Source organism: Sander vitreus, chromosome 6 (assembly GCF_031162955.1).
Source record: "Sander vitreus isolate 19-12246 chromosome 6, sanVit1, whole genome shotgun sequence".
NCBI classification, from domain to species: Eukaryota; Metazoa; Chordata; class Actinopteri; order Perciformes; family Percidae; genus Sander; species Sander vitreus.
In genome coordinates, this window is record NC_135860.1 from 2343132 (window position 1) to 2415220 (window position 72089).

Sequence of the window (72089 nt, forward strand, 5' to 3'; positions counted from 1 at the left end):
ATTAAAAACACGCTAGCACTCTCATACACATTAAATATAAGAACAGCTGATTACTAGTGCAGTTAATTTTTGTGCGTACTATGAAAAAGAATCCTGACGTCACACACAGTGATGGATTATATTGTTTTATTGATTTTTATAAGGTGAGCTGAAGCACTTTACACTAGTCCACCTTAAGTTGTGTAGCAGTGGGGAGGGCCTAAAAGTGCCCCTCCATTATTCATGGTGGAGGCAGGTCTATTACAGTAGGTGTGACCCAACAAAAACGAATGTAAGACCAGCTGTGTGAGCTTGTTCCACACTCACACACGCCAGCCTCCTGTCTCTGCACCGAGGACATCCCGGGGTGTGTGTGTGTGAGAGAGAGGGAGAGACGGAGAGTGTCTAACTTCTCTGTGCTGGATCATTTATTCCCCTTTTGTCCCTCAAGGTCGACCCTCAGCCAGCCTCTCCTCGGCTCAACGGGGAGGAAAACATGACAGGCTCAGAGACCAACATGCGGCTGAAGCTGCCGATCATCTGCTTCATCCTGGAGATCATCCTCATCATCCTCTTCGGTGTTCTGGTGCAGTATGACGACGAGACGGACGCCAGGGAATGGCACAACAAGATCAACCACGGGAACAAGAGCCACTCTCAGCACAATGGCCACGCCAAGTCTGAGATCCACTCTGATTATGACAACGACTTCTACTACCGCTACCCAAGTGAGTAGACGTCTAGAGGTGCAGGGTCAGAGGTTTCAGTGAGGTTCAGGGGTCAGGATGCTTTGATTCCCAATCTGTGTCTTAATATGATTTTATTAACAGCCCTGAAATGTAAGGTTTCTCAAGTCACATCATCTACAGTAGCATTGATGGGAATGGGTGCTTTAATGAAACGGAAGCGTTGCAGATTTTCATGATCAGGGTATTAAAGCGCTTCAAGCACATTGCATTTTCTTGTAAGATACTAAAAAGACATTTAACTAATCACAGTACAACTAATCTATCAATGTGTCCTTTACTTTATCGTGTTTTTTTTTTTTGGAGAAAATGCATTGATTACAATCCCCCTGATGCCCTTCCACCTCTATACCTTTTCAGCAACAGAGGATCATAACCAAGCCAAGAAATGTTTAAATACAACTTGGAAAGTCAAAATGTTCTTTTTTTCAGTTTTTGTTCATAATGCAGCTTTTAGCCTCTAGTGCAAAAGCCACGATTTTAAACAATGGTGAGTCTTTAAATATAATCCCAACATCATGATTTAAGTTTAATAAAAAAAAAAAAAAAAAAACTTGGGGTGGTAACTTTTATTCCACCTGAAGCTTGAATTTTTGGCACTCTTAAGCACCAGAACCAAATACTACAGTCTTTTCTTTTTGGCAGGAACTGTTTCCTGTATTTTTTTAGTATTGAAGAATAATCACATTTTACTGTAATTTCCAAATGGCTTTTGTCATAATGCCTAACTTCTCTAGCACTAACATGATGCTTTCCTCTCTTACACGCTCCCTCTGTGGTTTTTACTGTAAGTATGCCATTCTTGCATGCATGCCGCAACTCATTTACATATTCAGGATATATACGTTTTAACTCGTCGAGGGGAAATGTTGTTTTCTGTGTGAAGTGATGAGAAGCTGCTGAGCTCTCTGGTTTCCCTAATTGGGCTGTGCCCCATTCTTTCTGGGTGAACATTTTCTACAGATGACTGCCGTCCTTTTTGTTTTTCCGCATTGACATGAATGGATTACTGAATGGGCCTCACAGGCCTAGGGAACCCCCTGGCCTTCACCTGCAAAATGTCTCCCAAAGAGACTCACACCAACCATGAAAAGATGCAAAAATGACTACACAAAGGTCTCGCTCCCGATGCAGCGTGTCCAAAACTGAGGCTTGGTCAGCGTCCTTTGGCGTTAGTTAAAGACGCAAAAGTCTCCTTTTGCATCTCAGTCAGACGCAGGGCATAACAAGTGTTTAAGTGACACGCAGGACTAGAACATGACACAAACCCCAATCTTGGCATATTTATCCTGAGATAGATAATACATTTATTGTTTTAGATGCATTAAAATGAAGAATTAAGACATTAAAGGGGAACAATAAGGGAATGAATTAAAAGATGCACAAAATGATTAATCCTTCACCAAATATATTTTTTTCTAAATGTTTTGAACACCGTGGGAAGTGGATGTTAGTAATTTATCTAACTATTTTACAATAGTGCAATCAAAATCCCACAAGAGCGGATGTATCCATTTCTAAAACAACATAAGAATGTCATCTGACATTGGCACGGAGACACGACTCATACTGAGACACAGTTTCAGTCATGCGTGTGATGGCAGCTAGAAATGCTGTAGGAGGAGCCCTGAAACTAGAAATTCAGGTTCACAAACCTCCATGCATGACCTGCTTTGTAGATACTAGACTACTTAAGTGTGTGTGTGTGCATTTCCCTCTACTAATTTCTGGATTCTCCATAAACATGAAATCAAGGAGAGGGTTACCTTTTCCAAGGGGAGACTATTTGTTTCTCCGTCTATGCCCCAGAATCGGTACTCAATCAGTACACAAGTATAAACCTCAGCCCACTTACGTAGGCTACGGCGTAAGCTCTGCATAGAGCCTCCATACAACCATAAATCCGCCTTTAGGCAACTGAACTACTGTCAAGGTTAGTTAGACCATGGTCAAAAAGCAATCAATATTGACAGTTGGTAGAACACAGGATGAGACCTGCAGTTGCTTGTGTCAAAGTCCAACATTTACCCAACTGTTCGCTTCAGCCCGTTTCCTACCATGTTTTCATTAAACAAACCACACTTCTGCCGTTACTCCTGACAGACAAGTCCTTATCTGCCCGGTCAAAAGATGAGAAACTTACTGGAAGTTGGTAGGTCAATGGCTTCAGACAATCTGTAATGCGACACCCTAACTGTCACCGGAGCTGACACAGAAGTGCACCTTCATGTTTCAGTGTTGTTTACACATCCTCCATCCTTACTGCACGCTTGGAAACAATTGTACAATAAACGGGCAAGTTCACACATTCCAGGTTATTGGGCAAACTTGTGTAGGTGGTTTCAATGCATTGTGTCCTATACATTCCTGTGAGATAAGGATGTTTTGTCAACTGGAAATATGCCTCAGAAGTCTAATGTGCAGCAGATCACCTGAAGTAAAGCGGAGAGGTCATACAACAACCTAATGGGAGCGTTTTCCAGGGGAGGACAGTCTTAATTGGACTGTGGGGTAGTTCAAAATCAGGGACACTTTTTTATTTTTTTTTAGACCCAACTAAAATTCTTTAGCACAGATTTAATCAGTTTTACTTTCCCATGATAATCAAAATGAGCTTAAATACTATCTAATTTTGTTAATTCCTGGCCTGAAAATGGTCAAATTGAATGAGAACATCAGCAGATAATATTAATTTAGCTTCATCACAACTCAAATGACACTCTAATTCTGCCCAGCAGATTCTGCCTTTGCTTTTATGGGGTCCTCCGGGATATCAGTGCATGTATCTGGGCCAAAATGCCAACGGGGACACTGGCAACACCTCCGGCCGGCCATGCCAATGAACGGTCACCATGGTGACAGCAGCCACGGCACAGTACAATATTGTTTGTGGTAGTTTGGGACAAATAAGGAGCGTTAAACAGTGCTCACAAACTGTTCTAACCAAGACAATGAGGGTGGAAGTGGGCATCATTTTGCACGTTGAGAGTTCATTATCCAGTCATTTACAGTGGACCAGCTATATTTTGGCAATCGACTCAGATGATAATTTGTTTAAGTAATGAGTTTCAAAACATGAATATCAGTAAGGAAGACCGCTGTGCAGGCCTGAGTCACAGCTGTACCTGAAGTTCCCTTTGACTAAAGCTTATGTAACCATGCTCAGTCTGTTTTCAATGGCAAAGCCCTCAAGTGACTCAGTTGTTGTTGTTGGCAGTAATCTGGTGTTTTGTTGATAGAGGTGTTTGAAGAGCAAATATGATGTCAATCTAAATGACTGGTATCCTCACTGAAGTGCTCTTTGCACTTTACCACGAGGCTTTTCATTGAACGAGTTGGTGAACATTTATTTTTCATCTTTTTTTTTAATAATTCTTACAATAACTAAGGTTAAAATCAAAAGGGACAAAGGGAAGTTAAGTTTAACAACTAGGCCTATTAGGACAGCAGTGTTACATATCTACTTGCCTGCTTTTCATGAAACATGGGCCAAGAACCTGTTCGATTTTGGAGCGGATCTGAATCATTGGGCGGGTCTAATATTTTTTACTTTCATTAAAATTGCGAGATGGGGCATTTGTGCTCTAAGTGGTATCGGAATAATCAGAAAAATGAGTTTCCGACTTGGAAAGTTCATGTGAACGCCCCCCTCAAGTCAAAACATTATTGCGAGATAGGGAAGGCCTTGGTGGAGGTCTGCGCTCTGAGTGCCCTTCTACTTTACAATTGTAAATAGCCGTTGATCGAATTGTACACGTTTGTTTTCCAATTAAATGGACACTTACAGCTTAGTAGCTTTAGAGGTGTAGTGGTAAGTCGAGGAATCAATTAGTTGTTCAACAGAAAATTGTATTAGCAATTTTGATATTCAGTAAATGTCTTTTTGCCAAACATTCTGGTTCCACCTTCTCAAATGAGAGGATTTGCTGCTTCAAAAATAGTGGGCCCATAATTGAGCCTTGTGGCCCTCCACTTGTGTAATTAGTTTTTCATTCTACTTTTTATTTCATGTTTTGGTCAACATACTCTCGGCCCTTCTGCCTTCTGGGTCCATTTTGCCTCTTCACTACATGGAACAACACAACTAAAATAATTGGTCCCCCTGACTTATGAACTCCATATTCTCAGCTGGTGTTCTCTACGTTGTGCAGGTTTCCAGGATGTGCACGTGATGATCTTCATCGGTTTTGGCTTCCTCATGACCTTCCTGCAGCGCTACGGTTTCAGCAGCGTAGGCTTCAACTTCCTGATTGCAGCTTTCTCTCTGCAGTGGGCTACGCTCATGCAGGGCTTCTTCCACGGAATGCATGAAGGCAAGATCCACATCGGGGTGGAGAGGTATATAATCATACTGTACATGTATGAATGCCCACACACCACTGACACATACCATACATACTGTACAAACAATATGTTGACCATGCAAAATCTGTAAACTGGTTGTTTTAAGCTTACATTTTAGAGCAGGTCTGTAAACATCCTGAGACATGTTGGAAAGTCTACAAAGACGCAAACAAGTCGCTCTCTCGTTATACTTTATTTTAGCTTTTGTCACTTGATAACAACTCAATATATACAACTTCAAAAATATCCGTAGAGTTGAAGTGAAAACTTCTGACAGAACATTATAGGCTACATTTTATTTTGTTCATGCCCTACTTACTACCTACTGTAGTAATGTCTTTATCAAACTCTGTTTCTTTCAGTATGATTAATGCTGATTTCTGCACCGGCGCTGTGCTTATCTCATTTGGAGCTGTTTTGGGGAAAACCAGCCCTGTCCAGCTGCTGGTCATGGCGATATTCGAGGTCACACTGTTTTCAGTCAACGAGTTCATCCTGTTGTCCATTCTGGGGGTGAGTTGCAAAAAACGCATACTGTACTATAATGTGATGTCTGTTTGATCTGCAGTGCAAAACGGCAAAGTCGGCAGGGGACTGATTAACAGCAAAGATTGGGGGGGGGGGAGAAGAAATGTCGCTGTTCATAAAATATATCTATTTAAACAAAGATTGTGGCTCTTTGTTTCAGGCCAAGGATGCCGGAGGCTCCATGACCATCCACACGTTTGGAGCCTACTTCGGCCTTATGGTGACCCGAGTCCTGTACCGGCCCAACCTGGATAAGAGCAAACACAAAAACTGCTCCGTCTACCATTCTGACCTGTTCGCTATGATCGGTAAGTCTACCAACGCTGGAAAGTTGGTGTCTACTTTCCAGAAGATTGTTTTTCAGTTTTAAGACTGACTACACCCAGGTTAACAATTCTGCTTGTGTTGCAATTGAGTGGTTGCTTCATGCTCTGTCCAACCATTTGTAGTTGAGCAATTCAAAACGTACAAATGTGCATGTTTACATCACAGATGGGTGTCGAGGGTGTGGTCATAGGTGTGATACACTTAAACCTTCAAACCCATTGAGATCAGTGCAGCAATGCTTTTTCTTCCGTACTGTAAACAATTTAGTATGAATCTGCTCTACATTGGTTTTGTTTGATACCAAACGGAAGTGTGGACTGGAGTCATGGGATTTGACTTCAAGTCAGACTTGTCTCATTAATCTGATGACTCAACTCACGACTGCTTTTTTAGATTTTGTTTTTTGTCCAATCCTTTAGATGAAGGGTTATGTTACTTAAGAGTATGTGACAATTAAGTCTTATTTTCCAGACAACAGATATATTGCATATCAATCCATAAATGGCCAACCACATTGTGTTAGCTGCAGGAAAGGGTGAGTTTGTCTAGCCCAGGAACCAGATGAATCTGCAAGCTCATGTTTCATTGGCTCTGGCAGATTCACATTCAGAAAGATTTCCAGCTGGCCAGTCTCAACCGTTTATCTCACATAGGGTGGGTTTAAGATGACTGACAGAGGAGCGTCGTGCTGACTGAACGTAGTTACCCAATATTACTGGCATAGCTACTGAATCCAGCACAAGTTCCCAGACTCTCAAACCTCAAATCAAACTGTCAAAGGGCGATGCTGATCGCATATGAATAAAAATTCTGTAACCATTCTGCCCGTTTCTCTGAAATGTTTTCAGAAACACATTTTAGAGCACTGCTAACTTATTTGAGAAAGTATGTGACCAGTTAACCATTTGTTTCAAAAACAGACCAAGCCAACTTGCATGTGTTGTGCATACCTACAGACCTACCTCGCTCCGTTGCTCTGATTTGTTGTAGGGCAAGTTTCATCTGCAGGTGCACATAATTTGTTTAGCAATCAAACACAGTTTAGCCCACAAAAGTGTAGCCCTCTGACTGGACTTACGACTTGTTGGGCTTGTTTTGGGACTTGAAAAACAATGACTTTGTACCATCTCTGACACAAAATACAAGTGCGAAAAGTAACGGCAAAAATGGGGCTGTAGCTCATCCCCTTTAACTGGGATTTACCTAAATTTAAGTCCTGATGTCGTCCAAACTTGCATTTAAAGCGCGTTTACTTATTACACGGCAGCATGTGCTCCTTTCAGAGACAGCCGGACTTGTCAATATGAGATCAGTTCTCCTCTATAGTTAAACCAACTGAATGCTGTCCTAACCGCTGTGCTTCTCAGGTACCATCTACCTGTGGATGTTCTGGCCCAGCTTTAACTCTGCCGTCACAGCTCATGGAGACGACCAGCACCGCACAGCCATGAACACCTACTACTCCCTGGCAGCCTGCACTCTGTCCACATACGGCATGTCTGCCGTCACGGCACACGACGGCAAGCTGGACATGGTGAGGACACACGATTATGATTTCAACAAGTCCTCCAAACCTTACTACAATATGAGACATTTGTTCCTACCCTCTAATACGACCCACAGGAGCGTTTCATTAATTATGCCCCTAGTGGTGGCGGGAGTTCCACCTCATATCTAAACAAGAGAATGTAACGCTTGCAGTTTTGAACGTAAAGATTGAGATGTTAAACGCGTCTTAATCTGATCGCAGTTAAGTTTAGGCAAAAAACCTTGGTTATGTTTAGAAAAAGATGGTATGGGTTAAAATCGGACGTTACTTGCACTTCCTGAAGGTTACGCATGTGACGCTGAACGTGACATTTGTAAAGTTAAAAAATAAACTCGAAGTTTACTTTTATTTAGACATGAACCCCACTCTCCTGGGTGAAAGTCCTGTTTGTTTGACCTATCCCCGACAACATTTAACTTCATCTGTCACTACAAAACCCACAAAGAAAGGTACACAAATGTGTCCTTTTAGCAAATTAATCTCCTGGTTGAACGTTACCTAGAAAGCAAACGTTAATTTGAACCTACTTTTAGACTTGGCTTCATTCTGGTTATGTTTAGGCACCGAAACTACTCATTTAAGTTTAGAAAAAGATGGTGGTTTGGGTTAAAATCAGACATTACTTCACTTCCGGAAGTACGCTAAACGTGACATTCAGTAATTTAAAAAAACATTTACTTTAATTTTCAAACCGGACTGGAACCCCACCCTCCCGGGAGAACCCTAATGTGGAAAGTTGGTGCTCTTATGTTTCATCACCTCATTTCCTGCTTTGCTCCTTCATAACTAGGGTTGGTATCGTTTCAGAGTTTTACAATTCTGATGCCGAACCGGTACTCTTAAAACGATTCCGATTCCTAAACCGATTCTTGAAAAACTGAAATGACCTCAAAGAGGCTCTTTTATAGATGTGGTAGCTGTAATATGCTTTTACATCCGTTTTGGTGAGCCCAGATGGAAAATGCAGCATTTCAAAAGTAGCCTACATTTACAGTAGCTAGCTAACAGTAGACTACAGAGATATTTTTACGTCCGTTTCGGCGCGACGGAGGGAAAATATTAGTCGACACATTAAGTGGAACCGAAATGAGGAACCTGAAATTTGCTTTCTAATCCGGTCCAATTCCTACCGTTGCGTAGGATCCGGTTCCATAGTGGAGCCGGGTTTCAGTACCCAACCCTAGTCATAACTACTCAGCGGAGGACATTCTATGATTTGGATCGCCAACTTTAAGAATTGAATCAAAATGCTCCTCAGGAAGTGATTCTCAGCTGGTGAAGTAGAAGATGATGGCTTCTAGTTCACAATTTAAAAAAAAGGTTAAAAAAATAGCAGCTTGACAGCAGGTGTAATAATTATCTTACTGTCTTCATCAAGTAAAAGACAAGAATCTGAGAGGAAGAACTACTGTAGAAAGATTTTTGTAACATCTTAAAATCTTGTCAGCAGGGTGGATTTTAATAGTTTAAACCTCATGACAGAGTTATGTCATGTCACATGAAGACCCCCCCCCCCCAAACAATTTGTTTGAGGGGGATGATGGGACTTAAAATGGTGAGCGCATAAAACAATTCTTTGCAAGCACATAGATTATATTTTCTAGCGAAATTATCCTTGTACGAGGAAATGTGATTTATTTGAGAAAACGTGTGCTGAGAAATGCACTAATATATAATCGTAAAAGGCTAACTTGGCGAAGTTAGTATGGGTTGATTAATTTTTACAAGTCATTTATTGTTTTACATTACTGGCTTGCTCAACGAGTCTCGCAGCCTAAGAAAAGAAGCTGCTCTGTAGTCTGGTGGTACGACAGTGGATACTTATCGGTATCTATCAGCGGTATGGCTTGCCAGACGGCAGCAGGGTGAACGGAGTACAGGCTATTGCTGGGATGGGGTTTTGTTTAATATCCTGTGGGCTCCTCACCTCGCCAATTTATCGATGCTCAGTAGATGGGTACCAGCAGGGTGCGGGATTGAATTCTTGCATGTGTGTTGTGCATGATCAAAACATCCCCAACAAGACATGCACAAATTCAATCCACCTTTCAATACCATGGATATAGTGCCATTTGGTAAGGCATGAACTTTAATATTACAACTTCTAGGAAAGTCCCGCCCTACGAAGCAGCCCGATTGGTTTGGGTTAGGCATTGACCTCAAGTAGTTCAGGTTAGGATAGCCGACTGGTCAGGGGATAGGACCTGAACAAATCAGGTTATGTTACCTTGCGTAAGCATGGACTTCTGGCCAACAGTAGCGTGCAAATGCTATTGAAGGGCGGGTCTTGCCTAGAAGTTGCGCGGGTTCCATAACGCATCATTGCCTCATAACGCTCACTTTTTCTGACTAAACTCCACTACCATGGCCCCTGAAAGGGCCGTCATCTGGCGGTGCCTGTAGCCGGCTCAGTCACCTATTGGCAGCTAAACTGCCGCTGGTAGCCGGCGTCCCGGAGCTCTTTAGCGGCTAAATTCAACCGGCAACTGCCGCTCGGATTTTATCGTTCATAGCACTATAGACTGTTCACGTTACAGCGATTTACTTAGTTTAAAATACTTATTTTAGGTATATAATGGTCTATTGGTGAAGTAGTATTGATCACTTTGAGGGGGGGGGGGATACATTTTGATGTATAAAAAATTCAGTAGAGGCTGGAATATATAGACCTGAAAGGGGGAAATCCCACACATCCTCACCCTCCCCCGGCAAATTGCACCCTGGGTGTTTTCAGCGGCTTTGATTACCTGCTGCAGAGGTTCATGATATCAGCTCGTTTTTCTCTTCCTGTACTTCATCCTATTATCACTGGATCTTTGGCACATAAAAGATACGCGTGTTTGTTGTACTCTCCCATCTGTGATTTTTAGAGGAGTTCAAAAGCGCAACATACTTGGACTTTACAACTTATGTGCACCATGCAAGATTTAATGTGACAGTGCAAAAATATTTGAAGTTGGCTGATGATCATATTTTCTTTACTCAATGACCTTTGAGCCACAGTGATCTAGTTTGTCTCTAATTGTTAAGATTTATTTATTTAGATTAGGACAATGCACATTAATCAACATTTCTGTAAATGCGCCAGTGTTGGCCAGATAGCTAATGTTTGAACTTTAGAAATACTGAGGTCACAAGTCCAAGTCTCTTAATGCATCCCACCCAGAGACCATAAAAAGTCTCCAACTCTTTAAATTAGATTTATTTTTTCATACTGTTTTTATAACTGTTAACTCAAACAAGTTCTCCAAACCATACGTCAATACAGGTTGTTTATTTCTCCCTCTAATACGACCCACAGGAGCGTTTCATAAATAAGCGTGGCCCCGAGCCGTGGCAGGAAATGCGACCCAAAGGAGCGTTTTCCATCCTCCTATCTAAACCAGAGAACGTAACCGTTGCGGTTTGAAACGCATCATTACCATTGTTAAACAGTCACTTTGGTTAGGCACAAAATCTACTTGGTAAAGTTAAGAAAAAGATCGTGGTTTGGGTTAATCAGTTTTTTTACATCACTTCCAGTTATGCATTTCTTATACTTCATCACCTTACTTCCTGCTTTGCTCCCAACATATTTACTACAACCACTAGAGGGCGCCACCACTTAATGTAACTGAGTCGTAATTGCTGCTTGAATAAATACGTGGTTGTTTTTTTTTGGGCACAACAGTCTCGTTGGCAATTATAATAAAAAAAAAAATTTAAAAAAAATTCTCAACATAATGGTGTAAATGATTCATGTGTTGACTTTTCTAGATTATGTAGGCCTATGCATTTAAAGTATTTTATTGTGTCCATATTTTGAAGTAAAAAGTTTTTATATCACAAAATTCCCAGGAAAACTTAACCAGGAACTCAATAGTTCCAGGTACAGTGCAGGGCCGTGAGTTTTTGTGTATTTTATGCTTAATTAAGACATTAAACATGTAGCAGATGAAGTCTCACACTTCTCCTCCTCCTTCAGGTCCACATCCAAAATGCTGCCCTGGCTGGCGGAGTCGCAGCAGGAACAGCTGGTGAAATGATGCTGACGCCGGTCGGCTCCATGATCGTTGGTTTCTTGGCCGGCATCATCTCTGTTCTGGGCTACAAGTACCTCTCAGTAAGGATGATTAAGTCAGCGACGATACTGACACATAGCGGCAGATCTTGCGGGGGGAGGCAAGGAGACTTTGAATGGTTCATTTTCAGCTAATGGGTAAAAAAAAGATTCTATTAGTGTCAATTGTTTCTGCTGTCAGCTTTGAAATGGTCAAATCTAATAAAGTGGCAGCAGTGCACTCGGAAAGCCTGTTTCAGTTTAATTTCATTTATCTAGGATATTTTAGAGAGCTGTTGGAGTCATACATTTCATTACCGCTGCAATCAAACACAATCTGCTGTACCACTCACTGCCTCAAATGTAATGTTTCCACTTAGAGCCACCTTTACAAAAAATAGTGTTCATGAAACAGTTGGAGCTGCAAAGATTAATTGATCAGTTGTCAACTTTTAAGTCAATTGCCAACTTCTTTGATAATCGATTATTCGGTTTGAGTCATTTGTCCTATATTCTCTGATTGCAGCTTTGAATATTCTAGTTTCTTCTCTCCTCTGTGACAGTAAACTGAATATCTTTGAGTAATCCACAGATTAATCGACAATGAAAATGATCTTTAGTTGCAGCCCTGGTAACCGTGGATAAATGGTCACCAAATGTTAAAAATGAAAGATGTGTATTTTAGGCTGTGATTTTTCTCTTCCAGTTTTATCCACGACGTCACACATAATCTGCACTGTCTCTTCTTCTCCCCCCCCCTTAGCCCATCTTGGAGGAAAAACTGAAGGTCCAAGATACCTGTGGGGTTCACAACCTGCACGGCATGCCCGGCGTCCTGGGCGCAATTGTTGGAGCGGTGACTGCAGCCGTGGCAACCACAGACGTTTATGGAAAAGGGTAAACATTTAATATGTGCTGTCTCATTCGCTTGAATGGAAAAGTGCGTCCGATCTTTTGACTGGTACTGTATCTAAACGGAGGACGTAGCGGTTTTAAACACACTGTAGTTTGGGCACATTAAGGCACAAAAACTACTTTGTAGTAAAGTTTAGGGAAAGATTGTAGTTTTGGGCTAAAATCACTTACTTCACTTCCAATTACACATGTGAAGCTGAACGTGTGTAGCTCTGTTTATTCCAGAAAGTTACTACTACTTTATCACCTTGCTTTCTGCTTTGCGCCGTCATAATTACTACGGCCACAAGAGGGCACCATCACTATTGTGAATATAAGGTGTAATTGCTGCTTGAAAAAACAGTTTTCTTCACCTGATTCCTACCACATTATCCCACTCACAATTTTGTTGTACAATGACAATGTCTGTGTGGGTGTCTGTGTTTCTGGCTCTGTCCTTTATATGAATGCAAAAGCCAAACATTGTTTAAAATAAAGCATCAATGTTCAGTAAAACTCTGCTTGGTCGGCTCAGTGTCACCACAAGTCTCTGCTTCGGCTGCACACGGTATGCATTTTCTCATAGGAATTACAAATATTAGCCTCAAGCATGTGTGCCGTGAGAAGCCGTAACTACTGTTTACAGCAGTGGTTAGTCCCGCATTTCAACATTTTTCAGTTTGATTAAGATGATCTGAGAGTTTTACTGCAGGAGCTTTCTCAGTTGCAGATAATATCTGACATCGCTGACAGATGGCAGCTTTCTCCAGGCTGCTCTCATTCCATTTAGTGCAAAGTCAACATGCAAGGACCTGCTAAAAGACACTAGATCTGTGGTGTCAGTGCAGGCTGTTCTCATGAACCATTCATATATATCGCCAAGAAAAGTAATGCACTGTAATTCATCTGTATTCCACTTATTTATTACTTTATGCACCACATTGACTGCCGCTGTATAACTTGCTCAAGTCCGCGTTGGAAGTGGGGGTCGATCGGTGGGTCCTAAGACACGGCTTTTTAAGCAGGGGAGCGTAGTTCGTGTCTTAGAAGTTAAGGGGGTAGCAAGACTTTCACCCAGGAAACGTGTTCGTGTCCCGGGAGTACTACTTAAGGGGACTGGTGTTTTACTCCAAACCACGATCACTTTTCTAACATTAACTGGTCATTTTGGTGACTAAACTGGTCGCCCCGTGACTATCACCTTTTGTTGGCTAAACTTAACTCTAAAGACCTTAACTTCAGAGGTGAGAGTAAGTCCCAAGCGAGTCTCAAGTCACTGGTGAGACTCAAGCAAGTCGATCCCCTGCTATAAGTCCAGCAAGTCAAAAGTCAAGTCCTACAGTTGAAAGTGAACATTTGCTTTCTAGCTAATGTTTAACCAGCCAGTTACCTTTCTTTGTGGCTTTGGTAGTGACAGATGAAGTAAGATGTTGTGCGTCTTGTCCGCTGTTCTCTGCTTACTACGGTCATCAACTACATGATCATGTAATCCAAGCATAATCATTGTAATCATCTGCTAAACTTAACTGTCACGTGACCAGACGTCATGTGACCAGCCGGCGTAATTTCGGAGGATATAGATATTTAAGTTTTCGTTCATGAGAATGCGTTGATCAGTGTTCTGTAAAGTCTGGTTTCTACGTTTTCATTTTGTTATCGGAGTTTAAGCCCTAACCCTAGCCAGACTAAGACCTGTCCATATATTTCTCAGACATGTCCATATTTTCCCTCTTCTGTGTTTCAGTATGGAAGACGTGTTCCCGGATGTGGCAAACGGAGACATCACAGCGTCTTACCAGGGTGTCCGTCAGGCCATTTCCCTCGCTGTCACCCTTGGCATGGCCCTGCTGGGAGGGCTTATTGTCGGTATGTGACACATCTTCATTTATAGTTATTCTGATAAAAGAACTTTCAAACTGGACATTTGAACAATAGAGTAAACGCAACACAGCATTGATTCACAAACAAGAGTGTAAAATCTGGGCTTGATATGGTTAGGGGTTCATTAGAGGTCTTGTTTCAAAATAACAGCTGTTTAAAAGCACCTCAATAACTGTTTCAATGTGAATCATGACCCCACATTGACATACAATCCCTGATACGCTGCTAAAATACCTCATTTTAAATTATATTTAGCCTCTAATAAACTTAGACGTCTAGATGAATCAGCACTTGCTGGGAAGATTCATTGAAATAATTTTGTAATTTTATTTTTTTGTGTAATGAGCAGGTGCTACTCTCTCAGCTGGCAGGATTCTGTCTTATGAAAACTCTTTTCATTGTGATTTGTCGAAGCTCTAATCGGTTCATTCTTTACTGTACTTTCTCCAGAGGTCATAAGAATCTGAAATACCAAGTTGTCTTCTCTTGCACAGGTTTCCTTTTGAAGCTTCCTATCTACGGGGCTCCTCCTGACACCATCTGCTTCGAGGACAACATCTACTGGGAGGTGAGTTCCACGCAGCAGAACGCTTTATTTTACCCATCTGCAGTTTCTGAAACATTTCCCTGCTAATACTCAAAAATACTGCTTTTTGTTGTCTGCAAAGCAATGACAAACTATTCTAATTTGACCACAAAGATGAAGGATCTTTTCCAGTTTCCAAAGTTCTCCATATACAGTGTCTTGCATAAGTTTACACACCCATGCTAAAGTTGACTAAAAAGAAGAATAAACATCTTCTGGAAATTTATCTTAATGCCTTAATTTAAAAAATGCAACCTTTTTAAGGACACCAATTTTCTTTGTGAATGAATGTATTGTAAATAAATGTTGTTCCTTAAAATACAGGGGACATGTCAATACACCCCTATGTTAAATTCCCCATAGGCAGGTATATATTTTTATTTCATGGATCCAGGATATTATGCATCCTGATAAAGTTCCCTTGGCCTTTGGAATTAAAATAGCCCCCCCCACATCATCACATACCCTTCACCATACCTAGAGACTGGCATGGGGTACTTTCTATAAAATCATCTCTCAATGCAAATCAAACCAGCTACTAGGCTAACTGAAATAAAACCATGCCAATCTCTAGGTATGGTGAAGGGGATTTGATGATGGGGGGCTATTTTAATTCCAAAGGCCAAAGGAACTTTATCAGGATGCATAGTATCCTGGATCCATGAAATAACTGGCCTTTAAAAATACAAATCTGCCTACCTCTATGGGAATTTAACATAGGGGTGTACTGACTTATGCCCCCTGTATTTTAAGGAAGAACATTTATTTATTTATGATACATTATTCATTCACACAGAGAATTGGTGTCCTTAAAGATTGGATTTTTTTTTTTTATTCCTCTCTTTAGTTAACTTTAGCATGGGTGTGTAAACTTATGCAAGCTGCTGTATGGAGAATAAACTTTTCAATAATACATAATCATTTAAAATGTATCTGGGTTTAAAAGAGGCAGGTCTTTCAAGGAAATTCCTTTTTTCTTCTGATCAAATTACATAGTTCCTTATGTGTTTTTAAAATGGAACCTTAAAATAAACCTTCACCCTCAAGACATTTTGCAATTTACCGTGTTATTTTGGTGACACGGTGGCTTTTTAAACATCATAATGAAGTAGGTAAAGCATCTTTTCCTGTTAAGTCCTCCCGATGTGGTGTTTAATCTGTCGACCACCAGATGGCGGCGGCGCACTAACAGTCAGATGCTCAGTGACTGTGATGCTGAGACTGTGCTGCTGTCTCTCCACCAGGTGGAGACACTTCACCACCACATGTCACCAACAAACATTCAATCATCAGTCTGTAAACATAAAACTATATACAAATATCTGTAAGTAATAAGTTAAACAGAAACAAATAAAAAGATGCATAAGTAAAGAAGTGACAGACTTGCAAACTACATTAATGATAATGACAGCAGGAGTTCTTAATTAAATTTTGAGTAGCTATCAGTTATTAAAATACCTCTTATTTGTTACCAATTTAAGAGACTCAAAGTATGTTGGTTTGAATTTGGAATAGTTTAAAACACGGTGTTGATTTGGAAAATGTTGCTCTGTGGATATGGAACTTACCTAATAATAAAATGAAGAGATTTACAATATTACATAAATTCCTATTTTTTACATTCAAAATATGTCCGTCTTGGGTGATGTCACACCTTTTCGCTTTGGACTGATGTCATTTAGATTTCCCCACAATGCAACACACAGGTCTGTGGCTCGCCATGCTTTTTTTTTTTTCTACGTTAGGTAGAAGTGCACATTCCAATAGGCCTATTATGTCAACTTTGTTGAAGGAAATGCAGATTTATGCCTCTTTTTTGTGGTTTATGACAAAGATGCCTTTTCATATATATAGAGATGTATAAATAAAAAGTAGGCAAAAATACCCTCTCCAGTAATGATCCAGTCTACTTTTAAGAGTTGTACTTTGATACAAAGGAATTCAATTAAAAACAGAATTTAAAAACCTTGCTCAACATATCATTTGACTCATTAACTGTTAATTCATAAACAAATGAAGTACACTGAGCAAATATTTTCATAACCCCTTGTAATGTTTTTTGTTCCATGTTTACTACTACCTGTCTCTTAAAAAACAAAATATTGCTTGCATAATGAGTATTTTCTGCAGTTTTTCATCCTTAAAAATATTTATTTTTAATATGCATCTGAACAAAGGACAAATGCACAATACTGTACATGCAGCGCTTCAGAGGGACCTGGACGACGTTGACATTTAGACAAATGGCACGGCGAGGAAAAATCAATGACATGAAACCAGGCAGCGGCTACTAATGGGCACCTTGAAAAGCGACAATTAAGACTGTTCCATCTGGAAGATGGAGGGATGTTTGAGAGCAGATGGGGTCGTAAAAGTCTAGAAACTCAATTATGTTGGTCTCTGTCTTCCTGTCCGTCTCAGGTGCCTGGAGACGACGAGGAGGAGGATCATAAGGATAAGGCCACTGTGAGGATGACGGAGACTGAGAGGCTCAACGCTTAGATGCACACAGACACAGTATCTTGCACACACAGACAGTATCTTACACACAGCATCTTACACACATGCGCACAGGAGCATATGTGCAGGTCAGGGTGATGAATTTGCTTGTTTTGTTTCCCTCAGTGCACATACTGTATGTTTGTGTATGTCACACACACGCACTGAGGTTTTAACATCCTAGCACTCAAGTTTGTAAAAAAAATACAACGGCATTGTGTTAATTTCAACTGCCACATTTTTTTTGTGTGTAAAACTTTTAAAAATAAAATGTAAAACCTCCCTTCCAGTATAGGTGTTGTGTCATTGACAGCTTTGGCCACTAGATGTCAATCTAGAGCTGCGTCGCTCTGTGCTACAGGCCTGCGAGTGAAAAGACTGCAATGGGAAGTGATGTGTCTATTTGATGAAAGATGCTGTGTAATTGTCCCCTAAACCAGACCAAGACACGGTTAGAGAATAGAATTTCAGCTGCCGGTTCAAACCAAAGACAAACGGACTCCTTCAGAGCCAGAAACCTCCAGTCGATAGAAATGACATTTAAAAGTAGTTATAATTTCATTGTAAACCAATTTTCTTTATTAAATGATTTTCATTCAAAACCATGCAGAGGCATAAGGTTTTACTTTTTTTTTTTTTTGTTTGATCTTCTAATGTTTGGGGATTTTCTGTGACATTTTTCATGTTAAATTGATTAGTTACAATAGAAGTCGGTTTAGTTATGTCGCGTTTGCATTGTTTGTATAAAAGTCCAAACATTTTTAGATTGGCCTATATCAGATGGCTAGCATGATGAAAACAATGAAACAGATGAAAGCTGCATTCACACTTTAAAATGCAATTAGGCTTATTTTTTCCCAAAAAATTATTATGATCACGGATAAATGAGACATCCGGTCAGAGATCATCACAGAGCAAAATATTGACGGAAAGAAATGGCCTTTTTTTTAGAAAATTGATGGCTTTGTGTTTTTTTTTTTTGTTTTTTTTTTCCTCCTTTCGAAGTGTTACTGTTACAGCGGTTTTATAATGAAGTCATTTTATAAATTGTGTGAGGAAAGGGGCAATCAAGTCTCTGCTGGTTATGATGAAGGTAGGTCATTATTAGTTTCTACTTCTTAAAGGCTTAATGACTGTGTAGCAATCACGGCAGAAGGGGTTAATTCCTCCAATCCAGATGGGGTTTGTCTCTCACTGCGTAATTTACAGTTTCACTTTCGGGATCAAACAGGCGACGAAAGCGGGTGTCCTTGTTAGATATGGTCTCCTTAAGGCCTGTGTATGAGGGGTAATTAATGCCAAAGAGGGGGGAAAGCATCAATAACGACCGATTCATTTGCATCTACCTGGAACACTTCAAACACTTGCCAGACTCCTTTGCCAAAAAAAGGTCATTTTTACCTCGCAGAACATGGGAGTTGCTGCTCTACCGCTGCCTCCATAGTTTGTTATTGTGTGACTTTGGTGTCATAAAGGGATGGTTTGAATTCAGTCGCACAAAGCGATGGAGGCAGCGGTAGAGCAGCAACTCTTGTGTTTTTGCGATTGTAAAATGACTTTGTCAAAGGAGTCTGGTGGCTTTGAAGAGAGCGGAGATAATGGCTTCAGTTCCTCGTCGTGAAGGGCTGTCTGACGAAGCAACTTTAAGAGACATGGAACTATACTTGGGTTATTCCATCACGACTGACCGCAACTGACTAATGTCACAGATAACGTTTCTGTAGTGATAGCAGTTTGTCAGTGCCCATTGAGAATAATCATCCATAAATCCACTCATGATGAATCCAACACATTCTCGCAATGCTCCCCATTGCGTAAAATACGGACGCTTGGTCATGTGCATTTGTTGTTCACGCTAAAAGTCTCCTTTAGCAGCGGGACTCTTGACGCTCTGGTTCAGGAGGTACTGCACGACATGCGGCAAAAGAACGGGACATTTAGGTTTAGGAAAATTGTGGGTGGGGTTATAAAATGTGTTTCTGTGACGGGGGACAAGAACGAGACATGGCAGTGGTGTAGTCTAATGTATTGTAGTGGGTGTACTGTAAATATATTTACTGCAGAATCTGCCTTTGGGGGAGTGAGGGCATATCATAGTGGGGGGTCTGGGTGTCCTCCCCCAGGGTTAGTTTGTAGTATTTCCTGCTTTCGGATACACTTTTATGCACCAATTTACGGTGGAAATACCTTTTTATTTAGTCTATGCGAATAAGAAACACAGATGACAATTCAAAATATATCAGATACAATAGAAAGTACGTTGTTGTGTGTCATTGGGCATTTTTAAGTGGGTATATGGAAATCCTGGAGCTTTCTTAAAGCAGTTGCACACCGGGCCGATAATCGGCCGTTGGACAGTCTGGCGAGGTCGGTGACTCGAGTCTGTTCGGTGTGTTCCGTGCCGTCGTCCGTTGGAGGAGCTGTCGGCCTTCATTTTGGCCGACCTGACATGCTCAGTCAGAGACAGGGCAGTCGGGACTCACCCGGAAATGGCAAGCGGGATGACCGTGACTAAGCCTCTGAAAATCTGACTAATCTTTTAAACTGACCATTGTCAATCTGAAATGAAGACAGATTCAGCAACTGCGTGGCCTATTTCTCTCTTAAAATGTTTTCAGAAATACGTTTCGGTGAACTATTTTTAGTACAATATGAGATCGTAATCTGAATGAGTCGCCAGTAATGGCCGTTCGAAAAATCCAAAATCCGGAAGCAGCAGCCAGACCCACGTGACGCATTTGTCCAATCGACTGCTGGTTTTCATTTTTTGGGCGACGATACAGATTAGCGCGCACTGCTGTTATGGAGACGTATTACGTCTCGTCGCTTTGGTGTGTTCGAGGCACTTTTTTTGACCAACTCGGGGAGACTGATCAGTCCAACTGCCTTTTCTGCCGACAGTCGGCCGTCTGGTTGGTGTGTAACTGCCTTTTATACCTGCATACCACGTAGACTACGCCACTGAACCCCGGTCTCCTGGGTGAAAGTCCTGTGTTTGACCCATCCACCACCCTAACCAACCTCCTTACGCAGCATTTCAGTCTTTCATACTACTCGCTACCGTTACTAGGTCGTCTGCTCTGCCCAGTGCGTTCCATACATGCGCTAAAGGGTGATTTTTGTCTATCTGTAACGGGTTGGGTAAATCACATGTAAAGGAAAAATCCTTTTTAAATTTAAATCTTGTCTCCCAGTCATGAAAGTCAGACTTATTCAGCTTTAAAATTAAAGTTGTTTGCTACCATGGTTACAGATTAAACCTTAAACAAACTTAATTCAGAGCCACAGTTACTTTGCTGACTCTGTGGCAACATTACACTTACAATAGGAACTGTGTTGCCAAACCTCAATTCATATTCATCCCAAAATAAAGGAGGGAAGAAAAAAAACTAGAACAGACAATCATCAATATTATCTTAAAAATCTTTATCTTCACCAAAGTAATAAATGAACTTAAATCTGACATACTCCACACATAATGGGAAGCATTTAAAGTGTTATCAATCCTGTGCTGAGAACTGAAAATGTTGCCTATGTATTTTCTATAACATGTTTACAACCCAAACATGTCTATCTTGCTTTTAAAACTGCATGTTTTTGCCATTTATCATCTTGTGTTCTATTAACATCTGTTTAACTTTGGTAAGCAAGCTATTAGCATACTTTAATGATGTCCTTCCTGTTTGCCTGCCTCTCGGTAGCATTAATCGCCCCTCATACAGAGGGCCCCATGCAGGCTGCAGGGGCCTCTTCTGAAACCCCCCCACCCATTTTAGTGATAGTACCTCGGCGTGAACAGGCACCGCAGCCTTTTCCCAGGAACGAGAAGACAGGTGGACAGCTGTTTACTGAATAGGCCCTCGCACTGAAGAGCTTAATTGAGCTTCATAGGGCTAATTAAAATGCAGAGAAAAAAATAATCATGATTATGGTAATTATTCTTTTGTCTAATGTGTCTTCCGGAGATGTGCTGTGTTTGGCATCATACCTGCAATATGTTGCAGGCTCTGAATAAGGAAAAAATCGAAATCTTTTTGCAAGTGTGTACCACAGCTATCATTACACTTGATGAAATGCTAATTGTTTTAATTTCTTTTGCTCAATATATATTCTGCAACGAGCTGGTTTAATGACTGCATAATAACGTTTAATTAAAGGCTGCAGAACAAATCGTCTTTGAGTTTGACCTGAATTTATCACACGGGGAAGAGCTTAGAACAAGTTTAATGTACAAAACAGACAAAGACTCAAATCCCCAGGTTGTACTGTAACGTCTATTGTTCAATCTTAAAGCAAAAAAAAGAGACACAGACTAGATATTGAACACTGAGGTCATGTCCTCTTTATTTCGGGGATATGGATGTTTTTTTTTTTTTTGCAATCTGTCACTACGTGTAACTTCCAATCTTGGGGGAAATCAGGTGTGGAAATAATCGTTTAGTTTATTATAAGGATCCCCATTAGCTGTCGCCTAGACAACCAGCTAGTCTTTCTGGGGTCCAAAACAACATTAAATCAGACAATGTTAAAACATTTCATGACACATACAGAAAAGAAAAGAAAAACAAACTGTAACAAAGATATAAAACAAAAATAACAAGGGAACAACCAGAAAAAAAACCAAGAAAAGAATGTATTTAAAAAACTAAATTACATTACGTTAACTGCCGCGATATTGACCAGTGACTAGATCTTTTATTTTGAAATCTAGGCTTCAGTTCCAGTTTTGTCATATCTTTTTGTCATATTTCATCACGATACTTTTGAGGTTTTATTGTCTTTCTTTGCGTTTGGCTCAAAGAAAATCTTAACAGTGACTAATACACAGTACCTCAACATCAACATGTATGTGCACATTTTGTTAAGCATTTACATTGAAAGAATTACACCCTTTTACTTCAGGAATATGTGTGAAATGATAGCAGTAATATTTTTTTTTGTAGCCTATTAAGAGAACCTTCTCATCAAACAAAACCCTGAAAATGCTCCTAGTTTTTTTTTTTTTGTAAAATCCTGCCTATGAACCTGCTTGATTACTGTAATTATACATGATTGCCCACTTTCCTTCAGTAGAATATGACAAGTAAATCCGACATTGCGCTCTTGACCGTATCACCTTACTACTTCTTTTCATGTGGCCCTCGAGCAAGGCACGGCATGGGAATGGTGCTGATGAGCGCCTCGGGCTACACAGGCTCGTACTAAGCAGCTGTAGCCTCCTGTGGCTCAGCCTCCAGCTTGTATGTGATTGTTGTCCGTAACACGGCTCTGGAGGGGAACATAATGGGTTAATAGGCTCCCTCAGGATCTCCCCGGGCCCCTGTGGGAGCCTTCAACCTGCGCACTGCCCCGCGGAGGCCGCAATGGGCCGAGACCGTGGGGATCCCACACACTGACGGGACGTCTAAGCCTGATTAGATTTATACAAATGTGGAGATGATTGTGATCAATGTTGGCTCAACCCAAGTAGATTATTACCTTTAAGTTTAAACACAAAAAGAACCCTAGAATCACTGTAACACTGAAAGTTCATTAAATAGATGTGGTGACATTCTTACTATTTGTTGCAGAAAATAGGGCCATCACTTACTGTACTTACACCATAATAAAAGTACACAAATAGAAAAACTATCCAACATCTGTGTGTCCCAGATAAACAGCCAGTTACCTTACCCGCTGTCGCTACAGTCCTCATGTCCGCTCCATGTCTGCTGCTTTACCGCCTTGCACTGCAGTGTATTAAGTCACACAGAACAACTAGGACTTGTTGACCTCCGTTACTAGTTCTGATGGTCAAGTATTCGAATAGTCAACTATTCTGTGAAACCCCTAGTAGTGTGTGTAAAAACCCTCCCATGTTAAAAGTATAGTGTACCAAACTTTATGTACTTTTGAGAACATATACTTTGTAATTTATCATCTCTGCCTTCCTGTTACATGAGATACTTTTCTGATTGCATAATTATTCCATGTGCTTATGTTTTTGCTGAGACACATTCTCAGTGGAAATTGCACTCAGAGTATAAATATCAACCCTTTTGGTGGTGCATCTGGAAGCGCACACTCATCAGAGTTAATTTAACACTCGTTACAGTTTTTGAACATTCGTCAACTCTGCAATCAACACTCGTCAACTCTGAATTATCGTCACTGAAAAATATGGAAATATGGAAATGTTGCTGTCTTGTTTGAGCTGCACGGGTAGCAGCAATGTGCAGAAAACAGAACTTGAGATGTTGCATAGAAACTTGGAGCGACAAATCGGGGTTCTGGCTGTCAGATTTCGGTCAGTTTTATTCATTTAGCTCCAGATTATAACCCCTGGGTCCTTCGCCACTGGGTTTCATAGGTTGTACCTTTTTGACTATAAAGCAAAAAAGAGTGACAAAAAGTCATCCCACCTGAATTGAAGATTAGATATCTGAGGACATGGATGTTTTTTTTTTTTTTGCAATATGTCCCTGTGTGCAATTTTCAATTTTCTGTGATTGGCTGTGATTGTCAGATTTTAGTCAGTTTTATGCTTTTAGTTCCAGATTATAACCCGGGAAGGAGCTGTGATCGTGGGCCTTTCGCCACTGGCTTTCATAGGTTGTACCTTTATTGTCTTTTATTCAATCTTAAAGCAAAACAGAGTGACACAAATTCCTCCCACCTGACTACAGATCAGATATCCAACACTGAGGTAATGTCCTCTTTATTTTGGGAATATAGATGTTTTTTTTTTTGCAATCTATTCCTGTGTGTATCTTGCAACTTTCTGGGAAATCAGATACATGTCGTGATTCCGGGCCAGCCGATTTCAGTCAGTTTTATTCTTTATTAGTCCAGTATTTCCCGGAACATAGCTGTGGTCGTAGCCCATTCGTTGCTACTCTGGAAGCAGCAGCGACCCGCTGAGAGGTGGTGACTGATGCCAGCTAAGCAGGGTGATGATGGAGCAGGGGCGTCGATGGGGGATGCTGACTAAACGCAGGAAGTTGTTCAGCTGGAGAGGGTTTCAGCCACTTGACTGAGGGGAAATTGCCTTCAGTGCTCTACGAGTACTTGGGAGTGCTTCACTTGAATTTCCTCCCTGGAAAATGGCTAGCCGTGTGAATGCCAAATCAACAAAAGTAGTGGCAGTGTTTATTTCAGTGCCTCTTTCATTACTCGTGTGTGAAAGCAGAGTGCAACCTGCCACGTCTGGATCCTCCCCTTGTCCTGCGTGAACAAATCATTTCATTTCATTTCATCTCTTTTACACATGACTTACAGCTTGTCAAACACACTGTTATATACCGAGATGTGTAGAAAATGGATTTCAAGAGGTTTTGAATTTCTTCTGCAGTGGGCAAATCACATTTACATAATGTATGTGTAAGTTAGATTTCTACTGTATATCTTTGTTGATGCTGTTACCCAATTAGCCTCACAGGGACTGTACGGAAATTATTAGGGAAGTAGTGGGTGTGAAAAATGGGGGAGTTTTATGTATTTCCTTTTGCTATAGAAAGGAAAGTCTGTATTTCTTGGTGAAGTGTCTTTTGAATTTTTCTTACCTCTGATTTAAATTTGAATTCTGTCTCCTCTTGAGCTGCAAAGAGCTGAGAAAGTATTAAGTATAGTGTTCTGTTGCCATTTCAGTTTAGAATAGCACCGCATTTTGGCACCCGGATGGCTCAGTTGGTAGAGCAGGCGCCCATATATAGACGTTTACTCCTCGACGCAGCAGGCCCGGGTTCAGCTCCGACCTGCGGCCCTTTGCTGCGTTTCATTCCCCCCCCTCTCTCTCCACTTTAATGTCTTCATCTGTCCTGTCAAAAATAAAGGCCGAAAATGCCCCAAAAAAATAATCTTAAAGAAAAGCACTGCATTTTAAAATCAATTCATGCACTTTTAGCATTTAAGATTAAACAAGTTGAGTCAACACTGTTGTATTTTCAGATATTAGGAAGGGTGGTGTTGTATTTGTCTTTTGAAAAAGTGAGCAAATTCTAATTTGTTTAATAAATTAGGTGCAAAAATGTGCTGGAAAAAAGCAAAAGTTAAAGCCTCAAAGATTTCAGATTAAAAACACATCTTATCACAAATCCAAAGAAACATTAAGTCAACTTCTGCCACTTTCTTCTTTAATAAGCGGCTTTTCCTCAGACCTCATTCTGCGGGTCTCTATTACTTTAATTCCTTGAGGTCATTATATCATTGATGCGCCTCGCTGTAATTCACACTTCTCTTTATCCTTCCTCAAACTGCATACTGGGCCTTTAATTCTGCCTAAAATGACTAAGCAAACCCACAATTTAAGACCCTTAGATAGAACAAAAAAGCTTTTGCAATTAGGAAGATGTAAAGAAATCATATTCATGCACCAGCTGAGTCACCAATGTGACAGGGAAGGATCACATTTAGGGCAGAATGGGGCAGCCTCTAATCCCAGAGTTCCTGCGAGGTCCCCTGGCTTAGCACCCGGCGCTAACAAGGCCTCCCACCGGACCCATTACAAGAGGAAAAACCAACAAAGGCAGTTATTACACACTCCTTATGAAAGACACCAGGGGTGAAAGGGGGCAAGCTGGACACCACAGGAACAAAAGAGCACTGACCGAGCACTCTCCCCCCCACCCACCCCCCCCACCCCTTTCTCACACCCTCACACCCTAACCTCCACCCTGAATACCCCCACCAACCCGCCCGCCCGCCTAGTCCTGCAAACCAGCCACTTCCACCGCACGCATGCCTCCGAGCTGGAGGCATTGTGGAGGTGCGTGACTCCAGGGGGAGAGCAGAGGTCTGGAGAGGTCGGGGGCTTGATGGCCTGTTAATTGAGTGAGCCCATAGATGGAGCATGTGGCTCAGCAGGGCCTCACCTGGGGCCGAGTCACTGCTGTGAAGGCAGGGGAGCGGCTAGGAAGTCACGCTAGGCTAGCTGGGAGAGAGAGAGAGAGAGAGAGAGAGAGAGAGAGAGAGAGAGAGAGAGAGAGAGAGAGAGAGAGAGAGTTTGAGTTAAAAAAATAAAACAAAGTTAAATTAACTTTAAGCAACACATTTTTGAGTCTTTTGAAGAGACAAAAATGCCTTCACAGTCTCATACATTCTTTAAAGCGTCCACATCCTGCATCTTTACGTAGTATTCATGATCCAAACGAGATCTATCCTCCGTCCTCCATCCTCGGGGCAGTAATAAGAGCTTTGAGACGGCCGATCACGAAGGAAGGCCAGAACAACTTCTGGTTTCAAGAGAGGAGCGAGGAGATATCAAACGAGACATGAGAAACTGCCCATGTCAACACACAATTCTGCATGTCCTCTTTCATGCGCCATCGGAGTGTAAATGTGTGTGAATATTTATCTGATGAGCACCTTGTACGGCAGCCTCGGCCACAGTGTATGAATGTGTGTGAATGGGGAATGGTTCCTGTACTATGTAAAAGCGCTTTGAGTAGTCGTTAAGACTAGAAAAGCGCTATATAAATACAGTCCATATCAGATGAGTCCTCTCTCGACTCCATTACACGTAACGCATGAAGTGAACAACCTGATCTCACAGAATTTCGAGAAACGAACACGGCCCCTTCTGTGGCAGTTTCATGGAATCGCAAAACATTCCGTGAGGGCCCATCCAAGGGCCCATGGAAGAATTCCGTGAAATGGACAAAATGGGATCAGTTCCGTGATACGTGGGAAGAACGGGACGTGGGTGGGCTTACGGTTCCGTGACACGCGGGAAGAACGGGACGGAGAAGAAGAAAGCGACTTTAGGAAACTTGACATGCAGGACAAGAACCCCGGTCTCCTGGGTGAAAGTCCTGTGTTTGACCCATCCACCACCCCAACCAATCTCCCTACGCGGAATTTCGGCCTTACATAGTACTCACTACCGTAGTCTCTCTTAATGCTACGTCATCTTCTCATTGACTTTACATTGGCATTGTTTTCCGTGGTGGCCACACAGATTTTTCACACATTCCGTACCACCACCACGTAATGCGGTGTTAACAATTCGTGATCATTTCATGGAATCCTGTGCGACCAGGCTGAAGCGAACTAACAACAGCGACAGACTTCCGGAGGGGCAGTAATCATTGCCAACTGTGGAAAATTCTCCAGAATCTGATGAGGACTCAACATACCCTGAAATCAGTCAGAGGTTGTTTGGAGTGGATCAGTGCTGAATCCAGACACAAGGCACAAAATGATGATTTCATTTAACTGTTCAGACCGCCATATTCAGACGCTAAGCCCTCGCTATCTTTCGTTTGAAAAGGTCCCTAAGGGGAATCGATGGGGGAAACCACCCAATCCCCTTCTTGTCTTGCTCGCCTCACGCTGCACATTGCCTCATTCTCATCAGCGGAAAAACACAGAAAAGAAAGCTACTGATAAAAGACCGAGGGAGAAAAGAAAACCCAGAATCCAACACAATTGAAAGAGAAAGAGACGGCGAGAGGGAAAAAGACGGGGGGGGGGTGCATGCGTTAATTAACGAGCGACTAATCTCATCCAAAATATGAATCGGGTCATGGATGTGAGGAAGAGAGGGATGAAAAGAGGGGAGAGGAAAAAGGGAGAAAAGAGGAATGTTACATGATGTCTCTGGGTACGCCGATGGGAATTTTGTCCCTGTCTTTTCCCCATAACCCCTGCTAACCTCTCCCATTCTCCTCGGCACTCCGATCACAAACCCTCTTTGTGGCTCTCCCAAGACTTTATCGGATGCCAATTTGCATAAAGGCAACAAGCAACAACACTTTTTTCTCTCTCTCCTGTGGGATAGGACCCTTACCAATGGAACTGCAATTCTTCTTGTTTTTCGGACACACACACATACACACACGCAGGAGCATACGTGCAGGTCAGGGTGACGGTGATGTTGATGAATGTGCTTGTTTTATGATTCCCTCAGAGCACATACTGTATGTTTGTGTACGCCTCGCACACACATATGTCGCATACACACACACACGCAGTCATTGCTCATGCATGCTGCACACACACACACACACACACACACGGCTCCCTTTTGAGCGTAATTAAAACAGGAGGTGCTCACACAATACACTTTTGTCTTAGCTCATGGCGAGGAGAGGCGGGGCGAGGGGCCGCCGCATATTAATAAGGAAGCTCTGGTGTGAAAGCCAATCAGGCGTGTTAAACAGATGACATACTGGGACAAATATGGCACTACTTTCTTGCTGCTCTCCCACGGTGGCGCATGGATACAAGCGGTGCACGCTGCCACTTCTTCCGGCCATGGCATGCTGCCAGTCGTTGGAAAATTAGCAGCAGGAGCTGCTAGGATGAATTGGCGGGCTGAACAATGCAGGAGGCTGTGTGCTACGCAGCAGGGAGACGCGAGGCGGCTGACGGCATCAATGTCACAACAGTAGGTGGCGATGTCGAGTCGAGCAAGCTCAGACCTGCACAGCAGCTCCTTTTAGTTTTTTTTATTTCTTCCTGTAATCCTCAGAGTGTGCATTCAAACCCGACGTGGTGCAATTAAATGAATGTAATCAGAAAGGTATGTTGTGGATTTTGGATGAAGCCTTTTCAAAGCCAACAATGAAGAGAAGACGAGATGTCACCTGGAAAGCATGGCGCCAGGAAACAGACTTCTCAGAATGAATTAAAACAATATCTACCACGCACAATAACACCACGTCTCTATTGAGCGCCCGGCTGCCAGCACGCAGTATTTCCCTGACAACAAAAACCGTTAGCCCAGATTTAATGTCAGATGTTCATTCCGAACTGGACACATCTGTTTGGTTATCAATAACGACGGGAGTGTTTGGCATGCCGGCAGCTCCCCTTCTTTTTCTCCCATTCACAACTCTGTTAAAGGAGAACAATTCAGGTGTTATAAATCACAGAAAGGGGAGCGAGCCAGGGAGAGGCTGACAGGCTGTACAGTGGCAGAGGGAGACCTCCAGCACCCTGCCACCCTCTTTTTTTTTATCCTCCTAGGCCACCCAGCTTCACTGACGTGGGAGATCCCAACCTCCGTTTCTTTGTTTTTCCTGCTCAATTTCCCCTTTCTCATGGGTTTCTTTTCTGTGCGCTCTGTGTTTGGTTGCGAGGTTTGTACCCCATTTCCTTCACATCCTTTTTTATTTTTTTATTTTATTTGGGCCTCCTACAGTATGCGCCAATTGAATTTGTCTTATTCGGTTAATCTCTCCTGCTCTTTCTCGGCCTTTCTTTTCGCTGTGGCCAATCCCAACCTATCCCTTCCTCTTTGCTTTCCCCCTCTCTGCCAACTCACCCTCTGTCGTTTTCACTCTCCCTTTCTCATTCTCACCCCCCACCTCCCTTCCTCGGCTCTACCCACAGCTCTCTGCCATTTCCCCGTTAAGGGGGCACTTTGCCGCTTCTGTGTTTCGATCTCCGCTGTTGGCACTCAGTTCTGAGCGGCCGGCCCAGTGTGTGCCGAGGGGAAGCTGTGTGTGAGCAAACGGGTGCCCACGCCTGCCCCCGGCACCACAAAGGAGCCTTTCTTCGCCCATCAATGGCTTCCATTAACGCCGGGCCCTCTGCCTCTGGAGGGGATGTCAGGCTTCCCGAGATGGCACACAGAGACGGCCATTAGAGGCAGGAAGCCGGGGGCAGGGGCATCATGGGAGAGCTGCCAGGCCAGAGAAGGGAGGAGGACAAAGAGGGCATGAGGCGGCGTTTTGTGTTCTGAACTCTGCCCTGTGCATATACAGACACAAACTCCCGAAAGGACACATTTATTCTCTCACCCACAAGAGAGGATGTGTGTGTGTGTGTGTGTGTGTGTGTGTGTGTGCCAGGGTTCAGCCACCGCAGGCTTTTAAAAGCTGATACAAATACTTTAGTGTTGAATTTATATACTTTTTACTGATAATTGTTGAATTGTTGATCTGAAATCTGTACAACAATCTTGGTTCTGTCTTTTGTTTTAATTAATTTAAATTCAAAATACTCGTGAGTACGATCATTGTTGGTTTTAGTCTTTTCGTGCCATTTGTTGACAATTAAAAAAAGATGTCTGAATGTTGAAGAAGGGGCGCCAAAATTCTTTATCAATATTTATTTATTTTTTTATACAGGATTTCCAGCCTAAAACTGCTTCAGCTCTCACCTTTCTGTGGACAAAGCTGGCTCAACATTTCTATATATAAATATCCAACATGACCAAATTTAAAAGGCCATTATCATTGTGAAGACAAACAGTTACTGTAAAGAGAACATAATTGAGAATACGAAACAAAAAAACAAGATAAACAGTTGCTGACGGGCACATACAGTACATGTGTTTGCAAGCACCAAGGGCTCACATGCACACACACGCATGCGCACACACGCACGCACACACGCACACACACCAGTCAGAAGCCTTGGCAGTGTGTTTTGCCATGACTCCTGGTGCAACCCTGGCGTTTCTTTGACTGCTCTTTAAAAAATTACAAAAAAGACTTTCTAAGGATTTCCGGGGCATTTGTCTGTATCTTGGTCTTGTTTGAGTGCTGACGCTGTTGTGGGCCTGTGTTGCCCATTAAGCTGGCAGAAGAGGATCATAACTACAATTTTCTTTTAGTATTGAGCCCTTAAGGTCTTGCTGTTTTATGAACACGTGAAAACATCTTTCCCTGCAGTGGGATCATTCCAATCTGTTTCCAAATTAACTTGATGCGAGATTTTCTTCAGAGAAGCATTTCTTTTATTTGACAGAAGACAGGATGGTACAAAAAGAATGACAATTAATGTCAAAATGTTTGATTGGTGTGGGAAATGATCCCAATGCACTGGCAGAGGTTTTAACGTATTTTAAGAGAATAAGGCATTTTTAGAACACAAACAAGGTACAAAAAAACATTTGATAAGACTCATGTATGCACAGGGAGGTCTGAGCATAACACAAGCTTGAAAGACACGCGTCGACACTGTAGAGCAGCATCGAGGTGAAAAGAAAACGCAGTTGCAGCACAAGGGCAGTCTCCCCACTCTCCCTGTGGGCGGGGAGGAAAGCTATCTAGTCAGAGCGAGATCACAGCGGCGTCGGAGGCGTAGATGTGAAAGGAGGCCGGTCGGCCTTCTCAAGACCTCCTGAGGAAGACGCCACGGGACGGTTTAAAGGGAGGGTCCGCTCTGTAGGGGGTGGCGTGCTGTGAGAGCAGGTGGGGTGGTGAAAAAGAGATGGGGAGGGTGTGTGCAGATCAGAGGGGTGTGTGCAAGCCGGGGACGGTCCGCGTCCACTGATCTAATGACGGGCCGACTTCAGAGCGACACTAGCTCCCTTTGCACAGCGCCAATTAACTCCGAGGGTGGGGACAGTTGACGGACAAGTCTATTATTAGCATGTGAGGAGTGCCGCAGTGCCTCAAAGAAACCAAAGAAAGGAAAGTCTTGAAGGAAGTGGCGAATGCAAAGTGAATGCACGTGATATGCTTCATTGGCCCAATTGTGGCCGTATTGCTTTCTTCTCCCACTCACTTATTCCCTCCCAACACCACCACCACCACTTTGTCTTCTCATGAGCATAGAACACAACAAACTCTGCAAATGATGTAATTTGTGGCTCTGCAGAGTGGGTCCCCTCACTGCTGCCGTACTCAATTATACCAACTGTGGTAAACAGAAAAAGAAAAGTACACCCCTTTTTTCAAAGGCCCATATCAAAGCTACGTCGAATACTTAAATCCTTCCAGCTGAGCAGTGCCCTGCTCACCGCCTCTTCCCGTTCATCCCACCTGTCATTGTTATCAAGCAGCAGGGGCTTGCTCGTTGATTGGGCTCCATTTCAAACACATTCCTCATGTCCACCAATGAGCTTGTTCAAGGACAATCAGTGAACGGCAAAAACAGTGTTTCCACCCAATATCCCATCACATCATTCTGCTGCATACATTTCGCTTCAATTATGCTCTTCAAGTTTTCTGGAACTTTAAGATTTTAGATATATTTATTTGATTAGGACAATGCAAATTAATCAACATTTCTGTATATGCACCAGTGTGAGCCAGATGGCTAATTTTCAGCTGTAGTCCTAGTTACCTACTATAGATGTCTCTATGTTGGGAGGAAAGGTTGATACTTGACTCTGTGGTGATCACTAAACTGAGATGTCAGATGGCAATGAATCATCGTTGTGTCCCATGATGATAAGTTACATATCTAATGATACGCTTTGGAGTCTCTGGTTCTGAGCTAGAAAGTATGAGCACTATGCTTTTTGTTTGGATATTAGACAATGAATAGAAAACCCAAATGAAATGAAGGAATAAAAGGGTCGAAAGTCCATGAGGAAGATGGTGTGATACGATAGAAAGCTCCAAAGACTTACTAATGGACCTTGTGATGATATTTCCATGTTTCCAAGGTCCAGAATTGTCAATCTCAACATTTAAGCCAAAATAGAAAAAGTCCTTAAAGTGATCAGAAAAAAAATCAACATTTCCATTTCAGTATGCATTTTTTAAGTATCAAAAATATATTTCTAAACAAAGTCTGTGTAGGAACGATATCGAGGTGGATGGATGGGTCAAACAAATTCTGGACTTTAAGCCATGTTTGTGTCCCGTGTGAAACCAAAAGTCAACATTGACTTATTTTAGTAGGCTACGTAACATTTAATCCAAACCATGATCTTTTCCTTAACCTAACCAAGTAGTTTTGTTTCAATGCGCAAAGATAACTATGTGTTTAAACTAGGGCTGTCAAAATAACACGTTAATTTCGATTAATTAATCTGAGAAAAAATAACACGTTAAAAAAAATAACGCAGATTAATCCATTCCATATTGACGTTTGACCCGGAGCTGTTCTAGCCACCATTCGACTGTAAAATGAAGGAGGGAGACAAGAATGTGCTGCCTGGATCATTGATTGGAACATTTGCTTCTACAAATCTTCTTCCTGAATAGGGTTGGGTACCGAAATCCGGTGCCACTGATATGCCTGCGCTTCTCTCGGATGCTCTGAAACAGACGTTACAGGCAATAGAAACATCACTGCATGTGACGCTAGTTAACACTATACTCGACAGCAGCTAACGTTAGCCTACCGCTAGCTAGTAGCTGGATTAAACACGGTAAAATGCTGACAGCTAACGCTAAACGGTATAAAGTGTGTCTGTATTTCACTGTAGAGGAATCCAACACCGGGGTGTAACAATCTGCAGCTGCCGACGTCAGAAAAACAACACAGAAGGTGCGTTCAATGATAAATGGTAAACTACAGCTTCGTGGTGCATTTGAAGTTATTGTTAAATGTCCTTTTCCCATCTGGTGGTTGTTTTTGTCGTTCAACAGCAATTTACTAGTGAAATAATTTATTGTTATAGTTATTACATTATTAATAAATCATTTAATTTTGACCATACGGCCACCGTACCTTAGTAATAAACAAGACATTCTTTAATGTTGCCGACTGTTGTTTTGTACCCTTCTTTTCTTTCTATTTTTTAACTTTATTAAAAAGTATCGTTCAGGCACCGTTAATTATGTATGCGATTAATTTAGATTAATTAATCACAGAGTATGTAATTAATTAGATTACATTTTTTAATCGATTGACAGCCCTAGTTTAAACGTGTGACTGTTTCACAACGTGGGCTTGTCGCTGGCATAATAGTCTCACATTGCCAGACCCTCCTCCACAGCGCTGTGGAGTGTGTTCAAAGGTTGTTTTAGTCGTGCAACAGAAAACTCAGATTGAACAGATAGTCTAGCTAGCTGTCTGAATTTACCCTGCAGAGATCTGAGGAGCAGGTTGCCAACATGTTCTCACTCCCATCGCGTCAAAAAGCAACGCTTGGTCAGGAGCCTTTGGTGTTTGTTATTGACGCAAAAAGTCTCCTTTAGCGTCATATCTAGATGCGTTTGGTCGGGACTCTTGGCGTCACTTTTTGACGCTCTGGGTCAGGACGTACGCTTAACTGACATGCGGCACAAGAACGGGACAGTTAGCTTCAGAGTTACAAAATGTACGTTTCAGTGACACGCGGGACAAGAACGTGGCTCAAACTCCGGTCTCCTGGGTGAAAATCCTGTGTTGTTTGACCCATCCACCACCCCAACCAACCTCCTTACGCGGATTTTAGGTCTTTCATACTACTCGCTACCGCTACCGCTCCTAAAGACGCTAAAGGGTGATTTTTGTGTCGAAAATTAAAGACATCCGATGGAATTTCCGGCGGCACCGGAGCAATCCCAGAAGTGGAACGTCGTAGATATAGACTACTGGTACAAGGATGTGCAATCCGGGAGAAAAACATTTTCCTCAAGACGTATTTGAGAATGCAGTTTTAGTAGCATGTTGCATCAAAGATAAGCTGTTTGAAAATGAAGCTACTGTCAACCAAAAGCGGCTCAGAACATGCATCTTCTCTATTGGTTTTCTCTAATGCAGTATGTGAACAGGTGTTTGTCCAACCGTATAGGAACCCTGTGACAGCAGATCTCCCGCGATCGAGACGATCAACTGAAACATGTATTGCTTTGCCGCGAGAGTCAATCAGGAGACGTGCAACTTCAAAAGAGTCAATTAATTCTCCTTTTTTTAATCAGGGCTTAATCTTAATGTCTGCTCAGCACTATATGGACGTTGATTTAACATATGCGGGGTTTAAAACGCTGAAAATGAAATGCTAATAAGAATATAATCAAGAAGAATGGAAGGCTAATATAAAGATTCACACTGACTGTTGAGTGTTACAGCGTTAAATGAGAGGCGTCAAAACCGTACAGTTGCCACTTGGAGACATGAAAAGGATTTTTTAAATATTATGCTGTTTTAACTTAAATGGTCACTTTTGACTGAATTACAGCGGATTTCCCACCAAAAAACATGATAAAAAATAAGAAGCGCCCACTTAAATTAATAGTATTGCTAATGGAGATAATAAATGGGAGGATGTCTTCTATAGCTTGTTTCCTACTGATGGATTTAAGTAAGCAGAACATGTTTGATGAATAATGCATGTTTCTCCTTTGACTGACAGGGCTGATTTCAATCTTATAGTATAAAAGAGACGATGTAAAGAAGATCCTTTACTTAAGTGAAAGTACTACTACCACACTGTAAAAAACACTCTCTTGCAAGTAAAAGTCCTGCATTGAAAATGTTAATTAAGTAAAAGTATGTAAGGATCATCAGGAAAATGTACTTAAAGGATTAAAAGTGAAAGTACTCAATGCAGAAAAATCCTCTCATTTTAGAAACTGGAAACGATCCAAACAGTTGTGTGTTTAATGGGTTAATCATTTCAGCTGGACTTGTAGGTCTATATATCTTTGGGTAGTTTAATTTATAATAAAACATCATATTTTATAGACTACAGGTGTTTTGTGTGCAAAAATCTTCATCATCAATCTTCATTTGTAAAGTAACTTAAGATGTCAGATGAATGTAGTGGAGTAAGAAGTACACTATTTCTCTCTGAAATGTAGCGGAGGGGCATGAAAAGAAAAGACTCAAGTACAAGTACCTCAACAATTATACTCAAGTAGCCTACAGTACCTGAGTAAATGTGCTTAGTTACCACTGGCCAGGAGCCTCTATAGATTCAATGCTTACACCTTGATACTACTTGCAGGATAACATCTATTCATTTGTGAATGTAAGCGTATCAGTATGTTCATAAAGTGCTGCATCAGGGCATCAGAATTTTTTTCTATCTTCAATTTTGTGTCCCCTCAGGCCCAATATTATACTGCAGGAGTATTATCGGAATGATGATTCATTATGTGTGTTGTGCACACGTGTGCACGGGAGTGTTGAGGAAAATCTGGGATTATTATTGGGATTTTTCTTCCCCCTTGCAGGTCAGAAACATGCTTGTATAAGAGAGGGATAATCACATGCACAGCTTATCTGGGAAATGTGTTCTCCTTTATGTGAAGAAGAGATTTCTCTGTTGTTCAGAAGGTATGTGTATCTGTGTGCTGTTCTTTTCCTCCCATCACTGGAGGAGGTGGAAGGTGGATTAGAGGGAGGCTAATCTCTGCTCCTCCTCCTCCCTTTCTCTTTCTCTTTCTCTTCTCTTTCTCTTCTCTTTCTCGTTCCTTCAGTCCAGCAGCCTCGGTGCCTGCAGCTGCCAGGTTGCTGTTCCACTTCTTCGCGGCGGCTTTTATTCATGAGCCAGAAGAAGAAGAGGGGACGAAGGGGAAACGAGCGAAATGAAAATGGCAGCTGTTTGTTTACGCGTTCCCACGACTCCATGCCAATTAGGCATCGTCATTCCGTCAGCCGCTTGTCTTCCCTGATTAGACACCCCTCAGCAGACAAGGGGGAGGGGGGGAAGGGAGGGGAGAGAGAGAGGGGGGAGAGAGAGAGAGAGAGAGAGAGAGAGAGAGAGAGAGAGAGACAAAGAGGTAGAGGGAATAATACACACACTTTAGAGGCTGCATAAGAAGTATAAGATATACTGTATATATAATTAATATAAATTGTATATTTATGCTTTGGCAACATTGTTGTTGAAACTTAAATGCCAATAAAGCCCTTAGAATTGAATTGAAATTGACAGAGACAGACCAACCCAGTCTCACGGCAGTTCGTGTAAATGTCACGTTATTTTATATCTATTGATACGTGTTCACGGGGACGTTTTTCTCGTTTTTTACGTGGTGGCCAGCACGAAATACTCTACGGGGAAAGGACGCCCCATATGCCGGGAGGCGGCCGTCGGGGGACGGCCTGCTGGGGACGCGCGACAATAACGGGACAGGGCACCTCACGGTAAAGATCCATTTGTCCGACACGACTGAAGCGTGGTGTCGCGACGTCATACGTCCATGGTTGATGCTCCACGCCCCTGACCGGCAGCTGATTGGACGAACGCGTGTCGTGGGTTTGGCTTCTCGAGAATTTCAACAGTGTCATGGCGGCTCGTTGAGAATACGATCTCGTATTTTACGAAAATAGTTCACTGAAACGTGTTTCTGAAAACATTTTAAGCGAGAAATAGGCCGTGCAGTTGCTTTTGTGCAGTTGTCTACTTCTACTGGATAGTCGCGTCGCGTTCAACGGATTCATTTGCATAAAGATAGGCATCGGCCAGTTTTTGGACGCGCAGCATTTTTTCAAATGCTTTGCGTGCACGTTGAAGTCGCTTGACGTCACCCATAGGAATAGAGTGGAATCAAATGGATCTCTACCATCACACGGCGGGAGACGGCTGCGGGGGACGGACGCTGGGGAAGCGTGACAATAACGGGACGGGGCGCCTCACGGTAGAGATCCATTTGACCGTGCAACGCTTCTGTCGCGCCGCGCTCCACTCTATTCCTATGGGTGACGTCAAGCGTCTTCAACGTGCACACAAAGCATTCCGGGAAGGCGGCGCTGCATTTGAAAAAATGCTGCGCGTCCAAAAGCTGGCCGATGCCTATCTTTATGCAAATCGCAACTATCCAGTAGAAGTATACGAAAATCTTTTAAACTGACCTTTGTCGATCTGAAATAAAGATTCAGCAACTGTATGGCCTATTTCTCACTTAAAATGTGTTCAGAAACACGTTTCGGTGAACTATCAACCATGGATGTATGACGTTGCGACACCACGCTTCACACACCGGGAGACGGCCGCTGGCATTAGGCTACTTCACATTTTCGTGCTGGCCACCACGTAAAAAACGAGAAAAACATCCCCGTGAACACGTATCAATAGATATAAAATAAGTGCCATGAGACCGGGCTGGACAGAGAGAGGGGGAGAGAGAGAGAGAGGGGGGGGAGAGAGAGAGAGGGGGGAGGGAGAGAGAGAGAGAGAGAGAGAGAGAGAGAGAGAGAGAGAGAGAGAGAGAGAGAGAGAGAGAGAGAGAGAGAGAGAGAGAGGAAGAGACAGAGAGAGAGAGAGAGAGGAAGAGAGAGAGAGAGGGAGGAAGAGACAGAGAGAGACAGAGAGGAAGAGAGCGAGAGAGAGAGAGAGAGAGAGAGAGAGAGAGAGAGAGAGAGAGAGACAGAGAGAGACAGAGAGAGAGAGAGAGAGAGAGAGAGAGAGAGAGAGAGAGAGAGAGAGAGAGAGAGAGAGAGAGAGAGAGAGAGAGAGAGAGAGAGAGAGAGAGAGAGAGAGAGAGAGAGAGAGAGAGAGAGAGAGAGAGAGAGAGAGAGAGAGAGAGAGAGAGAGAGAGAGAGAGAGAGAGAGAGAGAGAGAGAGAGAGAGAGAGAGAGAGAGAGAGAGAGAGAGAGAGAGAGAGAGAGAGAGAGAGAGAGAGAGAGAGAGAGAGAGAGAGGGAGAGAGAGAGAGAGAGAGAGAGAGAGGCAGGCCCGGGCAGCGCCACAAACGAAGGCCTGCTTCTTTTTTTAATCATTACATATGATATATTTTAGGGTTATTTCCTCCCTTTCCATCATTTGTAATATAGATGATGAATTAGACCATATTTTGCATGAAATATCTGGAGCTGTAGGACGCTGTTTCTGACACGTAATAGGCTATTTCTTCAGGTGATCTAAGTGATGATTCCTCTGTGATAACATGGAACCAAATGCACACAGTTTCTACCATAATGTTAAAGGGGTGCATCGTGTTTTCTGTTCATGATATATGAAGATTCAAGACATTTTACACAATATGGACCAAACAATCATTATTTATTGTCAAACTTGAATTATTATTATTTTTTTCAAGGTGCAGAATATGAGCTGCGTAGTTGAGACTGCGCGGCTAACTTTAACCATTCTGATGGGAAAAAAAAGGACGAAAAATATTTACAAAAAGAAAAGATTTAACAAGAAGATTTTGACAGAAAATAGGAGTTTCAGTTATGGATTTATAATAAACTCTCTGCTCCTTTATTCAAGTTAAAATATCTGATCCTGAAACCGTTATGAAAAACGACTGAATTGCATGCATTTTTGGAAAAATAACTTTAAGGATAAAATCATACTTCCCAAACTACATCTTTAAACAGGCGAATAATATGAATGATGTAATCATTTGGCAGTGCGTGGGTAAGTTTAAAAACAGAAACAGAAAGAGAAGACGTTTTTCTGAGAAGTTTCTTCAGAAAAGACGTTTCTCAGAATCGGAGTTTTCTTTTCTGATAATGACTGGGATCGAAAAAAAAAAAACGAGATTTAGTGGATTTAGATGTTAAATTGTAGGCCTATTTGAACCAGAGATCTGCAGGTTTGTTAGACCTGGGGATGTTCTGCTGCACAGGCCTGCACGCTCTTATCATAATAACAATAATAGCTTAACATTTAAAAAGTCAAAATAAACACGACGATTTAAATCCTTCTGAATGTTGCCCTGTCATGAAATCAGAAGACGTGACGCTGCATAACGACATGACGCAGCATTTATTTATTTACTTTTTTTTAAATCCCCGCTGTGCTTTCACGGATAAAAAGGGATAATAGCAGCAACAGCTGCAGCAGCATGCACACGGCTGCACGAGGCCTACTACTACAAGAATATTATGGAATATTTCAGGTAACAAAAAAAATGTCCATATGCAACGATGAAAGAAAGACGTGAAGATGAAAGGAACGTGTTTCAATGGGGAACATGTTTTGGCTGTAAAACCATTATTATTATTTTTACATTATTGTTATAGGCCTACCTTATTATTGTGAGGTTTACAAGTTAATTCATATAGGCCTAGGCCTATTTGAGTTAATTAACTAAAATATGTTTGTCAATGTTTATATACAGTTACATATTTGTGTTTGCACAGCTATCATTTACATGTTTCATTCTTTACATCAGCAGTTATGAATCTATACGTGTGTGCAGTGGTGTAGTCTAATGTTTTGTAGTTGGTATACTGTACCACATTCTATATATGGATATAATATATATCTATATATATCTATATATATATATATATATATTATTCGTCCTTATATGATTGCTCCCCCCAATCCATTGGGCTAGAGTGCTGTCAACATTATTTTTTGGGCTATTTATGGCCTTTAATCGACATGATAGCTTGAAGACAGGAAAAGGGGAGAGAGAGAGTAGGGACAACATGCAGCAGAGGGCCACGGGTTGGATTTGAACCCGGGCCGCGGCCAAGGCCTCAGCCTACATTGGGCGCACTCTACTGGGTGAGCTAGAGGTCGCCCCTCAATCTGACAGATTTAATTCCCATTGGATCAGAGTACTGTCACTGTGCTGCCTGTTCTGCCAATCGCTGCCTTTCCATTTGATAAATGGATTCATACACATTGCATGGCAACTGTGTACTTTGTTGAAATTTTGAGGCCACTTTAGATGCAGACGCATATTGAACTCACTGTAGAGCACCTGTTGCTGTAAGAAATAAATTGTCTATTGCACTTTATTTCTGTTCTATTTCCTATTATCTGAAAACTGTGTACAGCAAGGTTTTAGAGGCAGATCTACTGTAAGTGTATTGTACTTTGTTTTCATACAGTTCTGTGAAAATACATCTTCCCAGCCCTTGTCACATGACCTATTAATGTTTCCATGATGACTATCCACATTTTGTTTTGCCTTAAGGGCACATAGACAATGTGTATTGTATTTGGATACTCAATTTAATAAAAATAAATAAAAACAAGTGAAATAAATAATGGGATGTGTTTTATTTAGCAACATTACATTATGTTGTTCTATCCAATACTTCTTTTTGATTTTTTGGGGCATTTTAGGCCTTTATTTATAGGACAGCTGAAGTCATGAAAGGGGAGAGAGAGAGAGGGAATGACATGCAGCAAATGGCTGCAGTTTGGAGTTAAACCCACGTCTCAAGCAGTAAACCTCTGTATATGGGCACACGCTCTACCAGGTGAGCTACCCAGGCACCCGCATTTCCCATATTTCTAAGCAGATTTTCTAGGCTGTATTCTGATAACCCCCTTTTGCTCTATATTCTGGCTTTATTTCAGTCTTTTAATTGATTTGCAGTTCCTCCGGAGTTGCGTCTGTTCCCACCGTGTCTCTTTCATCCAGGGGAGACGTCTTCAGAAGAACTCACCTGGAGTCACAGTGAGCATTCATGATACCAGTCAGTGGACATCTCAGACATCCTAGGGATTCACGTATGTATCGTGATATTGTTTTTTTTTTAACAATTTTTTAAATTGGTTCTTTTCCCTAGAATCAATATTTTTTATGAACTTCTTTTTATCAGTGATTCACCAAAAATTTTCTGTTTATACGGTACCATCGACAGCGACTACATCATGTCTGTTTCCAGCAAAAAGGATGCAGAAAATCCATGCTATGTACTGGTTTACAAATGTGACTGACTGATGTGTGAGCTGCATTCTTCTTAGAGAATAATTTGTTTTTTAGAAATGTCTCATGATATACAGTCTCTAGAAGTGTATTATTCAACTTTTGTTTTTGTTGAAGAAGGAAAAGAAAATCGCACTACTCAATAATATGGAATCGCAATACATGAAAATCGCAAATACAAATCAGATGTACCCATGTATCGTGAAAGAATCAAATCGGGACAAAAAGCATATGGTCCCAGTCCTGATAAATAAACATTCCTGTGCTGAGGCCTGAGCTGCCTCCATCCATCCACCCAGACAGCAAGACAGGCCATCTGCAAACATAATGCTTCATGTCTGCATGTGTAGGGGTCTCTCTCTCTCTGTCTCTCTCTCTCTGTCTCTCTCTTGGGGCCTGTCAGAAGAAAGTAAAGGAGGGTCTGTAGGCTCGTTGCCTTTCAGACAGGCCTGATCCGACAGCCTCCTCCTGAGGCAGCCAGCCGGCTAGAAAAGTGTGTGTGTGTGTGTGTGTGTGTGTGTGTGTGTGTGTGTGTGTGTGTGTGTGTTCCTGTTTACCTATATTTGTGGGGTCCAGTATACTTGTGGGGTCCCGACAGCTTTGTGGGGCCAAAATGCTGGACCCCACAACTTAAAGGGCTGTTTGAGGGTTAAGACTTGGTTTTAGGATTAGGGTTAGAATTAGGTTATGGTTAGGGTGAGGGTAAGAGTTAAGGTTAGGCATTTAGTTGTGATGGTTAAGGTTAGGGTAAGGGGCTAGGGAATGCATTATGTCAATGACGGGTCCCCACAAAGATAGTGCCACAAACCTGTGTGTGTGTGTGTGTGTGTGTGTGTTGCTTCCTTGTGCTTGCCTTGTTTTAGGTCCACATTCCGTAATAGAGCAGAGCATCCGGCGCAGTGCAGTGCAAAGCCCGACGCAAGTGTCTTTGCTAGTTTAAGTTAGTTAGTTAAGTGCCATTAGCACTGACTTAATGTAGGGCCCTATGGAATCTGTCTTACACCTCTTTTAAATTCTCAATTTCGTGATTTCTTCCGTGATTTTGTTATTACAGAAACTATTAGGCTCTACATCAATGCTGCCATCAGTCTGTGATTTGCCCCAGCCAGGCCCTTGTTGAAAAAAATAAACTTGCCACCGGGGTAAACAAACTTTTTCTGGGGGAAACCATGGATAGATAGGTTGAATTAAAGGCTTTTGTTGATTCAGAAATCTGATTCACAGAAGCAGGTTGTTATATTTTGCACATGTGCTGGACTGAGGATTCACTGATAGTATGACAGTATGGGTGTCTCTCAATCAGGTCGTTTAATAGTGACAATTCCCATAACCCCCCCCCCACCTACTCCCCCCAAAAACACACACCGTCACACACGCTCCCACACTCTGGACCCTGTCTCTGCAGCTTTTCTTCGCCACCCTGCATCCGTCTGCACCCCCTTTTCATGTCTGAGTTTTAATGAAGAGAGGGGGACCCTTGGAAGAAACATGATTAGGGGGGGGGGGGGGGGCTGAGATTGCGAGGCCCGTAGACTTTGCATGATTGTATATCTGTGTGATGGTGTGTCTGGCTTTTGGAGGCTTAATCCCATAGAGTTGCAATGGGTTGAGAAACTTATGCGCAATATTACGGGTGCGTCGCATTGACGGCTGCATCAATGGTGTCCTCTGTCTTACCATCAAAGCCTGGGAATGTCTTTGTGTGCGCTGCTGTTACCATATGGTAATCGCCACGTCTGCTTTCAACACCATAGTGGTTTTGATTACAACAATGTTGTTTTTCAGTTTTTTGCTGCCCACAGATGTGCGATTTGTTTTTAATGAAGACTCTTATTATCATAAAGACAAAGTGGTGAGGGAGTTTGAAAGCAGCGGAGACGGATGTTTTATCAATAGTTGGTTTTAGATTTTGCAGGACGAACTGCAGCAGCAACCATGCACCATCAATTTTGAAAATGTACTTTCAGTCATTTGTTTGTGCTTTTATTTTTTAAATCATGTCTATGGCGAATATATCTACAGTGGCACTCATGTGTTTTTGAACCCATGCTAAAGTTGACTAAAAAGAGGAATAAAAAAAATCATCTTTAGGAAATTGATGTTAATGCCTTAATTAAAAAAAAAGGAAAAATCCAACCTTTAAGGACACCAATTTTCTTTGTGAATGAATAATGTATCGTAAATAAATAAATGTTCTTCCTTAAAATACAGAGGGCATAAGTCAGTACACCCCTATGTCAAATTTCCATAGAGGAAGGCAGATGTTTATTTTTAAAGGCCAGTTATTTCATGGATCCAGGTTACTATGCATCCTGATAAAGTTCCCTTGGCCTTTGGAATTAAAATAGCCCCCCCACATCATCACATACCCTTCACCATACCTAGAGATTGGCATGGGGTACTTTCCATAAAATCATCTCTCAATGCAAATCAAACCAGCTATTAGGCTAACTGAAATAAAACCATGCCAGTCTCTAGGTATGGTGAAGGGGATGTGATGATTTTAATTCCAAAGGCCTCTTTTTAGTCAACTTCAGCATGGGTTCATAAACTTATGAGTGCCACTGTAACTTGGCCTACATGGTAGAATATTAGTGTGCATGTAAACATAGTCAATGAGAACTACAAAATTGTGATTTTGGCAGTACAAACCTACAGTAGGTTATCATTACGATCAAGGAAAAGAAGGGATTACTATATAAGAGACTTTCAGTAAAGAATGTGGATGCACATGATTTCACTGTGTACTCTTTCAGAGTTAGCTAACTTAGTGTGGATTTTTGTGCTGAAGTCGATGATATCTGCCTAAATCTGATTATTTTCATGCCATACATTTTAAATATTCAGTGTATTTTTAGGATTGTAATCTAACCAGGGTGGGAAAGCCTCTGACACATCATCTAGAGCAGTAGTTCTCAAACTTTTTTCAATAATGTACCCCTTTTGAATTGTTTCTTTAAGCCATGTACCCCCTGACCAGCGCTAATCATTTTCGGTAGAAAAAAAAAGTGTATATAAACAGGAACAGTACAGCGCTGTCAGCGACAGATTTACTAAACAACAGCCTTGTAACTGAAAAAACATTTAAATGCTGATGAGAAATTGAGACAAAAACTGTAAAAAAGACAAAAACTTGGAAAAAGATGGTAGAAAGAAGGAAGGGCGTAAGGCAAGAATAGGTCAAAAAAGTATCAAAAACAGTGACATAAGAAGAAAAAAAGCGAGAAACTTGTAAAAAGTAGGACAGTAGAAGGAAGGAAGGCAAGATTAGGTCCAAAGAAGGCGACACAAATGTCACATTTTTGGTAGGAAAAAAAAAAAAGTCTACATAAAGAGGAACAATGTTCTGGACAACAGCCTTTTAAACATTTTGTTAAATATCTCACGTACCCTCTGCAGTCCTCCAAAGTACCCCTAGGGGTACACGTACCCCCATTTGAGAAACAGTGATCTAGAGCGTCACGGGATGTTAAAACTTTGCATTCAAATCTGGAGTAGTCAAATTCTTTTAGGGTTAACAGCTGTTTAAGGCTGCATGACCCTCTGCCACACACACACACACACACATTCAATGACTGGGATCTAGATGATTCAGGGTCGGCATCAAATCAGCGATGCATGTCTGGATGTTTGATATTTGCCAAAATGTATAGACATGATTTAAAAAAAAAAAAGCACAAACCAATGACTGAAAGTACATTTTCAAAGCTGAATAAGAAGCCATTAGCAAAGCACAGTTGCTGCTTTTCCGGTTAAGACATGTGGGATAGGTTGGTATTATTCGGAATTTAGGAGCATTCTTTGGACATGTACTATATGCAGCATACAGACATGTACAGTTGTACACAAACCAGACAGCAAATAGTTTCAAGAAGTTGTTTGAGGGAATGAAAGAGGGAGGCTGTGTTCCCACGGTCCAACAAGTCCGTCATCGCTGGAAAACTTTGAAATAAATCCTAATTTGACGTCTTCATGTAGACAAGAATATTAGTGGAATATTAATTTTCATTAGCCATGTAGACGGCTTAGTGGGAATATTGTCTTTTTTCGAGAATAAGGGCAAAAAATTGCATATTTTCTACATGTAAACATAGGCATTGACACATTTTTATGTTGTGTTGTCAGTAAAATTAAACAACCTGACAATATAACGGCCTACAAGTCCAGCTGAAAAGATTCGAACATCAAACACTTAGTTGATTGACAGAACTGTTTTGATCATTTCCAGTTTGTGACGTGAGGAATTTTCTGTATCGAGTTTTACTTTTAATACTTTTAAGTACATTTTCCTGATGATCCTTCCATATTTTTAAGTAACATTTTCAATGCAGGACTTTTACTTGCAACAGACGTTTTTTTTACAGTGTGGTATTAGTACTTTTACTTAAGTAAAGGATCTGGCTACTTTCTCCTCCACTGACTGGTATTATCCACAACTTTTGATAATAGAAACGCAAAACTAACCGTTCTAATGTGTAATGAACTGAGCTGGACCGAAGCGGACTGCTTGGTGGAAACGAGGCTGCAGTCTGAGATGGAGGCTGACATTATGGTGAAGGTTCAGTAGGTCAGCTGGAGGCCGGGTCTGCCCTGAGTGTGTCCCTAATCACCAACACTTACTCCTGATTGCCCATTGTCCGGGATGAAGCTGGAGCTGGCTGTAGGAGGCCATCAAGATGCTCCGTCCTCAGCCTTCCTCTTTCCCAGGGGGACAGTCAGTCACACGTGTAGAGGTCAAGTGACGAGCTGCAACTTCCTCTTCCTGCCCTTATCTGGAGGCTTTGATTCACAGCAGCCAAGTTTTTGTACAAATACTGAATAATTAATAATTTCCAGATAATTTTGATCATGCACAACAACAAAAAACATGCGATCATTTAACCAGCCATGCCAAAACACTTATTTATGAACTTCAATATTAAATGGAAAATGATCTCAAAATGAAATACCACAACGAGGTGTCAACATTAAACACAGCGCTTGAGCTCACTTCCCGGCAAAATAGGTAAACATTACCATTCAGGGGGCTCAAAACATTTACGGAAAACAAGAACTGTGTCTACTTTGCAACATCGGGGGGGGGGGGTTGAAGAACACAACAGGAAGTGAAAAATAAAACGTAGGATTCAAACTTTGGAGCTTTAACAAGGTCTCATTCTTTAACAGATATGTTGCTGTGGTGTTGGCATTAGAGTAGCAAGTAGGGAGTCGGGTTGGGAACCGGAGAGTCACTGGTTCAAGTCCCTGTACGGACCAAAGAACAAAAGGTAGACTGGTAGCCAGAGAGGTGTCAGTTCACCTCCTGGGCACTGCCAAGGTGCTCTTGAGCAAGGCACCGAACCCCTTGCCCCCCCCCCAACTGCTCAGAGTGCCTGTTCAGCATTCTCAGCCCACTCACTCTGACGTCTCTCCTTTTGTGCATGTATACGACACATTTTACACTCTAAAAAACAGTGTAAAATTGTAATTTACCCACACAATAAAAAGTATAAATTATTATTATTAGATACAATTACAATGTACATGATTCCTACAACAACAAAAAAACTACTGCTGCTCGATATGAGGACAATATCTAATTGCGATTATTTTGACTGATATTGTGATTGCGATATGACTCACAATATTGGAGGGAATGATGATTTTTCTATCCTTATTCTCATTTTCATTGAAAAATGTTAAAATAAAAAAAAAATTGAAATGATTATAGTGTAATTTTTGCGAGGATCTGCACCAAAAAAAGATGTTTTCTGTAGGATAGGATTTGTAGACTGGGGCGTCTCTGCAGCACCACAATACTTTATTATTTAATTGCGAATGGTTTGACGCATATTTTGTTTTTAACAATATTGCCCATATTGGGGATCCCCCATTAATAATGAGTCCCCGCAAATCCTGCGCCCCTTGGATCATCTCTACTTTGTTCTACCCATCCACCAACCCAACCTGCTTCCTTACACGGACATTGGCGCTCTTATACTTTGTCGCCACATTTCCTGCTATGCTCCCATCATAATTAATAATGAGTTAATATGAGTCGTATTTGCTTGAACCAACGACCTATGTGAGCGAGGCGTGACACGCTGCCTCTCGGCATCATGCAAGTCTTGTATAAACAGACAAAACTAACGTTTGATTCGAATGAAATCACAGACTGCAGAGCACTTTGTGTTTTATTGCTTTGTAAAGAACAATGCACTTGCCAACCTATTCACTTATATTTTCACAGAGGAAAGCTCCTCCGGGGGCTTCACAGTCACTCTTTTTCTTCAGTTTTATCTTATCGCTAGGCAACCACATGCAACAATTCAGCCGTATGAGCCACTTGAGGATCTTTTTCTGTTCAACAAATACTTCGTGGACTCTCCAAATCCGGATAAACAGCTCGACTCTCGAGAACAAAACCGATAAAAGCCTGCATTTATGCATTGCATTTATGAGTTTAACTCACATCAAAACTACTTTTCTCTCTTTCTTCAGCCTTTTTTTTGTGCCTCATTCTATCATATGTATGTGATCACTGTTGGAACACAATATTCGCTGCATCTCTCATTTTGTTTCTGACCTTCCACCTCCTTACTCTCTGTTTAAGTATAAAGTTCTTGTAAAGTTGTTCTAGAAAATGAAGCTTTTAACATGCAAATAGATTTGAGAGGATTTGGAAACTGTGCACCGGCAGGATGGAGCCATTTGATGCAGTAATATTGAAAACAAAAAAAAAGAAGGTTTTACTGCCACCTTCAAAAGGGATTTTTAAAATGCCATTATTCAAATTTCAGCTTTTTGACTTTAAACTGCTCAGAGGAGATGTTTGGTTCCCTATAACACTAATGTGTAACCCCTAACCAAAGAAAATGCCCCTTTGCCATGACATACAAGCTAATGCAGAGGGAATGGTTTAATAGTAGAGCTACAATTGATATTGTAACTTTATATTTTGTTTCCTTTTATCTGAGAAATGCATGTGATCATTTCAAAACAGTCTGGGTCTTTTGCTTCATTTCGGTGTTGGCAATTTCTCTGGCAGCGCAGACTCGAGCTGATGAAATGTGTTTCGAGCCTGGCTCCGCCCTCCTACGTACTTCCGTTCATTTTACATTTTCCTTCAGTACTACATCTGGGTTTGCGGTATATTCTTGAGTTTTCTCACAGAGGGAGTGGCAGAGAACGATGACGTTGAGGTTCCGTAACCTTTGGTGAGTTCCATAATGGCGGCGGAGAAAGATGCGAGCGAAGCCATTCCGTCCGTTGTGGCAACGCTGCCGAATATCCAAAAGTTAAAGCCCGAGCAAGAACAATCTTTGCTGAGTTTTGTTGGTGGCCATGATGTTGTGGCCCTCCTCTCCACGGGGTTCGGGAACAGTTTGATTTTCCAGCTCGCTCCGTTAGTGGTGAAAAGGTTAGCTAAGGTAAACGCTAGCAATGCTAAGCCGACTTCACGACCAAACGTTAGCGATTGGTTATGGCAGATCCAGAGTGGCTCTGGGCAGATCCAATAGTTTTAAACTTCAACAGAGTACCCGCCTTCAAGGAAGTTAACACTTGTCAATGGAGAGTGGCCAGATTCTCTGTACTAATGAAATGTACCAGAGTCTGGTAGGACCAGGCTAAATGTCTGTATGGTTAAAGTCAAAAACATTTTTTTTTTTTTATAGTATTTTGGAAATAAATGTATGTAACCATATTGTACCACCGGGAAAATAATACACATTGAATTGTTTTGTAAAGCACGTTGACAGCTACATTTTACCTATCAATGGTAAATATGTTTTGTTTTTATCATTATTGTCAATCAAACTGCAACTTTGAAAACTCATAGCCAATCAACTTCATGAGGACACAGCGAAAGAGATTTCTTTTCCTGGAGCTGTACAAAATGTGCTTGGATTTCTTCCAGCTGTGAGCAGTTCCTCAGTGTACTTTTATGGGTTATTTTAAGCCAATCCCTGATGTTTTACTAACCCCAACTAAGTGTTTTTCTTGCCTAAACATAACTAGTTCAATTTCACAACTCATAACCACATGTTTCAAACTGCACCCGTTAAATACAACTTATAAAATACAACACACAAATACAACTAACAATACTGATAAAAGCGCCACCGTGCGGCAGTGTGCATCGTTTGGGGAGTCTTTGGAAATGGACCTATAGTGAGGATGTGAGGATGACTGTATGCGAACCTGAATGCTGCTGTGGACGTTTGGCTTGTTTTATCAACCGCTGACACTGATGAAAGAGAAAATAATTGTTGCTTTAAGAATTTCATCCACATCACACATCTGACTTGAAATGATTTTGCTCGCATGAAGTCACATCACCTGCCAAAGATTAAAGCTATTCAATGGTGTGGCTGGAGAGAAAGTAGTGGAAATGTGTGTGAAAATGCACACACACACACACACACACACACACACACACACACACACACACACTTCTGTGTACGTCCTCCCTTCTTTCTGCAATTTTTTGCAATCTCTGTCGCTCACGCACACACACACACACACACACACACACACACACATGGGCTGAGCTGTGGTGTAATCCAATCAGAGCTCCTGAATGAAAGAGGGAGGAGACGAGCATGTGGATTAAGGTGTACGACAACCAACCTTATGGGATCAAATAAATTGCCACCGTCGCTCTCAGCAACAGGGCCATCGCTCCGGAGGCCCCAGGGCCCCTCTGTGGCCCCTGGCTGCCTTGCTGAAAAAAAACTTGTGTTTACTACATGTTAGCAATTAATTAGAATTTGGCTGTGGCAGCATTAAAGAAAGACATATTCCGTTTGTTAGATCAACAACTTATGATGTTTTCCAAGAGTTCTAAGTGATTTCATTGGATTTTTCTCTCAGCCTTAGCTTCTTGTAGTGATTTACTCAGAATGCTGGTCAACATCCTCCAGAATAGGGTTGTTTGCGTTTTTTGTCTGTGATGCAACTTGACAGTTAATAACCAAATGCCTCAAAGGGTAGTCTGTCGTTCAAGGAAATTAAACCCTTATTTAATGGAAATATAGCTAGATTTTGACCATCAAAAAATGTCTGCCCATATGAGAACAGAGCGCCACCATTTTGATTTTCAAACTCAAAAACAGCAAGAATCCATGCAACAAAGCTAAAAATGCCCAATGGGACGGAGTGTGAAAACGGCCTGAACATGTAGGTCAGCGGCCCTACGTCCTGGCCGGGAGGCTGCAGAGCCCCTGCTGCTTTTCATTCCAACCCTCTAATTAGAGACTGATTCACACCCGGGCCAGCAGGTGAATGCAATTAACTGCAATTAGCTTGGCTGACAGAAAGCCAGCAGCACTGTGGCCACAGAGCTGCAGGTGTCTGTGGACAGAGTGATGGTGATAGCATGGCGTGTTTGTCTAGAGAAGAAAGAAAAACTGTGCCCCCATACAAAGCCATCAAAGAGAACGCACTTCTCATGCTACTGACAGATGTGCAGAGACTAAGGCCTCCTGCACACTGCCTGCGTGGTGTGAGCGTGGCGTTTCTGTTGCGTGTCAGTTGTGTGGCGGCTGCGTGGCGTTTTCTATGTCTTTGCACACCAGAAACGTGCCTCACGCGGCGCTGCTGCTGCTAGCCTTGTCTGGACACTTGTATGTTTCCCCATTTCCCCTGACCTCAGGCAGTAGTATACTTCATGTTAAACATAAATATAGACTGATTTGATTACAGCAAAGACAACGTCGGCAGTATTGACGGCAAATTAGGCTACAGAATATATCGTTCTTTATTGACAGGTGCATTATTTGAAAATCAATAATTATTTATTATTTTTTTTAAATTACATTTATATCTGCATTTATGTCAAAACCTAGAGACTTTCAAACATCAAAATGTCATCAAATGTATTCATATAAACATCTTTTCGTATTCTATTTTGCAAGGAAACGCTTCCAACACGCTTGCGTGTCGTGTTTCAGGTATGCACGCGTTTTTGGCGCGGCTCGAGCCGCCCCTGAGACGTGCGTGTCACGCAGGCAGTGTACACGCTCTAACCTGTTAACATGGGAGCCGAAATAAAAACGGACACGCCATGCAGCTGACACGCTCACGCCACGCAGCCAGTGTGCAGGAGGCCTAAACTTGTTGTCGGTGTAGAAACGGCTCTCTCTGAACCTGTACAGCAGACACCTCCCTGTAGGATTTTTGAGCTGTTTTGGTGGCAAATAGTTTGATTCTGGGAGTGACACCACAAACTTGACATTTAGAGACAACAATGTCACAAATTGACATGCTTTTATTTAATCAAAAAGGTTTGCATGTCTCATATTGTTGCTTAGCCATCATAGAATTAGCAAATCATGCAAAAAACAACCTGTTTCACAGGCCTCAATATGCAAACTCATGATGGCAAATCTGCCAAATTCTGCTTGGAGTGTTGCGTAATTGCAGTTTGAAAAACGTTTCCCGTCTTTTTTTGGTTTGGCGCACAACTAGGCGGGCTAAAATTTATTGTCAAGCTAAATTGATATGCAGGCCGGATCAAAGTTTGCGAGAGGCCGGATTTGGTATGTACATGGTGTCTTTTATTCCAGTAATAGTCAGAGTAACAGCGCAATCTGAAGGAAAATACATTCTCCTGTTTTAAATGCATGACTCACAGTTTCTGATAAAAACTGTCGCTCTGGGAGGAAGTTAAGTGCTCCATCATACTCTGTGACCTGATTAGGAATTTCAGCTGTATTGCCAAAAAAGTGGGGAATGGTAACAGCAATAACACAAATATGTGATCCTTTCATTTTCAGGACCTCTTGACGTCACCTTTTTAACCCCCTGAATACCACTTTAGTGTCATTTTTTAACGTTTAGAAAAAGATCATGGTTTGGGTTAAAATAAGCACATTTGTTACGTGACTTAAGTAGGTTGCGTACAGTATGGCACTTAATTTAAAATAAGTCCACGGTGACATTTGGTTTCACAAACCAAACCTGTCTCCTGTGTTTTTCGACCCATCCATCCACCCCAGCCTCTTCCCTAAACACATACACGCGCACACACACACACACACACACACACACACACTAGCAATATAAGTAAAAGGTATTTCATGCATATAATTTTTTTATATAATGTGCACACATTACACAACAGAACCAGTCTCAATAAATTACAGGAGGCACTCAGACAGCAGCACTCTAATGCCCACAACAATTAGCACTGATTGTGTATTTCCTGCCATTCAATCACTTCTCTTTATTGTTTTAATTCTTTTCTTAAATGCATTCTACAAAAAATTGTTTATTTAGAGAGAGAGAGAGAGAGAGAGAGAGAGAGAAAACATATCTTGGCTTGATGATGTGGTTTTTTGGTCTGTTTCGCCACCGGGCCACTAAAGTGGATGTGTAGTAATATGAAGCATAATGCTAATCCTGCACTTCTCACATCTCCCATAAATTAATATGTGTGTGTGTGTGTGTGTGTGTGTGTGTGTGTGTGTGTGTGTGTGTGTGTGTGTTGGCACTGTGTCGAGTGCAAGGTGAAGAGAGAAAGGAGAGAGAGCAGCGAATGCAGATACACACAGGAAAAAAAAAACGTGTTCATGAAACACACACACACACATAGCCAGTTGCCAAGGCAACCATGAGCTAGCATGAAAGCTGTAAGGAGAGGTGGAGCATGGCACCAGTCTGACAAGCAACTGCCACCGTGTGTGTGTGTGTGTGTGTGTGTGTGTGTGTGTGTGTGTGTGTGTGTGTGTGTGTGTGTGTGTGAAGGTGATGCAGTAATGTGTGTTTTTGTGCATATGCCTGTGTTGACCCATAATGAGACAGGAGGCGGGGGACGGCGACATTAGCAGCCAGAAAGAGTAAATAACAAAAGACGCTGTGTCCATTAACGATCCTTTTCTTTCCCGTTGCACTTCGCTATTTAAATTGAATAATCAGATGTCGCTATATGGCTGGAAAACATTCCCCCACCCCCACTGTGAGTTTACATATAGCCTATAGTATATACCTTATAAAACTGAAGTCAAGTCCACAGGAGTCGATTACAATGCAGGTTCTAAGACCCCAAATCAGTCTGAGTCTGAGTAGATTTTTAAAGACCGCAAATAGGACTATTTCAGGCATTCGTAGATATACCTATAGAAAGTAAAGCACTGTAATTCGTATGCATTCCACATATGTACTGCTGTGCTCAGATCCGTGTAGGGAGGAGGTCGGTGGTGGATGAGCGGTTTGTAAAACACAGGGCTTTTGAGCCAGGGAGCGGGGTTCGAGTCCCAGGAAAAATACAAGACTTTCACCCAAGGAATGCTTATTCGTGTCCCGGGAGTGTTTTAAGCCAAACCAAAATCTTTTTTTTCCTAATCTTAACTAGTCGATTTGGTGCCTAAACTAAACTGTTGTTGCCACACAACGCTTAATTTTTGTCGGTTAAACTCAACTGCCCTGGAGCCGCGTCCCAGTCAAGCTTTGTCTGCTAAACTCAACTAGCAACAGCCTCTGAAACGACCGACAGCTTTAACTGTAAAGACGCTAAATTTAAAGTGCTCATATTATGCTCATTTTCAGGTTCATAACTGTATTTAGAGGTTGTACCAGAATAGGTTTATATGGTTTAATTTTCAAAAAACACCATATTTTTGTTGTACTGCACATTGCTGCAGCTCCTCTTTTCACCCTGTGTGTTGAGCTCTCTGTTTGAGTTACAGAGTGAGACATCTCACTTCTGTAACATCTTTGTTGGGAGTCGCACATGCTCAGTAGCTAGGTAAGGACTACTAGCCAGTCAGAAGCAGAGTATGAGGGCGTGTCATGCTAGCAGCTAGGCGACCATTATAACTAGGGCTGTCAGCATTAACACGTTAATCGCGATGCGATTAAGGGCTGAGCATAATGCGTTAATTTTTTTAAATTGTATTAATCGCATGCCGCCATTTATTAATTTATTTTCACTTCACTCAGCTTTGCGTCGTGCCTAACAGGCTACTATTTTGCTGTACTTCCTCGTAACACATCCTGCTGCTGCAGGAATAGCAAAGTGGATTTCGGTGCCTCATTCTGGTGCCACTGATATGCCTGCACTTCTCTCTGATGCTCTGAAACAGACGTTATAGGCGACAGAAACATCGCTGCATGTGACGCTAGTTAACACTATACTCGACAGCAGCTAACGTTAGCCTACCGCTAGCTAGTAGCTGGATTAAACACGGTTAAAATGCTGACAGCTAACGTTAAACGGTGTAAAGTTTGTCTGTATTTCACTGTAGAGGATTCTGACACCGGGATGTAACAATCTGCAGCTGCCAAACAAGCCATTCTTTAATGTCGCCAACTGTTTAGTACCCTTCTTTTTTTTTACTTTCTTGAAAAGTATCGATTCAGGCACCATTAAGGCACCGGTACCGTTTTAAAAGTACCACTTTAGCACCGGTATCCAAACCAAACAATACCCAACCCTAATATTGACTCTAGATTCAAATTTGTGACTAGATTAAATATATAATAAACAAATACAAATCTTAAAATCAAGTTCATAAAGTCACTTTCTTTGCATTCATTTGATTCCCAATGAAGATACACTGGTAATAATTGCTTTCCATTGTTAATGTTAATGTACTTAAAAACAGTTATGAAATGCAAAATAATAGAATTTTAATCATGTGATAAAACATGCAATTAATCGTGATTAACTATAGAAATTCAACAATTAATCGCGATTAAGAAAATGTAATCGTTTGACAGCCCTAATTATAACGTGTGTTCCAAAGTGACCACGTTTGTCTCTGAAGTAAAGGCTGGACTACAATAGAGCTGTTTGGAGCAGTTTGTGAACAGTGTTTTCTGTTGGAGATGGTAAGTCCCTTTGGGGGGGACTTTGGGCTTTTTCACTTTGTAAACCTATAATGTGCACAAACAAGATATATAACACAATAAAGGAAAGGGAAAAAGCCAAAAAGCATAATATGAGCACTTTAACTGTAAAGACACTAAAAGATGCTAAACTTCATGTGTAAGGATGCTAAACTTTAACTGTAAACACGCTACGCTAATCTTTAACTGTAAAGTCGCTAAACTTTAACTGTAAAGACGCTAAACTTTAACTGTAAAGGTGCTACGCTAAACTTTAACTGTAAAGATGCTACGCTAAACTTTAACTGTAAAGATGCCAAACTCGTACGGAGGCAGGTTAGTGTGGCGGATTATTTTTAGTTGCCTTTATCATTACTTTATTACTACTTTTCCTTGTGTTATGGTATCAAACTTGTTGATTAAAACAAAGTTTGAAGAAAAAGAACATTCCTCAACATTTCAGCCGGACCTATACTGTAACAAATTTCCCCGTGAAATTAGAGTAAAGAGCTGGCAGTTACATTTACCTTTACCTTTACATTTTACTGTAATTTATAATGATTGATGATTTTTAAAGAGGTGTGGGCGGACTCAACCTGGCTACTGAAAAAGAAAAAAAATACTGTGGCATACAGTACAATTGTACAGTAGCTTGCTGTTAATATTTTGTTCCTCAAATGCCTCAACATTTACAGCATTCCACTGTATTTAGGAAGAACAATCAATTACTGTAAGAAAAATCCCGTATTTTTACAGTAATTTGTTACAGTGTACCTATCCCTAAATATTAAGTGATAAACCTCAGAGCTCTGGTTTTCTCACCAAAGGATCATTTGCTCCTCTGCAGGCTCAGAAAATACTACAAAACCGTAATTTATTTAAAATATAGTTGTATCCTTTAGAAAACACTCTGTGTTTCGGTATTTGTGCAAAGAGTTTCACCATTCAGAGGTATGCTTCATATAGTGTCCTATTGTATTTAAAAAAACAAACACTGATTTACGTCATATTTGGCTGCATAAGTGATGTGTTTTTGAATTGGGAAACTGATTACTAAAAGACATTCTCCCAGTCTTGCCTCTGCCACCACCCCTGGTTGTCAGTTGCTGATATGAACAGATTTCAAGCTTCAGTTCAGATATTAAAAATCTCCACACTGAGGCATCCCGCAGGTTTCGGGGTGTGAGGCCAGCAGGCTGAGGGGTCAGGGGTGGGCTTGTGGGCATGTTGTGGTTTGTCTAGTCCATTTGAGGGCAACAAAAACCAGCGAGGACACAGATTTCCTACCCATTGACCTTCCATTGTGCAGAGGTTTGAGAGGCGACGGAGGGGGGGGGGTCAGCGTGATGTCATGTTTTATGGGGTGACAAGTGGTGGTCTGTCGACCTCTGACCTCTGCCTGGTCACAGAAAAGAAAACAAACATATGCTCTTTTTCAATGGACTCTAAATCACCAGGGACCACTTGAGGTGTCCCAGTTCATTAAATGGATTTGAACTGTTGCTATGTGGTCAACATTAGTCAGCACTAACACACTCTAGCACAGTTAAAGTCACACCCCTACCACACTGGAGCACCGAGCCGGGAGAAACCCAGCTCTGATACCACGTTTCTGACCCTGCTTCCAAATGTGGGTTTAACCAGTCTGACTCAGCCTTGTTTTAGTTTGAAAGGATACTTTTTGGTTACCATAGTGAACATATTGTACTATAACTATAATATAGATACTGGTGGTCATAAATTCTCATCTTGATCACAAAAATATTGGGCATTTTGACGGGGTTTGGTTTCTGCTGAACCTTAGAATTTTTTTCCACCGAACCGAACCCTACACTTGCACTACGCGTGCTACGCTGGTTGACGTAATGACGCTGCCGTTGATTACAGGAAGGTGTTTACGTAGGTGGCCCGTTCAATGCAGTAGGCTGTGAGAAAGTGAAAATGGAACTCGTGAGCAGAAAAAGTGTTGTTTGGCAGTACTTTCAGTCAAAAGAAGGTGATTCAAGTCCAGCTACATGTTCAATTTGCAATGCTGATTTGTCTCGTCGTGGCAAGGACCCTAAACAATACGCATCACCAATGTTAAAACATTTGCGTATGAAACATTCAAAAGAATACGAGTTGTGCATGAAGGAATCTACAGACAGCAGCCAAAATGCAGCAAACTTCAGGTACGGCAAAGGAAGGACAGTCACAGCTAAAAACTTCTGTTAACCAGACTACGGATTCGGTATTCAGTTTCGGCAGAATCTTAACCAGTGGATTCGGTATTTGGCCGAACCCCAAAAATCTGGATTCGGTGCATACATAGTTCATATCCCTAGGTCAAACCCCTAATTCATATGTATTCAACGTATTTTTGGCTGAAACTGTCCTTCCCCAAAAAACGCTGTCTGGCCTAAAGAGGCAGCTTGGGGTGGTGGATGGTTCAAACAAACACAGGACTTGTCACTCGGGGTTCCAGTGCTGTTTAAAAATCAAAGTAAGCGGCGAGTTCTTTTTTTTTTAATCTTAATGAACGTCACGTTCAGCGTCACGTATCCGGAAGTGAAGTAACGTTGGATTTTAACCCAAACCACGACTTTTTCTAAACTTAACTGAGTAGTTTTGGTACCTATACACATAACCAAACTGCAACCATTTCACAACGTTAAAGACGTGTTTAAAAGCACGATCTTTACGTTCAAAACCACAACCGACGTTCTCTGGTTTAGATATGAGGTCATATTTATGATACGCTCCTGTGTGTCGTATTGGAGGATAGGAACAAACGACTCATAACATCGTATGGTTTGGATAAGATTGATGTGGACCGTGCAGGGAGGAGGTCAGGGTTGGATGTTTGGGTCATAAAACACAGGGCTTTCAAGCCAACGCATGTTCGTTCCTTGGAAAAAAGTTTCAAGTACAGCCCTGTTTCTCAGAGAGGGGAAATCTTCAGCCTGTACAAAACACTGCATCTCTTGGGTGTCGCGACGCAACAGGTCCCACTCTGTGCAACACAGACACTCCTGTTCGGTGGCCATAGCTTCACAACGTCCGCAGGTACACCACCAGTTTCCCGAAGTACGAGGCTGTGTTGCGGCATTGACTACCGGTAGCTCTCTCTCTCTCGTAGCCCTTTCATGGAGCTCCCACAGCTCTTCGTTCAATAAACTGTCTGTACACTTACAATGTTCTCAATGTTTCGGTTAACATTTAGGGACCCTCATTATGCTACCGTAGAAGTGTGGTGATATTTTGAGCCTTTTTAGTGGTATAAATAGCGACTTGTTTTTACTTTCCCTGTGCCCCGAATACTAGCGTTGTAAGCTAACCAGCGGTCCATGCTAACTTCTTTCAAGCCTCAAACACATTCGATTAGCAGGAAAACATGTCCCAGAGAGCGATCAAGTGGGTACACATCTGTTAATAACCCCTAGGTTCGTTTTGCACCGGAATTGTCCTTTAAGATAATGGGTGGAAGAGTCCAAGTGGTGCTGGCCTTATTAACACAGTCAGCATTGATTTGGTGCTTTGCAGGTCAAAAGACATCCAGGTTTAAAAACCAGGCTAAACTCATTGGAAAAGTGAGCGTTGAATAAATATCAAATCCTCAATTGGGTCCCATCTACCCTGGAAATCCAGAGTTCTCGCGAGAGCACAATTTGAATTTGCTCAGCGAGTCACTCTGGCATTCAGTAATGATGCTCATTAACTATGCCCTTGTAGCCGAGCTGCACCAATCACATCGGTGTATCTGATATAGGCGGGCCAGAGGCAAGATAAACAGATGACGACAGTTTAATCTACCAGTTAGCTCCGTAGGTAGCTAAGCATATGGGGCTCTCGATACGTCACGCCGTGTATTGTTGTGATTGGTCGTAGTGTTATCCAATTGCGTGAGACTTTCAAATGCATGCTTGGTGCCGTGCCTTGAGTTGGGCCATTTTCATTACTCAATGCCAGGGGGCTACGTCCCATCCACCACGTTGAATTTACCCGTTACAAAAATCCAAACACAGAACAGAATCACCATTAATCAAGCGTGGACGTGCAGGGGGATACAGCTGTACACCTGTATCTTGTGATGTGACATTGTCTTTTAAGTGGGTCAAGCGCTGATTGTCATGCTCAGTGTTGAGTGTGTGTGTGTGGGGGGAAAAGGGCAGTCAGTGACTCTTTTCGTTTTGTCGGCTCGTTTCGTGCTGTGTGTATTCTATAAAACCGTTTTCATTCTCATTTGTCCACAGCCTAACCACAGCATCACTTCTCGGCAGCCGTGAGTCATACAGTATGTGATGACACATGACATCTTTCAAGGTTGTAGCAGATTACATGTCCTCCTTCCATGCTCAATTGTTTTGGCATCCTCATGTAGCCTTTGACACGAGAGACAGGCAGAAATAATGGATATAATTGACTTTAAAAATCTCATCAGATCTTTGTTCTGCATATCCAGCAGAATCTTCTTTTCTATGCTCACACTCTGGCTATATTTAAGACGGCTAAATATACCTCCCCTACGCAATCACACTTATGAGGGTTTATCTGCAAAGTGTTCCATGTGTTGCATATGTGTGTTCAGTTATACCCTGCATTATCTGCAGTTTCTGTGATGTATTTTCATCTCCAATCTCCAGGCTTTAAATGCTCTCCCAGAATGTTAGTCTCCTTAAGAGCATTCAGTCAAATGAACTTTAGTGTCAATTTCTGCAAAAAGTACAGGTACAACAAGTATAAAGATAAAAGATAAATAACACATACTATAAAGAAGATACAACAGATAAATAATATATACAATACAATAAATCTATTTTGAATAGTGCAGAAGTAAGGCAAACCAAACCGTATAGAAAACTGGAGAAATTGAAAATGTGCAACATAAAGGAAAAATATAAAATAAAAGTAAAAAATTTAGAGCGTCATAGAAAAAAAACACTCTTTTCTTTACAAGTAAATCCCCTCACACATTCTTAGATACTAAGATACATATCTTCCTTTTAAAGGACAAATGAATGTACAAAACCAGTGCTCAGAATTTAATCTGCTTCTCGAAGTGGACCCAGAAAAACACCCCCATAGGTCGTTTGTTCAAGCAGGAATTACCGCTCATGTTTAAGTTTATAGTGGTGGCGCCCTCTAGTGGCCGTAGATTATTATTGGAGCAAAGCAGGAAGTAAGGTAATGAAGTATAAGAGCGCCAAATTCCACTCAAGGTGGGACGGTGGACGGGTCAAACAAACACAGGACTTTCACCCAGGAGACCAGAGTGTGTGTCCTTTTTGAAAATATGTTAGCGGAGTGTTTTTTATTAACTTTACTTAACAAATGGAACTATGTCACGTTCTGGGTCACGTTCTGCGACACGTTCTGGGTCATGTTCTGGACACATTCTGGGACACGTTCTGGGTCACTTTCTGCGACACGTTCTGGGTCACTTTCTGCGACACGTTCTGGACATGTTCTGGGTCACGTTCTGGACAAGTTCTTGGTCACGTTCTGGACACGTTCTGGGTCACGTTCTGCAACACGTTCTGCGACGTGTTCTGGACACGTTCTGGACATGTTCTGCGACACGTTCTGGTTCACGTTCTGGACACATTCTGGGACACGTTCTGCAACACACGTTCAGCGGCATGTGCGTATCCGGATGTACTTGGACGTGAATTAACGGATGTGCAGTGTTCTATCATCTCACAGCCTTTAAACGCATTCATCTGTTACTCCAACTGGACTTCCTGGGTCATTCACAAGTTCAAAATCTCACGCGTTGTTCCATGAGAGCCAAACCCAGACGCACCTCAACCCTGCTAGTTGCTTTTACCTTTTGCCTCTGTGTGGCCCTGACATCCAAGACAATGGGCAGTTTGTGTGTAGCTTCACATTTAATGTCGGGGAGAAAAACGACGAGACATGGGGGTGGCGGTTGTTGTTGCAAATGAAAGTATGAGTACTGGGAGGGTGTGGCGCGGCTGTTAAAATACAGACACTGACAGTCGCCTTGAACTTGAACCCCCCCTCCCCCTGAGGCCCCCTTGACCTCAGCTCTTTTCCCGTGCTCCTCTCTGCCCTCGGCGGCGGCAGCGGCGGCAGCCTTTGTTGAGCTGTCGGCATTAACTCTTCACGCCCCCCGCTCTCACAACCTTCTCCTTCAACACTCTCTTCTCCATCTTCCCCGGGGGAGGGGAGGGGGAGGGGGGGGTGGCTGGCCTCCTCTTCTGCTTCTTCTTCTTCTTCTTCTTCAGCCACATCCCCTGTTTTTTGGGGTACACCCCTCTGGTCTGTGGAAACCGCCCCAGTGGGGAATTTAGTTTTTCCCACAATGCTAATCTGACCCAAGGGGGTTTCATTCCCACATTCTGGGATCCTGGGATTTATTCTTTTGTTTTTTGAAGGGAGATTCTCTGCTGGATTCCTGTCATCCCACGATAAGTAAAACTAGGTGCAACCTCTGGATTCTGTTGCAGGATTATGAGACATATCAATATATATATTAGGGGTGGCACGGTTCACAAAACCACGGTTCGGTTCGTATCACGGTTTTAGGTCACGGTTTTCGGTTCTGTGCGGTTCTTGTTATTTTTTCTTTTAATCGTTAACACTCGAGAAATATACTTCAGCATATGATATATAGCTAAAATTAGCATATTGAATGCATGTTGCACAATGTTTGCACACAGTGGCAGTTCTATCTATTGTTTTATTTCCGCTGTCATCATAGGTAACATGAAATCCAAAATGTTCCCACACACCAGACTATATACGATGCTGGCGTATACTCCAGCTATGGGCAGCCTTCCTTTTCTCTCCCACCTGACATTGCTACACGTGACGTGACCTGCAGCACTCCACACTCCACCTGAGGATCGGTCGGCTCGACTCGCCACCTGTCAAAATATCGCTGACAGCTTCAGCAACTGTATGGTCTATTTCTCACTTAAAATGTTTTCAGAAACACGTTTCGGTGAACTATTTTCGTAAAATACGAGATCGTATTCAGAACGAGACGCCATTAGAGTCTGTTTTGAAATTTGGGAGCAGCAAGACCCACATGACGCGTATGAACCATTCGTACATGTAGCTACAAAAAGTAAAGCACTGTAATTTGTGTGTATTTCACGTATTTATTGCTGTCAGCACCACACTGACTACAGTGTTGTTCTGTAACAAAGTACCAATACTTTGTTACTGTACTTAAGTAGAATTTTCACGTATCTGTACTTCACTTCGTTGTTTATATTTCTGGAAACTTTTGTACTTTTACTCCACTACATTTCCCCTCAGCATCTTCGTTACTCATTACTTGCACACAAAAAATGTTGTCATTGGATTGAAAGATTCTTCCTCACAAAAAAATAAAACATTCTGTTTCTGTTTTTCTCTTTTTTTTGATGTCAGACTTTGAATTTAATGTTTAGGAAGGTGTGGACACCCTGAATATGATGCTTTACTATAAGGAAGCCATTATAAAGTTCACAATCAAAGTTTTTTTTTTCCTTGTAATAATTAAGTACAGTTAATATCAGTTACTTTTGATACTTAAGTACAGCAAATGTCAAATTAAGTAATATTCTAAAAGGTGACTTTAACTTCTACCCAAGTAATTTTCTGGTAAGATGGTTATACTCAAGTACTCAAGTATTGCTTTCAAGTACTTTAGACGAGACTGATTGACTGCTGCTGTATAGGAGCGCTCTGGTCCGTGTAGATAGGAAGTCGGGGTGGATAAGCCGGGGAGCGGAGTTCGCTTCCTGGACGAGGTTAAGGAGAAAACACAAGACTTTGACCCAGGAAACGGGTGTTAAGTTAGTCCATAAGAACTACTGATGGGGACCTGTGTTTTAACCCAAACCACAATCTTTTTTCTTCTTATCTTAACGAGTTGTTTTGGTGCTTAAACTTAACTGTCATCGCTGCATGGTGCTCACCTTTTGTCGGAACCGCAACGTCCACTGAAACGAGCCCTGTACCCAGCTCACAGTCACCTTTTCTCGGCTAAATCTAACTGTAGAGACCGCTAAACTTAACTGTCACGTGACCCGCCGGCGCTTGTAATATTGTGGGATATCATACAAATTAGGGCTGAGCGATTAATCGTTTCCAAATCGCGATTTGAAAGAATGCGATTGGCTGAATCGTGAAGACCGTGATTAATCAACTGTGAAATATTTAGTTGAATGTTTGGCGTAACATTTGATTTAACATAATTTATTCCTCTTTTCATTATTATATTTACAGTTTTATTATAAGTTAACCCTCTGAGGTCAAAAGACGCACCGGCGAGTACAAGCAATGTTTTTATTTTAGACATTTATTTACTATTTTATTCATATATTACACTACTTTTGTGAACCTAAGACTTGTATAGACTCATTTAAAGCACCAAAACAATTGAGTGTAGGTATGTTTTCACAAGAGATTTGAGAAATATTTCCAGTTTAGGGCCGACTTATCTCTTTACGCGTTGCTCTGGAACAATTGTGGGTGTCACTATACAGAAAGCTGAGTTTGTTCTGAACATTTCTATCTAAAACACACGGGGATCAGTTAAATGCAAATACCCTGAAAAGGAGAATTCAAGAACATATCTAAAAATAGACCTCAGAGGGGTTACATGCTGGATTAATGTTACATATCACAGATTGTTTTACAGAAATGTCCTATTTTTCTTTCATTTTGTATTACTTTATTTAAAGCTTTAGTGCGTAACTTAATGATATTAATAAACGTCCGTTACATTCAAGCCATTGCCAAATGAGTTGCTACAAAGCTAATTACGACTATCCGCTCCACACAACTCTCTCTGTATTTCTCAGTATGACTATGTTCAGAAGATTGCGGCATCCGGCAACTTTATACGCAGAAGCTCGAGTGAAGATAATGACCTCTTCTGAAGAGTCCATCATGTTTTTAATCCTCCGTGTCCTCCTTGGCTACTAGCAACTGCGCAGAGGAGGGGGTGGGGGTGGGGATGGGGGTGTGCGATCATGTAAGACTCGTATCATGTGGATGCGCAGACAATGTTGTTGTCATTACTTAGAATTCCTCATGGGGGAGACAGAAATTATGCACTATAGCTTTAACATGATCGTAGAAGGTGCAATATATAGCTAAAAAAACAACAACCGCAAATTGAATCATCAGTGCAGTATCTGGCCGGAATTGCTGTGCGTACATTTCCCCAGAATGTGGGAATGAAACCCCCCTTTCGCATTGTGGGAATAACTAAATTGTGTCCATTCATGGGGCGCCTGGGTAGCTCACCTGGTAGAGCGCGCGCCCACATACAGAGGCTCAGTCCTCGACATAGTGGCTTTGGGTTCGGTTCCGACATGCTGCCCCTTTGCTGCATGTCGTTAACTGTCTCTCTCCCCTTTCAAGTCTAAGCTGTCCTGTCAAAAATAGAATGCCAAAAAAAGAACCCATTCATGACAACGCATCATGTTTTTTTTTTTACGGGAGAATTCACTGAAAAAAAAGCAACCAGATCATAAATTGGACCCTCTCTCCAACATTTGAACTATCACCCAACTGCACCAATAAACATGTACTGGAACCCTGAATGCTTCTGTGTTATTTGATTTTACAAGACTGTAAAACCACATTTAGCTTCAGCCTCCCCCGTTTGCCCCGGGTTTATAGGATTTTGTCTCTCAGTTAGGCCCTGTACTCGCCTTTCCCAGGAGCTCTGCCCTGATTGTGTCTTCCACCATTATCGTTGTTTTTATTTTTTGAGAGATTTGTCGCCAAAATTAGGACCTGTCACTGATCAAATACGCATTCGGCTCTCAAAGGAGACGCGTTTACATTTTTTGATTCAGTCAAAACATTTCCATGGTGCGAACAACAGCCTGGATGCTTGCAGGGGAGAGGAGGAAGTGGAAGAGGAGAGGAGCCGAGTGATTTAATCTGCTAATTTTTCTCAGGTCTTTTGGCTGTTGACAGGCAAGTGTAATGGTCCTTCAAGTAATGGAATCAGCCACTCAAGCAACACACACACGCACACATACAAACTCGCTCACACACGCATGCACACACATTCACCCGCTGAAAGCACGCCTGCTTTGCATATGAATGACATCACCGTAAAGTTTTTCTGGGGAGGTTTTTGGCGGTTGGGGAGGACAGAGGGGGACGAGGTGGAGAGGAGCGGTCTGAAAAGGACAAACATTAGTCAAATCACTTCCCGCTTCAGTCACCCGCCCCGGCTAAACTACTTGACATTCCACAACAGGGCTCTCTCGCCTTCAAGGAAAAGCATCCTCAGTGATCCGGACGTCCAACTCATCAGGCCCGAGCTGCAAGTTTTTGCTAACCTCTCCGAGGTATTTCTCCTTCAGTACACAAATACATAAGCTCCAAGAAATTGGTTCTCGGTGTGAGTGGATTTTGAGCATATAGTGTTATCGTCGAAGCTACATGCTACCTGTACAAATGACAAAACTTGAATTTGAAGCATCTTCGCTGTCGGGTGGAAACCTTGTCAGTGTCTCATTTTGGGGGATTTTCTTTTTTTAACTTAAAGCTATAGTGCATTGTTTCTGGCGCTCCCATAAGGAATTCTAAGTAATGACAACAACACTGTCTGCGCATCCACATGATACAAGCCTTTCGTGATCGCGCACACACCCCAACCCCTCCTCCACGCAGTTGCTAGTAGCCAAGGAGGACACAGAGGATTAAAAAAACATGATGGACTCTTCAGAAGAGGTCATTATCTTCACTCAAGCTTACAAATATTTCATCTTTTCTATGTGTTTTAGCTCTATAGCAACTTCACATCAAATGTTCTGGAAGTTTTTAATGCCAATGTCATGTGTCCAGTAAGCACTGATCTGGTCAAATGTGTCTCTTAAAAATCTGGTTTCTTTGTGTTTTATACGTCCATGTAACATATAATATTCACACGCAACATATTACAAACATTGCTTAACCCTTCTGTTGTCCTTGCGTCAAATTAGACCCATTTTCAAAAAGTTTCTATATCAGGATTTTGGGTTTCTTTTAACCAAATTGTCAACAAAAATAACGTGAACATTCCATACAACGCTCTTCACAAGTAAAATAAGTGATCAGTTCACTACGTCCGTTAATACCCACCAGGTCCGGATTTGTTGCAGAATGGCTGCGGCCATGACTGACAGCTGAAGTCACGAGGACCCACGAGATCTTGCGAATTCACGTAGAATAGAACCAGAAAACCAACAACAGTTTGTTTCCATCCAGAGGAGTAGAGGGGAAACAACTCTGTGCTGTGTTTTCAAGGTGTAGTGCAGGGAAATATGATCCGCCTTTGAGCACGGTGTATTTTATTTTGAAAATTAACCGGATGTTTTATTTTGTTTCTGTGCTCAACTTCCTGTCCCGCACTATCTGACCTGTGCTGAATTGCTGTGGAGCTCTCCAGCGTCCTGCAAAAATAGAAGCTCTGCGTATTTGCTCCGGAGCCGTTCCGCAGCCGTTCCGCAACTGGTGGAAATTAGGATTAAGTGACAAAACATCGGGAAAAGCTTCAGGAAAAGGTGACAAAAACAGGGAAAAGCAACAAAAGTGTCGAAAAAGACGACCAAAACGTAAAAACCAGAAGTACCAATCAAACTACTACATTACCAATAGAAGTCCTACATCAAACATTCTTATTAAGTACAAAAAGTACATATCGGCAAAGAATATGTAAAAGTAATTATACAGAATACAACAAAACAATGTCATATTATTATTTATTTTGGTTCATGCATTAATGTAGAGCGTATTTTACGTACTTTCACAACTGTTGGGTGGTGATCACATGCTTTGTATATATATATATATATTTTTTATGCTGCTAAAACTCTATATATCCTACCTCAATCAGTGCTGTTACAAGTCTACGTATGCCGTCTTTTGTTGTCTGTGGTCTGTCCTGTCCCTTGTCTGTCTTGAATGCTCTACTTTAAGTAGTAATTGCACTTTATGTAAAGTCTATAATGTGTGTGCACTAAATGTAGCCTGTCTCGAATGTTGTTTGTATATAATGTTGTTTTTATATAATGTCCTTTTAATATATTTTAAATGTGTAACACCACTTGATCCATGGTGAAACATTGTCTTGTTTCTCTATATACAGTGGATATGGTTGAAATGACCCACTTGACTTGACTTGATAATCTGCAGAGTGAGTTGTAACCACGGTGTGCAGATAAAAGTAAAGAGAAGTATAAAGCTGCATAAAAAAATGGAAATACAGATACCTCGAAATTCTAAGCACATACATACACTTTGTAACTTTCCATGACTGGTTGAACTGGTAACTGTACCTCGAATGTAGATGTCTCCAAAACTTTGGATTGTTTAACCAAATTTAGTGGTTTTGGCTAATCTTTTCACGTGCAAATCACTGACTCAGTGCTTATTGACTGGGATCAAATCAATTTCCCATGGACGGCTCTTTGTTTGGCTACTAAGGGGCCATCCACACGAGACACTTTTTTGTGCAAACGCACAAGTTTTGCATCGTTTTGGCCGATCGTTCAAACCAATCCTGTAAACGCACTGCCTGAAGACGCACTTCACACAACCTGGTCCCAGGGTGAAAGAATTCGAAAATGGCGCCCTTGTGTCTTCGTTTGGACGGCGAAGCCACATACTTGCGTATCGATGATGTCATCGCCACACCCCTCGACCTCTAGCCTTCGACCTCTTATCCCGCGACGACGTCTCATAACAACAATGGTACATTGGTCCAAGCTACATGCTTGTGTTCCTGATGGAGAAGATATTGAGCCTATTAGGGTTACTTCTTCTACCGTCTGTTTGTATACAGCACGCAAGCTTTATGCGCATGCTTCGCCTCTTCTTCTCCGTTTTTGGTGAATTTCTGTAGCAGAAACAGCGCCACCTATAGGCCTGGAATATGAAGTAGTGTGTTGAGTCATTTACAAATGGATCCATTTGGACGCAAACATTCTTGAAACGATGCCAGGGAAGAAAAGATTGTTTTGGTATGTGTGGACGTGGCCTAAGATATTTCCAGATCTGTCTTCTCTACTGGGAATTAAAGCAGCAACATTCCCTTGGTGTATACAGGACGTACAAAGCTCAGTACAGGGTGGCAAGTAAACCAATAACTGGTGACAAGAGACATTTTATTCATTTTCCCAATCTGTAGGATAACACCTGAATGCACCGCGCTGTCAGACTATTCATTTCTCTTCTTTCAGCCTCATTAGCAACTGATAATAATGTAATTTCAGCAAAAAGTGAAGCAGTTTCCTGCAAGTATTGTCCTAGTGTAAGTGGAGCAGTCAAAATGATTCTAAATGGAATCATGTGTGAGCAACCAAAAGCACAACTTTAACCGGGTCACTGGTGCATTTTGTGTGTACAAGGGGCCAAAATGCGGCACTCCATCAATGCCGTCGCTGCGAGTGTCGGGTATCTGGAAAGTCTTGATAATCTTCTCCCAAGACAATCCAGCTCAGCACGCACGCACATGCACGCACATGCACGCACGCGCACGCACGCACACACACGCACGCGCACGCACGCACGCCCACACACCTTTTTATTCATCATCCATATTTCTTTTCGTTTCACAGGACGACGTACCCTTCAAAGCATCTGATGCCATTTTGTCTTTGCTCAGTGAACAGAATTGCCGGGTAGCACCGCTGGGAGGCAGCTCACAAAAGGTGGACAGATCTGGACGCGCGCCCACTTTTTTTTTTTGGCACTGACCACGTTCGGATCCAAAGACACACACACACACACACACACACATCCTCTGTCCTAGCGACCGGTTGCAAACATGTTTCCCTCCAAAATCACACAGAATGGCCTACTAGGGGTGCATTCCTGCATACCAATGACGATTCTGAGGAACTTGTGAAAGGAGCAGCACCCGAGTTCTTAGACCTTGGACGTGCACCAAAAACCCACCATTTCCCATTTTGGAGTCCCCCCCCCCCCGCCACCATTGGCCCTTGTGCACTTGTCCATCATATCGTTGCGGCTAAAAGTGCGGCCTTTCCAATTTCTCTCTTCTTTTTTTTTTACGGATCCAATCTGATCCATGCGATGTTAATGTCACCGCGGCGCCATCTTAGAATCCCATCCCTTCAGTCTCAGGATGGGATGTAGCGAACAGCCATTTTGTGCTCTATGTCAAACAGGAGCCACACCCTATACGTCTATAAGAGCAGCTTCTTGCACACAACACGACCTGTCCTTTTTTTTAGGATGCTCAACAAATCAAACCCAACGCTGGCTAGAGGTTTTATTTTCTTTTTTCCCTCCGTCAGAGACCTGACAAACCTTTGAGCGCAAACATAGACCCAACATGGGTGCAAACGACAGCCCGTTTGTACGCCGTCACTCCGGCTTGCACTAGTGTGCTTAACATTGACACTCAGTTCATTAAGGCCTATAATGCTTGGCTAATGCAACTCGCCTCTTGGCAGCATGACAAAAACTGTGAATCAGATTATGAGGGGGCCATATAACGCCGCCAAGAAACACTGCGGGGCGAGGGGGAGTTGTCACAATGCACCGGCGCTCGCTCTCTGGATGTTAACGCCGGGGACATAATGTAATTGCAGCCCGCCCTGGTTAATAAGGGCACTGTAATATTTGCATGGAGCTGCTGTTTATGTGTACCACGGCTCATTTCGACACGCAGCGCAGCTGTAAACAAGAGGAGAGCGGCTTGTAAAGCTTTCGCCGGCTACGCATCGAGGACGCAGACACCCGAGGGGGTGCGTTGTGTCGGAGCTGCATTAAAAAACCTCTTTCATTGAATTACACGAGACTTCATAAAAAGGGAAGGGGGGAATGAATGAACAGAGCTGCTTGCTCAACCTGTACTGTAAAGGGTTACATTTCATTCGTTTTACAGTGGGATTGCCCCTCTTTTACATGACAATGCTAATGAATTGTGTGGGCTCTGCCCCCCCTCATATGTCGCTGTTGGCGCGTTTGCCATGTGTGATGTCAGAAAGCAAATCACGCAATCACGTGCGGTGCTGTGCTCTTTGTTTTACTCTTGTTTGGAATAACAGCAGGTTAATGGCATGTGTGCTGATGCACATTGGCTTATTAGTCATCTATATGACAAAGACCAGGCTTTTCACTGGTTACTACAGAAAGCATCTTTGCACCGATCCATTAAAGCAGGACAGTTAGCCCTCCTGTTTTCTTCGGGGCGAGTTTTCTATATCAAAAATATGGGTTTCTTATAACAAAATTTCCCAAAAATAACATGGGTGGTTTCATAAAACGCTGTTCACAAGTACAATTGAAATATTATATCAAAACAAATTTCAAAAAAGTGACAAAAGTGTCAAATGTAAAAAAAAAAAAAAAACGGGGAAAGAGCATTGAACGCCTCAAAAAACAGAATAAAAAGTGTCAAACAAGGCTATAGAAATGTTTAGAAAAAGGCAAAAAAAAGTCAAATGTTGAAAAAAGCGTCGAAATATGTGTCGAAAAAACATCAAAAAGTGTTTTATTTTCAGTTTTTGACAACACGAGGGTTAGGGGGTCTGCAACCTGCGGCTCTTCTCCGGTGGCTCCCTGTGGCTTTGACAATAAGGCCTATGGAGATGAATAACTGTTCATTTTTTACCTTTTTAAATAGAATTTATTATTGTTGTGGGCCGAAAGTGATTCTTACATTCTCCATTTAGGCTACATAACATTTCAGTCAAGTAAAATGTACGTCACAGCCTACGTACATCCACAGAACGGCGCCTTATCTTCTATTTTTTTGGCGGAACCTCAATAGCGAGCTTGAGTTTCCATAGACTACCTATGGATTACAAGTCCAAAAAAAGAAGTCCACAGTTTCACTTGCTTTCACCGCTAACGATGCCGGCTTACAGCCTATACTTGATCTGCGGCGAGAAATTAGCAAACAAGAAAAAGGTAAAGACAATGGCAAAATGGCAACAAACATCACCTAGTACTGAATGCTCTTTTAGACGTATCAGTAATGTTTATAGGCTAATTTAGACTTAAATAGACTGATTTATTTTCATTTTGTTGTGCCAGAAATGACTCTTTTGATAGTAAATGTGGTCGACCCCTGTCTGTTGTCTTCCTGCACTTTCAGTTTGATGCCAAATAAACCCACATCCCTGATGGTGTTTTGAAAATGGTTTGATCCCAGGGAGCTCATCTTTTCATTTGGCTGTAACATTACGTTGGAACTGAATAGCAGTTGATTTCTCTGTAGACGTGACCGCCGCAATAAGAAAAAGGCAACAAATTTAGGGAAAGCTGCCAGCTACTGAGTAAATTTAGATTTAGATTGAAGAATCTTCAATCTGCGTCCCGCCTCCCTTGACACACATTTAGATTGATGCAATTCGCTGAGTTGCATCACTGAAGATTTGAACAAGCTTCCCATTAATCGCCAGAGGATCACCACTTAATAACACGCAGATCAAATCGACAACAAACAAAAAAACATCAGCCATTTTTTTTTTTTTTCTCCATTGTTTTCAATGTAAACCTTTTTATTACTATTCCAACACAGTTTTCCATACAAAGGCACATGTGGTGAACACTCATCATAGCGATTGAGATTGCATAACACAAACGTTGCTGCTTGTATGAAACAACACGCCACACGTTGGCGTAGCTGAAGAGATACGTTTGATCTGCATTTAAGGGGGAAAAAAGATTTAGTGCAAACACAATTTAATCATTTTAGACCACAATTCATGGTTTTCATGCCTCTGGACTGATATCAGAGGAGTGACTATATATATATATATATATATATATATATA

At 41.8% G+C, this 72089-nt stretch overlaps 1 protein-coding gene across 1 annotated transcript; it reads left to right on the forward strand.

The window, feature by feature from the left end:
• The first annotated feature begins 281 nt into the window (after positions 1-281).
• rhbg (Rh family B glycoprotein) lies at positions 282-17654 on the forward strand. The gene is made up of 10 exons (XM_078252057.1): positions 282-707; positions 4877-5063; positions 5432-5582; positions 5758-5905; positions 7292-7458; positions 11438-11575; positions 12276-12409; positions 14151-14272; positions 14782-14855; positions 17295-17654. Exons 1-10 carry the CDS (start codon positions 476-478, stop codon positions 17373-17375), a joined length of 1434 nt encoding a protein of 477 aa, XP_078108183.1. The 5' UTR covers positions 282-475; the 3' UTR covers positions 17376-17654.
• The last annotated feature ends 54435 nt before the right edge of the window (positions 17655-72089 follow it).

What these genes read in the sequence shown, in the direction of transcription:
- rhbg (XM_078252057.1), top strand. Translation starts at nt 476, where the DNA reads ATGACAGGCTCAGAGACCAACATGCGGCTGAAGCTGCCGATCATCTGC. An exon ending in ATCCACATCGGGGTGGAGAG is followed by an intron (nt 5,064 to 5,431) that starts GTATATAATCAT and finishes TGTTTCTTTCAG; the next exon opens with TATGATTAATGCTGATTTCT. An exon ending in TCCTGTTGTCCATTCTGGGG is followed by an intron (nt 5,583 to 5,757) that starts GTGAGTTGCAAA and finishes TCTTTGTTTCAG; the next exon opens with GCCAAGGATGCCGGAGGCTC.